At 35.6% G+C, this 72,089-nt stretch overlaps 5 protein-coding genes and 2 long non-coding RNA genes across 8 annotated transcripts; 4 read left to right on the forward strand and 3 right to left on the reverse strand.

Annotated features, from left to right (window-relative positions):
* Positions 1-11,173: 11,173 nt before the first annotated feature.
* LOC114320618 (uncharacterized) lies at positions 11,174-12,917 on the forward strand. Its single transcript, XR_014350831.1, has 2 exons — positions 11,174-11,902; positions 12,405-12,917. It is a non-coding gene; the product is annotated as an uncharacterized LOC114320618 (long non-coding RNA).
* Positions 12,918-18,792: 5,875 nt separating this feature from the next.
* LOC114320640 (ubiquitin-activating enzyme E1 1) lies at positions 18,793-28,184 on the forward strand. Of its 2 annotated transcripts, none has more exons than XM_028267705.2 (7): positions 18,793-19,126; positions 19,347-19,723; positions 20,114-20,331; positions 21,503-22,297; positions 25,843-26,711; positions 26,817-27,249; positions 27,418-28,184. In XM_028267705.2, the coding sequence occupies exons 2-7, from the start codon at positions 19,360-19,362 to the stop codon at positions 28,012-28,014; spliced, it is 3,276 nt and encodes a 1,091-aa protein (XP_028123506.2). In that variant the 5' UTR covers positions 18,793-19,126; positions 19,347-19,359; the 3' UTR covers positions 28,015-28,184. The 2 variants fall into 2 exon arrangements, with proteins under 2 accessions (XP_028123506.2, XP_028123507.2); XM_028267706.2 differs by having other exon boundaries at positions 18,803-19,126; positions 19,344-19,723.
* On the reverse strand, positions 22,304-24,301 carry LOC145807592 (uncharacterized). The gene is made up of 2 exons (XM_082906069.1): positions 22,553-24,301; positions 22,304-22,517 (listed from the first exon to the last, which is right to left on the reverse strand). The coding sequence occupies exon 1, from the start codon at positions 23,278-23,280 to the stop codon at positions 22,852-22,854; it is 429 nt and encodes a 142-aa protein (XP_082762195.1). The 5' UTR covers positions 23,281-24,301; the 3' UTR covers positions 22,304-22,517; positions 22,553-22,851.
* Positions 24,482-25,824, reverse strand: LOC145807593 (uncharacterized). Its single transcript, XR_014350832.1, has 3 exons — positions 25,569-25,824; positions 24,918-25,533; positions 24,482-24,882 (listed from the first exon to the last, which is right to left on the reverse strand). It is a non-coding gene; the product is annotated as an uncharacterized LOC145807593 (long non-coding RNA).
* Positions 28,185-35,823: 7,639 nt separating the features above from the next.
* On the forward strand, positions 35,824-36,996 carry LOC114320639 (Glutaredoxin family protein). Its single transcript, XM_028267704.2, has one exon. It carries the CDS (start codon positions 36,082-36,084, stop codon positions 36,835-36,837), a length of 756 nt encoding a protein of 251 aa, XP_028123505.2. The 5' UTR covers positions 35,824-36,081; the 3' UTR covers positions 36,838-36,996.
* A 14,159-nt stretch (positions 36,997-51,155) lies between these two features.
* LOC114320636 (putative inactive receptor-like protein kinase At3g56050) lies at positions 51,156-57,118 on the forward strand. The gene is made up of 9 exons (XM_028267702.2): positions 51,156-51,614; positions 51,714-51,852; positions 53,717-53,788; positions 53,871-54,014; positions 54,102-54,242; positions 54,549-55,147; positions 55,390-55,580; positions 55,685-55,817; positions 56,217-57,118. Exons 1-9 carry the CDS (start codon positions 51,512-51,514, stop codon positions 56,816-56,818), a joined length of 2,124 nt encoding a protein of 707 aa, XP_028123503.2. The 5' UTR covers positions 51,156-51,511; the 3' UTR covers positions 56,819-57,118.
* Positions 57,119-57,851: 733 nt separating this feature from the next.
* On the reverse strand, positions 57,852-61,605 carry LOC114320638 (pentatricopeptide repeat-containing protein At2g30100, chloroplastic). Its single transcript, XM_028267703.2, has 2 exons — positions 60,263-61,605; positions 57,852-58,905 (listed from the first exon to the last, which is right to left on the reverse strand). Exons 1-2 carry the CDS (start codon positions 61,004-61,006, stop codon positions 58,132-58,134), a joined length of 1,518 nt encoding a protein of 505 aa, XP_028123504.2. The 5' UTR covers positions 61,007-61,605; the 3' UTR covers positions 57,852-58,131.
* Positions 61,606-72,089: the final 10,484 nt, after the last annotated feature.

Here is a 72,089-nt window from a genome sequence, read left to right on the forward strand (position 1 = left end):
ACCAGCACAACCATTGCTGGTTTCGCTGGAGACAAACAAATGGCTCAGGGCATTTTGCCCATCAACCTGAGTGTGGGAACTAGGGATTGCATGACGACATTCTTCGTTATCGACAGCAATGCTAAGTATAATGCTCTACTCGGTAGGGATTGGGTTCACATTAATAAATGTGTGTCTTCCTCTCTACATCAGAAGATCATGATGGCCTTGTGCAATGGAGAGATAGAGGAGATCAACGCAGACCCTCAACCTTTCATAGCTTGTGTAGATTTTGTAGAGGCCAAATTGTATACTGAAGGAGTGGCACCACTCAGTGTACTGAAAAAACCTGATGGATCAGCCGAAGTGATGGCTGATGAGGAATTAACACACTTGAAGCACTTAGTCCAAGAAAGTGCTGATGAAGAGTTTGTCACCAAAGATGACAATGATGCCTGGTTGTAGGCAAAAAGATAGAATCTAGGAGGCCAGATCTTTGGCTTTAGTTACGTTCTCAGTATTGAACATAAAATTGATAGTCCAGAAGGTGCAAGAGCAAGAGAAAGAAGCCATGGTAATTGGCTGTAAGCAGGTACAGCAACAGGTCAGGGTTTTGGCCTTGGATAAATACTGTGTATTGGACATTGAAACAAAAGTCCAGGAGATACAGGAAGAAGAAGCCTTATGGACAGACTTTGTCTATGAGGAGGAGGGCAAAGATGTTGAATCAAAGAAGCTGGGAGCAGGACAAAGCAAGGAGATTGCTTCGAAAACAAAAGAAATAAAAAAATGAAGTATCAGTGAATCCTCAGATGCAAGACCCTTTGGAAGAAGTGAACTTAGGAGAAGGTTTTATACAGCAGTCCACCTATATAAGTGCTTGGTTCAATTTTCTTGACAGGGACCAGTTGTTGGTGGTCTTGAAGAGATATAAAAATTGTTTTGCATGGTCCTATGACGAACTGCCAAGATTGGATAGGTCATTAGTAGAACATAGGCTCCCTATGAAACCTAATTTCAAGCCATACAAGCAAAAACCAAAAAGGATGAGTCCTGAAGTGATTCAGAAGGCTAAAGAGGAAATTCTTAGGCTCCTCAAGGCAGGCTTTATTAGGACAGTCAGGTATGCTGAATGGCTATCCAACATTGTGCCTGTAGTTAAAAAGAATGGTAAAATGAGGGTATGCATCGATTTCAGAAACTTGAATTTAGCAGCTCCAAAAGATGAGTATCCTATGCCCATAGTAGATTTATTGGTGGATAGTTCAGCAGGGCACGAAATTTTATCAATGATGGATGGGCACTCTGATTATAACCAAATCTACATTGCAGAAGAGGATATCCACAAGACAGCATTCAGATGTCCTGGGAATATTGGCACCTTCGAATAGGTTAAAATGCCATTTGGCCTAAAGAATGCTGGGGCTGCATATTAGAGGGCTATGAACACTATCTTTCATGATCGCATTGGAGGATATTTAGAGTGTTACATTGATGATATTGTAGTAAAGTCCCAATCCATGGAGGAACATTTGTTTCACTTGAAAGCAGCTTTTGAAAGAATGGGAAAGTTCAACCTGAAATTTAATCCTCTCAAATGTGTTTTTGGTGTATTAGCTGGAAACGTCTTGGGCTATGTAGTACACAAGAAGAGAATACAGATTGATCAGAATAAAGCCAAACCTATCATTGAAGTCAGACCTCCATCAAGTAAGAAAGAAGTACAAAAATTCATTAGGTAGGTTAATTTTGTTCGAAGATTTATTTCTAATACTGCAAAGGAAACTAAAGTATTTTCTTCCTTATTAAGGTTGAAAGATGAAGAGGAATTTGTGTGGACAACAGAACATCAAACTGCTTTCGAAGGAATCAAAGCCTACTTGGCCAACCTTCCAGTGCTGATGCCACCAAAGGGCGATAAGCCCTTGAAGTTGTATATAGCTGCAACAGAAGATTCACTGGGAGTTTTCTTAGCCCAAGATAATGAAGAAGGCAAAGAGCAAGCAGTTTATTACCTTAGTAGGTTTCTAAATTCTTGTGAATATAAATACTCAGCTGTAGAAAAGCTGTGCCTTGCATTGTATTTTGCTGTAATAAAATTAAGATACTATTTTTTGCCTACAACTGTATTGGTAATTGCAATCACATATTTAGTTAAATATATGTTATTTAGACCTATGTTAAGGGGAAGAATTGGCAAATGGATACTAGCTTTATCAGAATTTCATGTAAAATATGTCCCCCAAGAGGCAGTAAAAAGACAAGTTTTGGCTAATTTCTTGGCAGACCATCCATGTCAAACAGAAAGCCAAGAGATAATGGAACTTGGTATGGTTAGTGTTGAACCATGGCAAATGTGGTTCGATGGATCAAAAGCCAATGGTCTAACTAGAATTGGTGTGGTGATTAAGTCACTACAAGGGATAAAAACCACACATGGTTTCAGAGTGGATGAAATTACTTGTTCCAATAATCAAGCTGAATATGAAGCTTTAATAATGGGACTAGAAATACTTATTGGATTACAAGCTCATGCAGTTGACATATTTGGAGATTCTCAATTGGTAGTTAACCAGGTGAAAGGGATTTTCAAATGTCAAAGTGTAAGCATGTTGCTATACTATGTTGTTGCATTACATTTGGTTTCTTAATTTCAGATAGCAAATGTAGCTTATATCCCAAGATTCTTGAATAATAAAGCTAATGATGTGGCTCAAAAGGCTTCGAACTTCAAGAGAAGGGATAACACTCAAAGGAACATAAGCCAAACAACATATCAAAAGGTAATGCCACATTTGAATAGAAGGAATATGGTCTTAGAGGTCAATTATAATAACTTATAAGAACAAGATTGGAGGCATCCAATAATGCAGTATCTAGTTGGTCCATCTTCGAAAGCCAGCAGGAAAATCAAGTTACAATCCATGCAATACATAACGTATGGTAATGCTTTTTATGAAAGGGGGGCAAATGGGTTATTATTGGAATGTTTAGGTCCAAAGGAAGCATTGACAGCCATGGCTGAGGTTCATGAAGGCATCTGTGGTGCTCATCAGCCTGGTGTGAAGATGAGATGATTGTTTCGAAGACATTCTTACTATTGGCTAACCATCCTTAAGGACTGCATAGAATATGCTAGAGGTTGCTAGTCATGCCAAAAGCATGGCGCGATAAGGCATGTACCCATAACTGATTTGCATGCGATTGTGAAACCTTGGCCATTTAGAGGATGGATTATGGATATAATAGGGAAAATACACCCACCCTTTTCGAAGCATCATTGTTTCATCATAGTGGCCATAGATTACTTCACTAAGTGGGTCGAAGCTAAGTCGTATAAGGCTGTAGACCAAACCGAAGTTATTGGATTCATTAAAGATCTGATCCACAGATTTGGCATCCCACAGACTATAACTGTTGATAATGAGACTATATTTGATGGGAAGATAGTTAAGTCTTTTGTGGCAGAATTTGGAATTAGTCTTATTAATTCTACCCCCTATTATGCACAAGCCAATGGCCAGGCGGAATCATCCAATAAATCTTTGAAGAAAGGAATACAGAAAGTTGTGGAAGACAATCACAAGGATTGACATAACTTACTGTTGGATGTACTATGGGCTTACAAGACTTCTCCAAGATCAAGTACAAGAGTTACTCATTATGCCTTAGTATATGGGCACGATGTAATATTACCTGTAGAAATTAACATTAGGTCCTTAAGGGTGAGAGGTCAGGATCAGTTAGTTCCTGAACAATGTCATCAAAGTATGTGCTTAGAATTAGAGAACGTAGATGAAGCTAGAATTCTGGTATTAAATAGCATTCTTTTCCAAAAGAAGAAAGCAGCCAAAAACTATAATAAGAAAGTCAAGCACATTAGTTTTGATGAAGGTGATTTGGTATGGAAAACAATACTCCCAATAGGGATTAAAAGCCACAAGTTTGGTAAGTGGTCACCTAAGTGGGAAGGACTATATCAAGTTCATAGAGTCTTGCCTTCGAGAGCATATCATTTGAAAAATTTGAATGGATATGTACATCCCAAGAAGATCAATGGTAGATATTTGAAGCCTTATTATCCAACCGTATGGGAAACACAAAGAATAAAATAAGTGCTAAATGAAAAAAACATGAAAACACTCAAATGATAAATAAGGATTTTATTTCATAATGAGTTGAATACATGTTGCCATAGATTGGCCCAAAAGTCAGTACAATGTTTCAGTTGTTTCTTTACAATAGATTTTCTACTCTTAAGAGATGGGAACAACTGAATGGCAGTAGCCATCTCCTGTTTTCAATCAGCCAGTCCTTGGTTGGTGATCTGCAGCTTGGTGGCAGTTCGATCTAAAGCCTGATTGACTGCTGATAATTCTTCTTCAAGCTGAGCTTTCTTCTCCAGTAGTTGAGCTCGAAATTAGGAGACAGAGGAATGTTGCTCTTTTAATTCTGACATTTCAACATGAATTTGGGAAATAAAACTCTGGTCTCTCAGCAATTTCTCCTTTGCGACCTTGGCAACATGGTAGATGTTGATGTAAAAATCAATGGTGGCTGCCGCCTGAGATAAATGACTAGAAACGGTCATGTTGGATTGCTCAACAATTTTGCAGCACTGGAGGAAGCCATTCCTGATTATAGGTCTTTGTAAGGCTTCGAAATGAATCCTTGAGAAAGATGTCAACAACTCCAAACAGCTGTCTAAGTCTATTGAAGGCAGGGGAGTCCTAGCACTGGAGGAAGAGCTCTCAAAAATTTCTAATAGAGAATCAGCTAGGGCTAATGGCTCAGCTTTATTGCTAGCTGTTAGAGAGGTGGAAAGTACGTCAAAGAGACTAGCTAGCCTAGCTTTGAAGATGTCCACCTTATTCATTGACATGGAAGATGCAGAAAGAACTCTGGTAGAAGGAAGAAATGACTGCATAGGAATAGGAGAAGAATGTGAAGTATGCTTAGCAGTTTCTATAGTTTTGGCTACCAGTAGATCGAGAGAAGAGGGACTGGAGCTAGGCAGAGATAATGAGCAAGGAATTAGAAAGTTACTAGTGTCTTCTCTATGGAAATCAGCTATCACTAGAGATGATGTAATAGCTGAAATTTCCTCAGGAAGGGAAAGAAGCAGCAAGGCTTAAAGGGAGAGCAAATTGAGTAGAGTTGAAAGATAGGTGAGGAAAGTATGGAGTTAACCCAAAGGATAGGGATGCAGGAATGCTTGGCCTCAAGAAAGGTATGGAAAATATAGGGCCCAGAAGTGGGAGTATTGTTTGAATTGGTTCCACATTTTGAGGTTGTTCAACTTCAGTTGAAACTGAATGAATCTTTATTGGAAGAGAAGGCAAAGTAGTTGTCGCTGCAAAAGAAGAAATACAAAACAATGTTAAGTTCCAGTATCAAGAATTTGACAAAAGAAAGTGGAGACATGAAAGGAAATTACTAGTTTCAGAGGTGGTGGCAATGATGAGAGAACTACGAAGGGAATAATGCTCGGTAATGTGTTGTCTTCTCGCAGTTTTCCTTTGGATTGTATCAGTAGCAGCTGCTTCATCCCTTAGTAGTTGCTGCTATCACATTTTTTAACCCTCTGTAAAATAATTATTTCTTTAGAGTGTTCATTTTCTACTACTTTGACAGCTGCCTCATGAGTAGGGTCTTTGACCAAGTCAGAAGAAGAAACGGTCATCTTCTTTCTCTTTTTTCTTTGCAGTGGTACTTCCTGCTCTTTCCCTGCCTCTTTCTCTTCAATCTGAGGCTCAAACTCCTCAGGAGTGAGTATTAGTTTTCTTTTCTTTTTCTGCTGGTGTTTGTCTTTGAGAATAGCCAAAGGTTCAGCTATTTTTGGAGATTCTTCTTGTGGAGACCCTACACCAAGTAGTATGAATATGAAGAAAACAAACAGGAAATTTTGAAAGAAAAGAAACCTAAAAATGCATACCTTTTTTTGAAGCAACTCTGGTAACTCTAGAAGGAGGGAGTGAGACTCCAGGAATAGTCTTGGTAGTTGTAGAAAGAGAGGGGATGGTCCCAGCTTCTTTTGGTTTAACCTTAGAAGGCACACCCCTATCAGTAATTCATGAGGATGTATTGCTAGATGCACTTCCATATTGGTTGTCCACCAATTTTGAAATCTTTTCAAAACTAAGCCAGAGGGGAGGAAGGGGACAAATTTAAACTCACTCAAATCTTTCAACAGTTTAAATGTTGCCTCCTCTAGTTTAGATTTGGCTACTCACAGGTCTCTGGCTGTGAGATGGACATTTGAGAGACTGCAGAGTGGAATGGGAATTCCTTAGGTAAACTCAAATTGCCTGGCAAACTGGGAAGGGTAGTATACCTCAGATATGCACTTATAAGCTCGAGGGTTTAAAGTACCAACAAAAAGTTCTCTTGACAACAAAATAGAAACCCACATGTCTTTGTATGATGGGATGGAACACTGTCTATCAGCCAAGAATGTCCTTAACCAAATTGGTCCTTTATTGGCATCGAAGGGGGAAAAAAAGGTGGCAGCTGGAGAAATAGGGAGCTGGTGGAAAAAGTTAAGATAGTAGGCGAAAGAAGCGGAATAAAGGGCAATTCTAGCATACTTTTCTCCATAAGTGCTAGGGTCTTGAACTAAGAATTTCAAGCACTTGGGATGCAAATCAGTAAAGTAAGCAAAGAGCCAGAGTTGAAGCACCCAGAGGGGACCTCCTTGGTTGATATCAAGAGGTTTCTCACAGAATTGTGAGCAGGCTCTATAAACATGGCCTAAAAGATAAGGGGCCAATGCTATTCGCTTCTTCAAAACAAGGGCCTTTGCGAGTGGGGCAAATTCATACATGATTCGTTGAGATGATGTACAAAAGAGAAATTTACACAACCAATATAAAATAAAGGAGAAGAGTTCTCGATCACTCACAGGGCCCACCTTTTTATTTTCAGCCTTTATGAAGTCACTGAAGGAAGAATTCAAAGGTGGAAGAGAAAATTTAACCGAAAGGTCTGGATAGTTGGGTGTAAAGGGGGTACCGAGTGGTGAAAGCCCTAAAAGATGGCAGATATCAAGAACGATGGGAGCCATCATACCACAACGAAACTGAAAAAAGTTAAAGGCCATATTCCAGAAGCAAAGAGCGGCAGGAATCAAAAAAGGGTCTTCAGGAATGATAAACCTGGAAAGACGAAGGGCATCGAGAATGCAGAGCTCTTGTAGGTCCCATTCTCTTGCACGCACGACCTTGTCATACCACTCTTCCCATTCCATCCTCAATGTTGGCCAGCAACGGTGAGGTCGGTTCACTCTCCAATTTCCCCAGTCAAGCCCCCCTTCATAGAGAAGAAAGTGGTCCTCCAAACGAGGGTACAAAGTTGGAAGTTGGACGGGAACCTCTCGAAAGATAAGACCTAGGACATATTCTTGTTTGTCGCTATGGCGAGGGACAAAGAGGCGTCTGTCTATGGCACTCGATCCATCAGCTTTAAATTTAGCAATCTCTTCCTCAATACATCTTTTCAAAGCCGTTATTGGGCTTATACGTTCGCTAGTTGGTACTTTCAAAGAAGAGGACTCCATTGGTAACAAGCAGCGAAGAAGAGAGGGTCAGTAGAGATGAAGGGTTTGTGTGTTAGGCAAACGAGTGAATTCAAAGCACGAAATAAAATGGTTTTTTTTTTTAAAACCTTTGTGTCTGAAAATATACCCAATTGTGGAATTCATAAAGAAGTACTAAAGGTACAGATGCGAAAAGTTTCCTTCAATATTGATAGTTATGGAGGGAAACACATATCAAATACTGATGTCAGCTTCGAAATAAAATATTTGGCTTCGAAGCCAAATTTTGGTGCCAAAATCAGATAACAAACGGCTTCAAAGGCAGGAAGTCGACTTCGAAGCACATTCCATACCTAAGGATGTAAGAATACTCAAGTATTTGTTTACTTCAAAAGGATTAAGGACCTGTTTTTAGGTTTGTTAGTGAGAGTAAAATCCTTCGAAGCAAAACTTGAAATACCTTTAGGTTAGAAATTGCTTGTTCTAAGTTTCAAACCAATAGTTGGTTTGATAATATACAGAAAAAATATCTTTTTAGAATAAATAGTGTAGTCCTTAAAAGAAGTTTCCATATTTTGAAAAATATGGACTGTTTGTTTGAAACAAAATTAGTTGATTTGAAATTACTTGATTGTATTAACCATATGTTGGGGAATTGAATATGATCAAATTAAGTTTCGAAGGGCAAAGTTGTTTAATTCGAAGCTGATAGTTGAAGAATTATGTTAGGCCTAGGGTCGGTATGTGAGACGATGATTGTTTTCTTAAAAGAAAGACTTCACACTTTGGAAGAGTTTGAGCTGGGATGGAATTAAAGCACATCAACCATACAATTAAGTTTACAAATGGAGTGATAAATCAGAATATGACAAATGAAATTCGGAAAGCTTATTGTTATTGATAAGTGTTGTTTCATTTTATTACATTCTCGATTTCATAAAAATATGGAATAGACAGAGTTACAAGGTCATGAAATTTAGTTTAACAAAATTCAATAAATGAATACTCTTTTCCTACTCTATCTTCTATCTTATCCGGGTTTGGTTTATCCAATTGGTAAGCCCTTAATTGAGAAGAGAGTTGTTGGGCCTTCACTTCGAATTCTATCTGTTTTAGAGTTTTATCTGTGGCGTCCATCTCCTCTTTTTCATACACTTCGTTCATAGCAACATCCTCCACATACTCAGAATCCTGGCTCTTGAAGGCTTCATATTCATCAAGGAGGTTCTTTGCCTCATACTGAACCTGAATTCGAGCAAAAAAGGCTTCATCCAGAACTTCACTAGTAATGGAAGCCTGGAAGTGGCAGTTGAGCAGGAGAGGAAGTTGGTCCAAAAAGGTATAAAGTTCTATTTGGGCCACAGGGTTGAAAAGATGACTTTGAGACATAATGTCATAGGCCCATAGAAAGTTTTTGTGGGAATGTCATCTCGAAGGACTTCAAAAGATAAATGGGAAAAGGCAGAAAGCAAGGTTTGAGCCCTAAATTGTTGATAAGGAGTTGGAGACACTGAGGCCTGGTAGGGGGTGAAGTATTGGCCCTTAGAAAGAGTAAGCTTCAATTCATCAATCCAATTTGGATTAGAAGGCAGAAGGGAAGCAGTCGGAGGTTCCTTGATCGAATCTAGGAATTCAGGTCTGGCCACACATTCTAGCCAATCGGAGGTATAAAGTTTTTCTTTTTTGGCTAAAAGTGCAGGGCTAATCCCTAAAGCTTCATCAGGACGATGAACACTTCGAACCATCCGAGATGGCAAGGTAGAAGTATACCATGATGAAAGCAGATTGTCCTCAAGACTACGTATACAGTCAATAGGAACATATTGATATACTACAGAACTGCGTTTAGAAGGAGGGATTCCAAGAGGGTCATCGAATTTTGGGAATCGGTGATGAATACGTTCCCTCGTCTGAGGTTGAGTAGGGATAGGCCAAGTTCTCCAACTAGAGGTCGTAGAAGAAGAAGAAGCAGCAGCTTCAACCCATGCGGAAGGCTTTGTTGCAAAAGAAGAGCTTCCGATATCCATGATTGCAAATTTGTGTTCCAAAGAATTGTAAGTAGTAGGTTCGTGGTTCGAAGGTCGGTGATTTGCGAAAGCTTCCATAACTTGTATAAATGGAGGTGCATAATGGTGGCTAATCAATGCATGGAGGTTCTTTCGAGGACGAACAACATCATCAAATAACTCTTCATATGCTTGATCAATGTAAGAAAAGACTAGCTTGGCCATAAAAGATGTATCAGTCTTTTCGAATGCTGAGATAGTGGGAATGTTCAAGGATTAGAACAGAATTTAATGTTTCATTGATGAATGACGATTGCATTTCTAAAAAATGCAAAGCCCATGCACGTTCTAAGACGTGGGTAAAATACCTTGATCCACTAATTTCACCAAGTATTGGGTATATTAGTGCGGGAGGTAATGTTGGCTACATATTTTGTATAAGCCAATCACAGTTCGACACATGGTAGGTTGAGTGCAATACGGGAAGACAATTTAAATCTTCAATCGTAATCACACATGTGACAGTTAGTATTGGTTATTGTGGATTTGTGTAGCACTAGATCAACAAAGAGATGCAAAATGACGTGGCTTCAACGGTTACTCATATTTAAATTCAAAATAAAGAGGGAAACCTAACTGCAAATAAGGCATAGTGGAGCTAAACTGTAAGGCAACATGATCAGCGATCATAGAGGGATGATTCGACAGTTAGAAATGCATTTCGACGGTTGTCATTGATAAGTATAAATAGCAGAGAAGGCCCCAGAAAGAAGCTCCAGACTCAGACCCAAAAAATCAGTTTTATCTACTTTGTTTTTCCTTCTAGTTTTTACATTTCTTGTTCTTTACATTTTTGTACTTCAAATTCTTGCATTGCATTTCGTTCATAAGAGTAGTTTCAAGTAGTTTGTTGCTGTAAACCTCTACGAGGCTGATTTAGATCTTTTTAAGTCTGCATTTTACTTAATGAAATGCTACAATTATTCTTCATTTAATCATTGTTTGCTTAATTCTCCTCAACAAAGCTACCAGTAAAAGTCCTCTTCATTGAGACTGAAAGAACTAAAACACAATCGTCTGATAATTGGTTGGCAATTAATATTTTGTAAGGACTGATTGATCCTTACTGGCACGCTCAAAATTACAACAATAACCTTCGAAAGCCAAAAAAGCCAACAATAATATATGTTCAATATGATTTAATAATCTAAATTACTTTAATATCGTGTAATGGTTAAAAATTTAGGTGTATATTTAATATTTTTATATATCTATATATGTATAATTTGGGTTTCAGATTGCTCGGGTTGTTTCACACCTTTACCCAAGCCTGTCTAAATTTAATTCGGATTTCTAAATTTTTATTCAAATCCGTACCGAATTTGAAAATATCTTATTCAAATCTTAAAAACATTCAAGTTGAGTTCGGATTATTAGAATTGAGCCCGCCCAAGTTGCACCCCTAGTTGCCCTCTCCTCTCACACTACACTCCTCTCTGCTTCTCCTCTTCTCTCGACGACCGACTCCTCCTCCTCCACATCACAAAGATCGCAGCCGATCGTTTAGTTTGGCCCTCTTTTTTCCGTTGATCTGCACAAAAAATATAAGATTTCATGCCCTTTGTATATTATATATATACACATTGATTTAGAATTTTTTTTTTTTTTTTTGGTTGTGAAATGGTATGTGAGTTCTAGGGGTTTGTCCTTTTTTGTAGGACAAAAAATTTGGGGGTTCTCTTTTCTTGGGTATTCACCCCTTTTCATCACGGGTCGAACCTTTTCCGTAGGTCTAAAAATTGATGCTTGTAGGAGTTTGGGATTGATTCTAAAAAGCAGGGGGTTGGGGTTCTTTTGCCCAGAACAAAACTATTCAAAGTCCTACTGAAACTCATACGTAGATCCACTACAAGCTAGATTTGAATCTTTCATGAAGATTAATTCTCTGTTAGGCATGGGTTCTCTTTGAGTATATTTTATTATTCAGTTAGTTCCTTTATCTATTTCTAGATTATTGCCTTGTTGTTATCAGATCTATATATCGCAAAATGAGCTAAAAATCTATCTTTTTCCTTCAATTTTTTCAAATCACTACCCCTTCATTTTTTTTCCCCTGGAATAAGAGTCATCCCAATTTTGAAAAGTAGTCTTTCTTTGTTATTTAGTTGTTTTTCTGAACTGGGTTTTTGAAATTTCAAACAAATCTTTGGTTTTCTTGCTTAATCTGGAAAGAAAACTATATCTTGGGAGGTGGGTTAGTTTTTCTAAGAATGGAAAGTTCTAGAGGCAGGAGAGTGGAGAAGAGAGTGTACGAAGAGAGTTTGGAGGATCAAGATGATAGGATGCTTCATTTGAAGAAGCCAAAGCTACAGGGTTTAGCTAGGTCTGTTGTGCTGTTTCTGTGTATATAAATGTTTCTACTTTTGAATTTCTTGATTCTGTTCATGGGTATTGCTTTGATTCTTTCATTTTCTATTCAGATTTGGATTTATGATATTACAAGTTCGATATTTGCTGCATATATACACATATATTATGTTATGCAAGCGTGAACATGTGAATGTATGTGTACTGTTATAGTTTAACCTGTGATTACTGTGGAAAAAACTGGGATAACCATTTAAAAAAAAATAAAAAATAAAAATAACGAATGAACTATTAAAGGGTTTTTCCCTTCTTTATTGGCATCACCATCACCATCACCATCATTGTTGGCATTGATTTGGGGTTGGATGGGGGCTATGTATTGATTCTCTCTTCATTAGCATCATCAATTTCAACACCATAACCATCATTTTCATTGATCTTGGGGTTGGATGGGGGCCTTGTCTTCATTTTAGATTGGATTTGATAATTGCCTTGGTTGATTGTTCTTGTTCGTGTAGGATTTCATTTCATCATCAAAAGCCCTTCACGAGTTAAAAAGTTACAAATTCCTTGCGGAAGGCCTAAAGATTGCTAGTCAAGTTGGGGCTGCCATTGGAGTTATTCGGCATGAATTAACAAATGTGCAAAAGAAAACTCCAGGAGAGGAGTCATGGCGATTGGTCTTCAAGCAGGAAATCGATGAGGTGACTGCACTGCTAAAAAAGTATGAACATGAGAATGATTTTGTCTGGCGTGAGAAGATTCCGGATCAGGATGAGTTGCCAATACGGGAAGGTAAGAAAATCGTGAGTTACATAGCTTATCATCCTCAAAGATGGGAGAGATCACTTGTTTTTAAAATTTGAGTGTACAAAAATAAGGTTACAGGGTATTATAGTTATATTTTAGGGGAAGCAAAGGTCATCACGCTTTTTGATGTTTTCTCATTTTCTCAGTTTGCAAAATGTTGGAATGTAATTTAAGAATAATGGTACTGTTTTTGTGAGGAAATTAAGTTATATTTTTATTTACAAGAGATTGGCAAAGTTTTGTTCAGTTGTATGAACTAGAGGGTTTTTGATGAAAATTCACACTCTCTCTCTCTCTCTCTCTCTCTCTCTCTGGGATTATCATTAGTGCTTATCAGTGTCTGTTTGATGAATTACTTGCAAAATTCAGGATACATGTTGAAGTAAGACATCAATGTATGCATGAATCTTTTCTCTTTTTATTTATTTATTTAAATAGAAAGTATTTTTGTACAGTGTTTTTTTTTTTTTTTTTTGAACTATGCTACTTCTGAAATGCAAAAGGCAATAATATGTATGGTTAAAAAAATTGAATAAAACGTAGGCCAAAAAAAGAAAAAAAGAAAAAATTGAATAAAATGATTTGAGCATTGTGTCTTTTTTTTTTTAAAGAAACAATTTTGTCAAAGCTACTTTTGAATTGCAAATGGCATGCATGGTTATCAACATATTGAATAAATAAAAATGATTTGAACATCATCTGCATCTGTGAAGTTAAAGAACTACAATTATTTGATTGTTTATGTTTGTGTTTGGTTTATGAATTTAGAGATAGATTTAGAAAGAAGAAAGAAAAAGTTAAGTGAAACGTTAATGAAATATAATCTCTCCATAACTTGTACATATGTGCCAACTTATCACCCTGACTAAAGCCTTGTAATAGTAACTAAGCCTTTAAATAAGTAGGTATTTAGGTAAGGTAAAAATGTATCAAATTAGGTACTAATTAATTAACTTTCATTAATGAAATAACTTTTTCAAAATTTAAAGTGAAAAAAATGATAAAATTACAATTTTTATATTCATAAGGACAAAAATGACAATTATACAATAAAAATTATTTTACAGTTTATTTACCAAATACTATTTTGCTGTTTAAATCTATAATCCCACAGCTACACCAAATAGGTTACCAGCTTATGCTCACAGCTGTAAGCTATAATCTGTTAAGGTATAATCTATAATCACTTTCTCATAGCTTTACCAAACGGGACTTATGTTTGGAAATTTTTTTTGACTTTTTACCAAAAGATTTGTAATAAAATTAAAATGACCATTCTACCCTTGTTAACTTGTTGAGTTTTAACTTTTTGACTTTTGGATAGTTGAATTTAAACGGCAAAATAATTCCCCGCAAGCTTCTCCTAAATAATATGAACTTTTTATTTTTTTTAGTAACTTTTTGATTTTTATAAGTTATCTCAAACCAACCCTAGTGTGGTACGCTTAAACTGGCCCATGATACTCTAAAAAAATTAAAAATACACCCGAGTTCAAATTAGTCAGACTACATTTTTATTTATTTTTAATGGGACTTAGACTTCATTTCAGCATAATAAAAATCATAAAAGATACTCCCTCCGTCCCAAAATAATGGTCCCTTTTGGGGAATCCAACTTTTTTTGGTAGTACAATTATTGCATTTGAAAAAAGTTGATTTTCCAAAATTATCCTTTTGATAGTACATTTTTTGGGAATATCAATGCATAATTGTACTTTTTATGTTGTTTATTAATTTAAAAGAAGGGTAAAATAGGAAATTTATATTATTTTTGTACTTGATTTTTGAAGAGGGACTAATATTTTGGGACAATGAAAAATGGAATAAGGGACTAATATTTTGGGACGGAGGGAGTAAAATTTTAAGTTTAAGGCCCTGTTTGGCAAATTACTTTTTTAAGGCCTGGTTTGACATACCTGGAAAAATTCAAAAAGCTAAAAAGATACTAAAAAATTTATCGCTATTTACAAATTAAAAATATAAAAAAATTAATTTCCCCAATATTTTAATACAAACAACGACTGGACAACGTTGGTACTGTCAGTACGTATTGGTCTGTCTAAATGAACCAAAAAAAAAAAAAATTTAGATGTATATATATATTAAGTTGGAGAGTAATGTTGGGCCCATGGGGGCCTAACACAGGTCTGTTTTTGATAATCCGAACCGTTAATGTGTAGAGCTCATCGAGTACTATATGCCTGTAAAAAATCAAGTTGATCGGATATAGAGAGCTATGTGATCGAATCATATTTTTTTTCAGCCGTTTATTTTTCACCATCCATTAATTTCATACAAAAATTTTTTGATCACATAACTATTGATATCCGATTAAATTGATTTTTCATTGATGTATAGCACTTAACGAGTTCTACACATTCAACGGTTCGGATTATCGAAATGGGACCCTTGGTGGGCCCCACGGCCCATCAGTACCCGTGAAGACTAATGCACCATTTCAACCCAGTCGTACTTTCCTCTGCCGCTTGTCACTGATGATTTTGGCAGGTACGGATAAAAATATAATTTTGCCATTTTATATAATATTTTAATACATATTTTTTCGTAAAAAGACCAAAAGTTATTCCAAAAATTATATTTTTTTCTTCAATTTTTTAGTCCAAAAATGTACTTATTTAGGACACTCCAAACAATCCCTAAATATAAGGTGTATGGCATGTACTAAAAAAATATACTTTTTTTTCATACATACACTTATTTGGGTCACTTCAATCAACATCTATCAACATTTCTTCTCTATTTTTCTACCAATTTTCTCTATTTTTCTGTAATTTTTTTTTTATAAAAAGTAAAAAAATACACTTATTTAGAATATCCCAAACCATAGCTGAAGGATAAAATCATTACCGCTATTTAAATTTAATTTTTATGAATTATAAATAGACTTTAGTTTGTTTTGACAACTCAGTTAAAAACAGTTATAAAATTTTTTGACTTTTTTATGTCACATTTTTTTGATTTTTTTTAGTTACATTACCTTTTTACTTTTTACACATCTTTTTATATAAAAAAATAAAAAAACCAAAAAATTAACTTTAACTTACTTCCCAAAACAAGTCAATTACTCAAGTTGGCTGTGTGAATGATGGGGTATTTGACAATATTTAAAAAATAATATTCAATAATAATAATATATTTTATTTATTTATAATATTTATTATTATTTTTAATTAATTAATTTTTTTTTTTTGTAAACGAAAATAAAATAAGGCCTTGTTTGGTTTGTGTTTTGAGATATTATTTTAAAAACAATTTTTTGGAAAGAGTTTAAAAAATTAGAAAATTTATGTAGTTGTATATTTTGAAAATAGTTTTTAAATTTTCAAATTTGGAATAATTTGATATTTTTTTATAATTGAATAGATAGTTGTGAGAAAAAAATGAGTGAGAATGAGAGAGAAGAAAAAAAAAACGATTAATCGATGTATAGCAGAGAGAAATGTAACTTTAGAATTTAAAAAAAAAAAAATTTAAACCAAACATATTTTTGAAAGTTTTTTTTTTTTTTTTTTCTTTCTAAAAACATGTTTTAAGAGACAAACCAAATATGCCCTAAAATTTTTAATAAAAAATAATTAAACGTAAATGTTATGGGCCAATCATTCTGTTTAGTTAGATATTATCATTAATTTTTAATAAAATTTAAAAAAATTTCCCCTCTGTTTTGTACACCTTCCTCATTCAGCACATAATTAGCATGAAAGGGTGCAATCATATGCACCACGAACCACATTATCCACTACTCAAACCGACGTCGTTACTACATTATACAATCTAAGACTTCGTATCAGTATCATGTACGTCACCGTGTTGCCTCACCACACACAGGCCCACCATAACTGTATGGGCCGTACCCAACGAGAAGTTATTTCCATGGTCCGGTGTACCACATTGGCCGTGTACAAATACATAGAAAATAAAAAATAAATTAAGATTTATTAAAAATATAAATTATTTTTTCATATTTAAGATATTACATCTCATCTGTTGAGATTTTTAATCACAAAACAAATCAGCTCTCCACATATTAATCGTTAAATCAAATTAATAGAGTACATGACGCAATAAACATAATTTTTATAGTAATGTCACGCACACAGAGATTGGAACACATAAACTAAATATAGAAATTGTGTACTGTTGTCCGCCTAAATGATCGGACGACACCATGATAACCGCAATCGACAAGCTTTGGCCGGTCGTCTGGGCGGAAGACCAAATGCACAATTTGTGTACTTAAATCTATGATCCATCCTTTGTGTTCCTAGATTTTTTTTGTAATTTTTACCTCCCTATAAATACTTTTATTAACTTTGTCAAGTTAAACATTTTATTTATTTTTCATATTTCATATTTCACATTTCTTATTTTTCATTTATTTACAATTATAAGTATGAGAAAATTAGTGAAACATTTCTGTTCAACTTTGGATAGTAGAAGAAGTCCAATTTATTTTTTATTAATTAAGGTCCGTTGATGAATTTGTTCTATAATCATATCAGAGAAATTTTGAAATTTCTCTGTGTCGGGATAAAATTTTTCAGTGAAAATAATGACGAACCACAACTACTATGAAAAATTATATATCTTTTATCTTATAAAATATTAATACCAAGGACCTTTAAAAAAATTCTCCTATAAATATTTGATATATATTTGTAATTTACAAAAAAAAAAAAAAAACATAGTACGTGGAAAAATTTTAGAAAATTTTCCAATGTGTTATTAATTTAAAAAAATAACTATAATATTTTTAAAAATTTTATTGATTTGTTACACCACGTTAACATGATGACATGATGTATTTGATTTACTGAATAACTTCTTGTGTTGAAGTCGCTCACTGTGTGTCATCGTTTGACATAATTGGTTGGGGTGAGTTAGGGTTCATAAAAACATAAAATAGATTTTTTAGTTTAATAAGATAAAATATTATATTTAAATTATAATTATTATTATTTTTTTTTTACAAAAGTTAAAAAACAATCAAAATATTCATGCCAAACGATACCTTTAATCTTAGATTAAAATAACTAAAAAATCAACCCATATTCAAAATCAACCATATTTTGACCCACACGGGTAAGGGTAGTGGTGGAATTTGATTTTATTCAAACACATACTTCGGAAATGAATGCGGTTCGTAATTATAATAATTAAAATATATTTGGGCCTTATTTGAAGGGTAATTATAATAATTAAAAAGTTAAAAAATTATTATATTACTTTATCTATTTTTTATTTTTGTAAAAATTAAAAGGAAAATTAAAATTCAGTGTATTTTTCAAAATAAATTTTAAATAAGTGGTAAAAACCTACCAATGTTAATAATTGAAGTGATAATTTTTTCATGACTTTGTAATTTTTTCAAAATTAAAATAGTCAATTCTAAAACTAACTTTTATTCAGTATGAAACTTAGATTATTTTTGTTGTGACGTAAAATATTTTTATTGTTTGGTTGAATAAAAAGTATTTTCCATCATTTTTTTAAAAATGATTTCCTTAAAAAATTTTGTAAGTCAATTTACAAAGTTACATTTTTAACATATTTAATATTGTTCAAATAAATATTTTAACTCAATAAAAATTCATATATAATATTTTATTACATTAAATTTTCTTTTTAAAAAATAAAATATTTTTATTTTAAATGTTAATCAAACGTAAAAAAATAAAAATAAATTGGATAAATTACAAATACACTCCTGAGGTTTGCTTAAAATACATATTGCTCATTGTGATTTGAAAAATTACAAATATCTCATTATTAGTATTTTTTATTTAACAAAATTAATTAAAAAAATAAAATTCATAATTATTCTTCTATACAATAATAAAATTACCTAAATTATTAATTGAAACATATTTCTAACATCATTAAAAATTATTAATTGACTTGATTATTTATTAATAAAATAAATAATTTGTTATGAAATTATAAATTTCAAAAGTAAAATGTAATTTTTAAAATTATAAAAATAATTTATATTTTAACTAAACTACAGAAGATGTATTTATAATTTACCTAAATAAATTTGGTTGTATAAAATATTTTATGTCGAAGCCTTAATGTTTTTTTTTACAATAACTTAACAAATTAATTTTCGTAGAGGTGGGGTGGGTCTGTGGAGTGGACCCAGCCCCTGCACACAGCCTCACCTTTTTCGACTTTACATCTCTCCCTGTCTCTCTCCGTCCATCGGAAACAAATGGAACTGACTTGGGCGATGCAAATGCATTACCACCTGTCACCCCTAAACCCTACCAAATGCAAATCCATAAATACCCTTCTTCCTCTCTTTCTCTCTCTCAAAACCCAAACACCTCTCTCAAAATTCCAAAACCAAAAGCTAACCCGCTCTCGGCTCTCTCTCATTCCATTCTTATCAGCACCGGAGCTCCAATCGGTACGTTCTCTCTCTCCCTCTCTCTCTATTAATCTTCATTTATTCGTCATTCTCTTCTCTCGAATCGGTTTCAAATGACGCCATTAACGAGGCTAGGGTTAGGGTTTATAGTGATAATAGCATTGGTCGTTATTGGATTGGTATGTAATAAAAAGTGTTTCGATCTTAGTTTGATGAATACATTTCTTCTGTTCTTGACTGTGTCGATGGGGTTCAGCAGTTTGTTGCACTTTATGCTTCCTAGAAAGAGACCTGAGGTGTTTGTAGAAGACGACGACACTAGTGAAACACAGAGCTTCATCAAGAAGCATCGAATCGGTAGCTTGACCTCCGCCACCGCAGCGACGGCGAACGACGGAGACGATAGCGGCGACGTGAAAAGCAACGCCGGCTTCATAGGGAACATCAACAGCAGTAATCACAGCAGCGGGGGCGGTAGCGTCTTGCCGGAGATGGCTTTGGGAGATGGAAATCCGCCGGACATCGACGAGGATCTTCACAGCCGACAGCTCGCTGTGTACGGACGCGAGACTATGCGGCGGCTTTTCGCCTCTAACATCCTTGTCTCGGGGATGCAAGGCCTTGGCGCCGAAATCGGTATGAAGATTGATTACTTTCTCGAATTGTTCTTCACGAATTTGCTTATTTCATTTGATATTGATTTTTGAACTGTGTTTGGTTGTTATTTCTTTGGTAATTGTAGTGCATAACTATATGGTGAATTTAGTGATTTTTATATGTAGACCAGTTCTCTGTCATTTGATAATGGAGTTGTAATTATAAACTTCATGATAGTTAATGAATTCTTTGATTGCTTGCTTGTTTTTGTTGCCACTCATTAAGAGCTCCTACTTTTGTGTTGTATAATTGTTACACGTGTTAATGATCATTTTCAACGAGCTATCACCGGCGAGATGTGGATTCTTAATTTGGAGATCAATTTTCAGTATCAAGTAATCTTGTTTCGTGTTTTGTATCCTCTTGCAGTGAAGAACCTTGTACTTGCTGGTGTCAAGTCTGTGACGTTGCATGATGAAGGGGCAGTGGAGTTGTGGGATTTGTCCAGCAATTTCATTTTTTCAGAGAATGATGTTGGTAAGAACAGGGCACTTGCATCTGTTCAGAAGTTGCAAGAGCTCAACAATGCTGTGGTCATTTCTACCTTAACCACAAAGTTGACGAAAGAACAACTTTCTAATTTCCAGGTAATTTACTTTCTCTATATTTTATTTCACTGATTCATCAGAAACTTGCTAACTTGCTTATATATATGTATATATTTCTTTTGTGGTAAGAAACTTTGTTATCATTCTTTAATGTACAACAATTGTAACCCGTAGTTTTATGTCTGCAAATGTTGAAAGCCATTTGATCTGGTAATGATCTGTAAGTACTACATTTTGTGATATTTGTAGACATATGAGCTACCCGGCAGTTTTTTTAAAAAATGTTATATTAGTTTAGGCCTTGTCGCCTTGATATATTAGAAACTTATTGGTTCTCTTGTTGCATATTCCCCTTCATGCTGGTTCAATTCATATTTTGGTTGATACTTAGTGGTCCTTGAACTATCATGTTACTTCAACACGTCCAACTCAAACCACCATGTTCTTTTGTGGGTGCTTTAATACATGGAAGTTGTGTTTTGGCCTTGATTGTTGTTGTCTGCAGACAATGGTTATTGCTCATTGATGGTTGGCTCCATATGTGGAAAACTGGAAATTATTATGTTGCCTTGATTCGTATTCCTTGGTGCGTGTTGACATATCACTCCTACTAAAACTACCATACTACCTCAGTATGTGGTTTTTAATATACTATTTGCTGTGTTACATAGGAGCTGATTGCCTCAATTGTTGTGCCGGAAGTAACATAATTTTCTATTGGTGGTGACACTGTCTATGTGGGAATTTGCTTGTTGCTCAACATGTCTTCTGGCTGGGTGAAGGGTTTAATATCTGGGATTTCTGTTGCTTGTTTTTTGTATTGTTTGCTGTGTATACCTCAATTAGAAGATTATGTTTGTATTGTTGGTTTCTTAAGTTTTGTAATAACATTATTATCGATGCAATTCAGAGATGGCTGCTGCCTGCATTTGTATGATATGGTGGACATGTTGCTGTTATTGAAACTCCTCTTTTCAAAATGTGATATCGCATTTTTTAATTTTCAAGTTTCAGAAACTATTCATATTTCTCTTATTCATGCTTGCATTTTTGTTGGTATTCTTTATATATATATATGTTTAATTTTTTGGGGGGTGGGGGTGGGGGTGGGGGATGGGGGATGGGGGCACCAAGTATTTGCGTGATTGCAGTTTTCTTGTTCAATTTATGTAGCTAAAAGTTGAATCTTTTATGCTTTCTGGTGTTGCAGGCTGTGGTTTTTACTGATGTTAATCAAGAGCAAGCCATTGAGTTCAATGATTACTGCCATAATCATGGGCCTCCTATTGCATTCATAAAGGCTGAAGTTAGAGGCCTTTTTGGAAGTGTGTTTTGTGATTTTGGACCAGAGTTTACAGTTTTTGATGTTGATGGCGAGGAACCACACACGGGTATTATTGCATCCATCAGTAATGATAGCCCTGCACTTGTGTCATGTGTTGATGATGAAAGGCTTGAATTTCAGGATGGGGATCTTGTTATCTTCTCGGAAATTAGGGGAATGACAGAACTCAATGATGGAAAGCCAAGAAAGATCAAAAGTGCAAGGCCATACTCATTCATTCTTGAAGAGGATACTACAAATTTTGGTTCTTATGAGAAAGGTGGTATTGTCACACAGGTGAAGCAGCCCAAGGTGTTGAACTTTAAGCCATTGAGAGAAGCACTCAAGGATCCTGGTGATTTTCTTCTGAGTGACTTCTCCAAGTTTGACCGCCCACCTCTACTGCACTTGGCATTCCAAGCGCTGGACAAGTTCATTTCTGAATTGGGATGCTTTCCTGTTGCTGGCTCAGAAGAAGATGCTCAGAAGCTGATATCTATAGTCAGTGACATCAATGAGGGTTCTGGAGATGGGAAACTGAATGATATTAACCCAAAACTTTTGCAGTACTTTACCTTCGGTGCCCGGGCAGTTCTGAATCCCATGGCTGCCATGTTTGGTGGTATCGTCGGACAGGAGGTTGTGAAGGCGTGCTCTGGAAAGTTTCACCCACTTTTCCAGGTTACTTCTATCATTAGAATGCTTGTTTCACAATTAAATTCTGTTATCCTTGTCTTTTTCCTCTTCTCTGTAGAATTAACCCTTTTCTTTGTAGTTCAATATATTTGACCATTTACTTTGAGTGATATGAATTTGGTTGGCGTTAAAATCCACCTACTCTCCACCTACTTCACCCACTTAAACCTACTCCACTAAACCTAACCCACTACACCACTACCACCTCACCTACTCCACTACCCACTACACCACTACCACCTCACCTACTCCACTAAACCTAACCCACTACACCACTACCACCTCCACTTCACCTACTCCTTACCTACTACACACTCACCCTCTTCTATATATAGGAATCATGAATCATTGTAATAGATATCAATATAAATCAATCAATAATACAATTCTCTATTTCTCTTTATACATTAAATTTCTACATGGTATCAGAGCAAGGTTAAGCACTTAGTATTTTTCGTTTCACCGGCGGGCGGCAACCTCGCCTTGGCCGCCCGCCGGACCTCAACCTATTCCGCTTATTTTCTACACATACCTTCCCATCACTGCCTAAATCCTCTCTCTTGAGGCCAATGTGAATTCCTCTTCTTCATAATCTGCACTAACTGTGGCATCTTTTCCTGGGGCAAACTCTGCAACCCAACACTCAATCTATGCTTCTCCTCCATGCTCATTTGCCTCTTGTTAGGATCCTTTGCCTTCGGCTTTGGTTTGGGCTTCGCCACAGCCTTGAGCTTCACTGCAGCTTTCAGCTTCACGGCAGCCTTCGGTTTCACAGCAGTTTTTGGCTTCGCAGCTGGCTTGGCCTTTGCCGCTGGCTTGGGCTTCACAGCGGCTTTAGCTTTTGGCGCAGCAGCTTTTGTCTTAGCCGGAGCCTTCTTTTCCTTTTTCGCTTTTACAGCCTTCGGCTTTGCAGCAGCCTTCGGCTTTGCTTCCCTCTGGTGGCTCCCCAGGTTCCACCTGAGCTGCATGATTCATTTATAGCTGCAATTGATAAGGGAAGTATTAGAACAATGCCCAATAGAAGTATGCCAGCTGCTCCTTACCCTGCTCCTTACCCTACTCCTGGAGCACTATTAATAGGTGATGCTTTCAACATGCGTCATCCTTTAACTGGTGGAGGAATGACTGGAGCCCTGTATAAGGTGTTTTGTGCATCTCCTGATCAAGCGAGGAAGGAAATGCGTGAAGCATGTTTTGATTATTTGAGCCTTGGAGGTGTGTGTTCAACAGGACCAGTGGCTTTACTCTCTGGTCTAAATCCTAGCCCATTGAGCTTGATACTCCATTTCTTTGCTATAGCCATATATGGTGTTGGCCGTCTCTTGCTACCATTTCCTTCCCCTAAGCGCCTGTGGATAGCAGCTAGATTATTTTTGGGTGCATCGGCTATCATTTTTCCCCTCTTTCTCTCACATGGGCTTGTCCCCTCTCTCTCCTCCGTTTGATTTCAAAATCCATTATTTTTATTTATTTTCTCCAAACCACTTTCCTTATTTCCCCCATCTTTCATTTTGATTTCAAATATATTTTTATTATTTCTTTCTTTATTTTTCTTTCACATTATTTTTTTAATCTTTTTCAAATTCCATTCAACCAAACCATCTTTTATTCATCTCAGGGATCAACCCCGATCACAATTTTAACCCAAAAAAAAAAAAAAAAAAAAAAACCACAACACCACAAGATTTGTTTTCTTTTCTGCAGACGGTCACCCACCGACCTCACTTTTTCGCCTATTCCGCCGGTCTTTTCTTCTTGCCTCCGTCCTGGGCGGCCCTTGACGGTGTTGCCTCCGTGTTTCCCACTCCACTGGGCACGATCACTCCACCCTGCTCCTCCACTACAGCATATGGCGGACCTCCAAATCGGAACATAACGGTGGCCTTCCGCTTCAGCTCCTTATTTTCTGCCTTTAGCACACTTATCTCTGCTCGCGCATCCTTATACATGCGTTGGAGCAGAGCCAGTTGGGCGTTTAACTGCTGCACCTCATTTGTCCTACTCTGCAGCCGGTGCGACAAGTTTGTGACCGTAGTCATAGTTTCAACACAGGACTTCAATGTATACTGATTAGCTTCAATATCCGTTTGCACTGCCATTTTTTGCTCCACCGACCGCATCAGAAAGTTCAACGGAGCAAAACCAGAGGTGTTTGGTTGAGGTTCACAGGCCACCACACCAGTTATCTCTCTTGTTGACTCGTTGAGGTCGGGAAAGAGAGTGAGCAGACCACGGGAAGAAGAGGCTATGTTCTGGGTAGCTGAACGGGAAGAAGAAGCCATGTTTTTTGGGTTGCTGAGTGTTTCAGAGAAGGGTTGGTTACAGAATGTTACAGAGAACGAAGAGGTTTCAACTGGTTTGTTATGCTTCCAAGCCTCAGACTTCGCTTTGGTTTATAAAGACAGAGACGACGAGGCCGACACGCGCTCTGTCAATCACGTGCATCGCCGCGTGTCAGGCGCCCCTTTTGATGGCTCGACGCTTTCTGTCGGGCACGTCTTTTGATGAAGTGGGCGCGCCTTTTGATGGCACGCCTTTTGATGGCACGCCTTTTTATGGATTGGGCACGCCTTTTGATGTGCGCCTTTTGAAAGATTGGGCACACCTTTTGAGGGTGCGACTTTTTAAGGGTCCGACAAGACTCTGTAAACTGTCCCGACATTGATTCCGGTTAGCTCCTTCATGGGTCCGACAAGACTCTGTAAACTGTCCCGACATTGATTCCGGTTAGCTCCTTCATGGGTCCGACAAGACTCTGTAAACTGTCCCGACATTGATTCCGGTTAGTTTCTACAAGGGTCCAGCAAGACTCCGTAAACTGTCACCACAACTGTCACAACATTGTCTGCTACAACGGTCCGACATGACCCCATAAACTGTCTTCTACATCGGTCTGACACCGCCATCCAGTGTCCTCTACACCGTTATGACACCACCATACAGTGTCCTCTACATGGTTATGACACCCCCATACAGTGTCCTCTACAACGTTATGACACCACCATCCAGTGTCTTCACCAATGGTCTGACACGACCATACAGTGTCTCTTATCCTCTTTTATTTTTATGTATTTTCTTGTTTTGTTACTCTCTCCAAACTCAAGTTGGTTAGTTCCTATCCCCCTTGAGTTTGCGGGGGGCTGTTAAAATCCACCTACTCTCCACCTACTTCACCCACTTAAACCTACTCCACTAAACCTAACCCACTACACCACTACCACCTCACCTACTCCACTACCCACTACACCACTACCACCTCACCTACTCCACTAAACCTAACCCACTACACCACTACCACCTCCACTTCACCTACTCCTTACTTACTACACACTCACCCTCTTCTATATATAGGAATCATGAATCATTGTAATAGATATCAATATAAATCAATCAATAATACAATTCTCTATTTCTCTTTATACATTAAATTTCTACATTTGGTGATAACAAGTCTTGACTTTTCTGTACTTGTTGAATTTGATTTCTATTACGGTAACCCTAAAATTATTTATTTCAACATGTTTCTACAGTTCTTCTACTTTGACTCAGTTGAATCACTACCCACAGAGCCTATAGAACCCAGTGATTTTAGACCATTGAATTGTCGTTATGACGCACAGATTTCAGTTTTTGGGTCAAAACTCCAGAAGAAACTGGAAGATGCTCAGGTGTTTGTTGTAGGATCCGGCGCACTAGGCTGTGAGTTTTTAAAAAATTTAGCTTTGATGGGAGTTTCTTGCAACAGCCAAGCGAAGCTAACAGTTACAGATGATGATGTCATTGAGAAGAGTAACCTCACTAGGCAGTTTCTTTTTCGTGATTGGAACATTGGGCAGGCAAAATCTACTGTTGCTGCCTCTGCTGCTGCAACTATAAATCCTCATCTCTGTATAGAAGCTTTGCAGAGCCGTGTGGGCCCTGAGACAGAGAATGTCTTTGATGATACCTTCTGGGAGAATCTAAGTGTTGTTATTAATGCCTTGGACAATGTCAACGCTAGGCTTTATGTTGATCAAAGATGCTTATATTTCCAGAAGCCACTTCTCGAGTCAGGAACCCTAGGTGCAAAGTGTAATACTCAGATGGTCATTACTCACCTGACGGAAAACTATGGTGCATCGAGAGATCCACCAGAGAAACAAGCACCCATGTGTACAGTTCACTCGTTCCCTCACAACATTGATCACTGCTTGACGTGGGCTCGATCAGAGTTTGAGGGCTTGCTTGAGAAAACACCAGCTGAAGTGAATGCTTTTCTTTCAAATCCAAGTGAGTATGCATCTGCAATGAGGAATGCTGGTGATGCACAGGCCAGGGATAATCTGGAACGTGTTCTGGAGTGCCTTGACAGAGAAAGATGTGAAACTTTCCAAGACTGCATAACTTGGGCTCGTCTAAAGTATGTACTTCGCTAGATTATTGATCTTCTTGTCATGTTCTTTCATTTGTAAGAAAGAAGAGTAATGTTCGGTTTCTGACATTATGTTCTCTCCCTTGTCTCCAGGTTTGAAGATTACTTTGCTAACCGTGTGAAACAGTTGATTTTTACTTTCCCTGAGGATGCCGCAACCAGTACCGGGGCTCCATTTTGGTCAGCCCCTAAGCGCTTCCCCCAACCACTGCAACTCTCTACTGCTGATCCCAGCCACCTCCATTTCATTTTGGCAGCATCAATACTACGGGCAGAGACATTTGGCATTCCAATTCCTGATTGGGCCAAGACCCCTAGGAAGTTAGCTGAAGCTATGGATAGAGTGATGGTTCCTGATTTTGAACCTAAGAAAGACGTGAAAATTGTGACTGACGAGAAGGCTACCAGCCTCTCCACTGCATCTATAGATGATGCGGCAGTCATCAATGAACTCCTCATGAAGCTAGAACAGTGCCGGACGAATCTGCAACCTGGGTTCAGGATGAAACCAATTCAGTTTGAGAAGGTATTTTTCATTTCATCTCCATAAATTTTAAACTTGCACCTCTTCTGGTCCTCCACTTGAAAAACAATTTTATTCAATTTTCCCCATTTGAAAATGACAAAAACTATGGTGAAGATTCGGATCTCTTTCTGAGATTCAGGTTCATAATGTTGTCATGTGAATGTGCAGGATGACGACACAAATTACCATATGGACATGATAGCGGGGCTTGCTAACATGAGGGCAAGAAATTACAGTATTCCTGAAGTTGACAAGCTGAAAGCCAAATTCATCGCGGGAAGGATTATCCCTGCAATTGCAACCTCCACAGCAATGGCCACTGGTCTCGTCTGCCTGGAGCTGTATAAAGTTCTAGATGGAGGACACAAACTGGAGGACTATCGGAACACGTTTGCCAACCTAGCTCTCCCTCTGTTCTCCATTGCTGAGCCGGTCCCACCTAAAGTTGTAAAGCACCGGGACATGAGCTGGACTGTTTGGGACAGGTGGATTATAAAAGACAATCCAACTTTGAGGGGGCTTCTCCAATGGCTTTCGGAGAGGGGGCTGAATGCATATAGTATTTCGTGTGGAAATTGCTTGCTCTACAATAGCATGTTCCCTCGGCACAAAGAGCGGATGGACAAGAAGTTGGTGGATTTGTCTAGGGACGTGGCGAAGGTGGAACTTCTGCCTTACCGTCGCCACTTGGATGTTGTGGTGGCATGCGAGGATGACGAAGATAATGATATTGACATCCCTCAAATATCAATTTACTATCGGTAGCTACTCTTGAATATCTTCCAAGTGCTTTTAGGCAATTGACTTTTGGAAGAGCACTCTTTTGTTCACATGATCTTTTAACTCTGGTGGTCAGTTGATGATGAGCGCACAAAATCAGTGTTTTCTTACTACAGCTTCACATTACATATATAATTTGAGAGTTACATTAAATACCCAAGTTGGCTTAGGATGTTGTTTGCTTGCCTAATAACCGAGCTTTTTGGTTGTGCAGTTGGTGTTATTTTTCGTATTGGTTCGAAGCTTTATCAACCCTTTTTTAAAGGTGGAAGGGGGTGGCTCTTGACAACACTCTCTAGGATGTGACCATAGGAGTCATTATTTGTTGGGAGCCAAGAATAGAGAGTCTAGAATGCTCCGGTACTGATCCATAGGTATTCTTCCTAACTGATCCGTAGTTTAATCTCAATCTTTTAAGGCAGGTTTGATTGATAGGACCAGAGCATGGGATTGAGATTATTAATTTGTGGGCTTAATAATTCTGTGTTTATTTTGAAATTTTTTTTCAGGATTATTAATCCAATGGATAATTGATCCGACAAATTTGTAAGATTATTATTAATGGGGTAGGGGTGGGATTATATATCTTGAATTGAGAAATAAAATAAAGACTCTTTTACCTTTGATTGAAAATTAAAACATTTATTATTTTTATATAATTTTATATTTTAGAAGGTTAAAAATAACTTTGAAAAATTTTAAAATAATTTTTGATATTTATTTTATCAAATATATTTTATCAAATTAGTTTATATTTAAAAAAAAAATTAAAAAAAAACCAAACATGGCCTTTTTATTTTGTATTTATTTATTTATAATTTTTTTTTCAAAATCACGTTTATGAAGAAATTTTGATAATCTAAAGATTGCGAAGAAACATTGATGAAGTGTAAGATTGGAAAAAGAGATAAATATAGTTGTAATCCTATATTTATAAGTTTTTACTAATTTGATGAAATCATTAATACTTTCATTATTAATCTTATGAATCAAACATGATCTAAAGGTATAGTGAAAAAACCTGATGGTGTAGTAGGATTAATGGACCCTAGTCTTGCCCAACCACTGGCCCTTATTTATCAAATCACTTGAGAGTAAGCGTTGATTATTGAGTTGAACTTCCATATTGTATCTAACAAAGGTGCCAGTGAATGAATGAACAGTTGCGATGATGATTTGTAGGTATTTATTATACAATGAAAAATCCCTGGTACGTGTGAAAACTAGGTATTGAAGATTAGATTATACATTCTCTAGTTCGTGTGAAAACATGATATTGAAGATTAGAATATACATATTCTGTAGTCGAGTGAACTTGTAACATTCATAATGGTTCATCAGGTGGAGTAGATAAGTCTCGCCCTCGTTGAACTCGGCACATTCCCCAACTCTGAAAAGTAGTTACTTATGATATTTTAAGCTATATTCCTCTATAATTTTTCTACAAAATTATCTACCAGAGTGGCATAGCAATGGTTTTTGTTTTTTGTAAATAAAATATATCTTGATGGTTTAAAGTTTTAAAATGCCCACCATTGAACACATCATTTTGTATCATACATTAAAATTGACTTAAAAAAAGTCTCAAACACTTGGGGTATGTTTGGATTACGAATTTATATAATGATTTGGGTAGAGAAAAGAAAAATGTGAGAACAATATGAGTTAATTTTTTTTTTTTTATTTTATTTCTCTTTTTTCTTTGTAAAATTTTATTCAAATTCATAATCTAAACATAACGGTGGGAATATGCAAGTTACTTAGCAGAAAAATTGTGAATGTTAACAAAGAAATATATGTTGAAAAAAGAAACTTTAAAAAGGATAAAATTCGGTGGATAGGGTGTAGCAAAGTTTACCTATGAGCTATATTGTTTTACGTGTAAAATTTAAATTTATTTATAGTGTTTAATCTATTTCTATACATTTGAAGTATATATATGTTTGGTGTGTAGTAAAACAGTTATATATATATAATCGGGGTGGTTGTTAGTTCTTGAAGAAGAGAAGGGTAAGCACGTGAGTTGGATTCAGAAAGACACGCCTCCACTTTTGTTATCTGCTACTGCTACTGCTTCCTTGGGCCTTCAGAGAGACACATGACATGAAACTTTTCAGAAACCACTCACTCTCCTCTGTGAGAATTATTTAGCCTTTAGCTTTTAGCAACAATTACAATGCACTCCTTCCTTGTCTCCTCTCTATAGTAAATTAATTGTTTGTATCTAACTACACACATGTGTCTACCTACAATGGTCCCCATTGCCATAATTATAAAAATAGAGATATGCTAGTGATTCCCTGTTATGATGCGAGTAAAAACTGTGACTTGTGCTATTCGGTAGAATGTTAATAGAGTTAGATTATTATAATAGATTGATATTACGTTATTGTCTTAAACTTGAGATTATACAAAAACAATATTAATCATATTTTGTCTCTTTAGTAAGGGAGTAAGAAGCTAGAAGTAGAGTGACAACATAACTACCACTGAATTTGTTACATTATAAATCAGCGTTAAGAGGGCACTTCTGTTCTTAGCCAAAGACTATTCCTATGTTATTAGTTTTCGTGTACAATGCATTTTGTTCTACATGAATGACTGCGGATCAAATCTTAAGGGCACATATTTTGCGCTTTATTTCGATTGATACTCGGCTCCCATTGTGGTGTGTGAATGTGGTGGTTTATTAACTTCTTTGGTGATAAATCTCTTTGTATGAATTAAATTAAATCTAATTGATAATTAATTATTTTAAAATCAGAATCCGTGAATGTGGAGATATCTTAGTAGAATATTTTTTTTTTCATAAAATAAATTACAATCAAATGCTAATGACGTGACTAGTCTTTTATTTTTTTGAACTTGTAGCTTTATCTCCACATTTTTCAGTACTTTTATTTTATTTTTAAAATTTTTTTATGGATGTTGACAGAGAGTGGGGTCTCTAGAAGAAGTTTAAGAACAATTATGATGATTATTTTTTTTTTTATATAAATTTTACAAGATTTCATTTTATTAAGTTTTTGACTTTTATACCAATGCTGAATAGAGATGCAGGATTAGAGGGAAAAGTACACGTAATTTCTAATTAAAGAAATTGGGATAAATTATACTTTATAATATTAAACTATCATTTAGTATTATTTTATTCTCTTCAATTAAAAAATATTTTTTTATCATATAAAATTATTAATTTATATCAATATAAACATATTCTTACAAATTTGTTACATAAATAGAAAGATAATTGATATGTGATTTGCACATAACAACCTACTTTGGGATGTGTTTTTTTTTTTTTTTTAATTTATTGATTTATTATGAAAAAACGTATAAAAAAGAAAAGAGATGATCTGATTTAAATAAGTTAATAAATTAGTTTTTTTTGTCTTATCAAAAGAGACCAACATATCAAGTTTGAGCCTTCCAAAAAAAATTTTAGAATGAATCTTTGAGCAAAAAATACAAGCCTTCTAGCAAAAAATTTACAAATTTTTTTTAGAATAAACAATATTTTGGTTTACAATCAAGAATAGTGATATACAAACAAATTTTTTGAATATAATAAACTGAATTTTTGTGAACTCTTTATTTATAATAAAAATACTCATTATTGTGACATTTTCCTCATAAGTTATAAACACTCGATTGATTCCATTTCATGTGATCATGACCTTTGATCTCTCAGCTTATCCCCTTTAAACATCGTTAAAAGCGAAGCAAAATGCTAATTGAGACCTCTCAACCCTTTGTTTTGCTTCCTCATTAAAGCAAACAATAACTTAAAGTACGCGAAAAAAATTACTTAGGATTTTAGCTCGCCAATATATATATATATATATATACATATATAAATTCAATCAAAATATGAACTCCATCATATAAAAATTAAATCTTAGGCCTCGTTTGGGAAGCGAACGGTTTAGTTAAAAAGTCAAAAAGTTACTAAAAAAATCAAAAAGCCAACAACCCATACCAAAAAGTTAAAAATTCTCTTTTTTCTATACTTTTTGCACATCTTTTCGTAAAAAGTCAAAAAGTTATCCCAAACATATTAGTTTTTTTTAGCTTATATTTTAACTAAATAGCCAAAAAGTTACTAAATTAGCCTGTTCCCAAACGAGGCTTCAGTCAAAACATTATTTTTTTGAATAAAATTTTAGACTTTTTTTTATTGATTATCTAGACTTACAATAAAGCGAACCCACTTTGTTAGCTCAGTTGGTACATTCAATCGAAAGGTTAGAGGGTTAATTTTTATTAAAAGTTAAGATTGATTATTTCTATTTCATTAAAGAGTTTTTATTTAGTTGTTTGTATCTTATTAGTAGGGGTGGGTAGCGGATATACTAATCCGTCTAAACCGGTTGAGCCATACAGTGATTGTGATATTTTTTTTTTTATTTTTTTTTGAAGAAGTGTATAAGCTGAATTATGTTAAAAACTTATAAAATTTTAAATCGCCAAACCGATTCGCATCCATCTGTTAATCTGCTCAATCCACATCCGTTAGATTGGCGGACAGATACGAGTTGACTTTCTCCAATCCGCCAATCTGATGGATGGATGGCGAATTAAAGGTTTCGTGACCGCAACCAACCCGTGCCCACTCCTACTTACTAGGCCCTTAATTGTTAATATTAAGCTAGCGAGTTTATATTGTTAGATTTTATTAGTTATCCAATTTGACATAATTATTTTCATACATATTAAAAAGTATAAATACTTTTTAACCATTTTATTAAAAAATAAAATAAAAAACACCTCACAATGGTTGATAATAACAACCCTCTCTCAACAAACCTAACCAGTAACCACCCGCCTAACTTAACCTTCCCGGTTGGTCCCCCAAACCGATTCTTTCTCCGCCAAAAGTTATCATTTCACTTCAAATCTCTCTCTACTATATTTTAATGTGTTAACAGATTAAATTCATATTATGTGATTTTGACACTATATATATATATATATATATATGTATTTGATATATTTGATTGGGATATGTCAAATTCTTGACCAAGTGAAGTATACGGATTTTGATTATTGAATTAATTTAAGTGGTTGATTTACTTATTTTTCATGTTGTTAATTCATGTCACTTTTGGATTCACACGCACACAAAAATAAAAAAAATCAATTCTAACGCGCTTACTTCGTGCTTAGTTTATATCATATTATGTTTGATCTCTATTCTTTTTCTTTAGTTACTCTAATAATAGAAAAATTCCACTTCAATGCAAGTTTCTAAAATTTTTTTACAAATAAATGAAAACGTTTGTTGGCTTTTTTGGCTTTCAAAAGTTACTATTGTAATTGTGAGCGTGCCAGCAATAATCAATTAATTCTTACAGAATATTAATTGACAACCAATTATCAGACGATTGTGTTTTAGTTCTTTCAGCCTCAATGAAGAGGGCTTTTACTGGTGGCTTTGTTTAGGAAAATTAAGCAAATAATAATTAAATGAAGAACAATTATAACATTTCATTAAGAAAAATGAAAGGCTTACAAAGATCTAAATTAGCCTCATAGATGGTTACAACAACAAACTACTTGAAATTACTCCTATGAACGAAGTGCAATGCAGGAATTTGAAGTACAGAAATGTAAAGAACGAGAAAAATGTAAAAACTGGAACGAAAATAAAGTAGATAAAACTGATTTTTTTTATCTGAATCTGGGGACTTTTTCTGAGGCCTTGTTTGCTATTTATACTTCTTAATGACAACCGTCGAAATGGACTTCTAACCGTCAAACCATCCCTTCATGACCTCTGATCATGCTTCCTTGCAGTTAGCTCCACTATGCCATATGCAGTTAAGCTTCCCTCTTGATTTTTGAATTTAAATATATGAGTAACCGTTAATGGCCATATTACCTTGCATCTCTTTGCTGATTCAGTGCTACGCAGATCTATAATAAACCAATGTTGACTGCCACACGTGTGATTATGATTGAAGATTTGAATTGTCTTCTCGTACTGCCCTCATTCTGTCACGTGCCGAACAGTGATTGATTTGTACAAAATATGTAGCCAACAATGTTTATCAATTCTAATAATTAAAGTTATAAATTGTTTTTATATAAATATTTTGTAGAAATACACTTCTTTATAATTTTTCCTATAATAATTAACATAGGGAAAATAAAGATTCTTTCTAGTTTTGATTATACAACAATCACAAACGGCAATGTGGTGCAAATACCAATTTTGTAACGCTAAAAACTTATTTTTTCTCAGATGGACTTCTCTTGTTGGGTTCGATGATTAGAATTGTTTTAACGTGTAAATCTTATTGAGTATTTAAATTTTGTAAAAAATTATATTGGTCAGATATCAATAGCTCCTTAATTAGAACATATTTTTGTTAATAATTTATTTTTAAAATCATATTTATCATTGATAAAAATGTACTCCAATTAATGTGATTTTTTGTAGGGATGAAATACTTGGCGAGCTCTACACATTGAGCAATTTGAATCATAAAAATGAGACCTGTAATTAGCTTCACGAGCCCAACAATATGCTCTAGTTTACTTTATGAATTGGAGAGAAGCCCAATCACTTTTTTAATACCAATTTTGTAAAGCTAAAAACTTATATATTTTATTTTATTTTATTTTAAATGAGAGGTATAGCTACCCTTTTTATATTTAGAATTAATTTTACTTTTATTTTCTAAACTATCATCATTCTCGCTATTTTATTCTTAAATTATTAATATGTAAGACATTTGATAAAAATTTTAATAATTTTTTTAAGATCTCTAAGATTGTTTCTAACCATTACTTAGATTTTTCATCAAATTTAAATTTGATGAAATATGCGCACCTTTTCTACTTCAATCATGGCATCAAATCTATATCAAATAAGGAAAAAAAATCAAAAATTTCATCTTTCATCAAATTTTGTAAATAATTGTTACTTTTGCAGAGGCTTCACCGTATACCGGATGATTGGCCAGTTGTACTTCTAGTCAACCGATTGTTTGATGAAAATTCACACAAACCGGATGACCTCCTGGATATCTGCCTAGACTTCTTCTTAATCAACTGATTGTTTGATGAAAACTTAACATTAGAACACATAATATTAAATAGTTTTTTTTATCAAATCTGTACTTAAATTTAATAAAAAAATTTAAATAAGCATCGGAGATGCTCTACCATTACTCTGGCCATTTGAGAAGTTGAATATTGTAGTAAACTATTTTCATAGATGGCTAACTTAACTAAAATAATTATGTTTGAGGAAAGAGTTACATTTTTTTATGATTAAATATAATATTTATGAAAAAAAATAATTATAAATTTAATAGAACATTACTTTTACATATTTCATCTTTTAATATTATTTAAAAAAAAAAAAAAAAACCAAAAAGAGCCTCTTTCCATAAACTGTCATTTCGCTTCTCATTCCATGTACTTTTCATATATTTTTTTTAATAAATAAAATAAAATACTCCCTCCGTCCCAAAATAATGGTCCCTTTTGGGGAATCCAACTTTTTTTGGTAGTACAATTATTGTACTTTTAAGAAGTTGGTTTTCCAAAATTACCCTTTGATAGTACACCTTTTTGGGAATACCAATGTTATAATTGTACTTTTTATATTATTTATGAATTTAAAAGAAGGACAAAATGGGAAATTTATATTATTTTTGTACTTGATTTTTGAAGAGGGACTAATATTTTAGGACAATAAAAAATGGAATAAGGGACTAATATTATGGGACGGAGGGAGTAAAATAAAATAAAAACCATGAGTATCAATCCCCTTATCTCTTTCACTCCCCCTAAAACGCAAATCCAAACGAGGTGTGGAAAAGAAAGGAATAAGAGCTGACCCACCCTCTCTACCCCCCGCGCTCTCAAACCCCTCCGTCTCCCGCCCCCGTCTCCCTCGCCTTTGCACCTCCCTCCACCTTCCACCTTCAACTCTCCCCAAACCCAACACCTCTCTCTCTCTCTCTCTCTCTCTCGATTCTCAATCTTCATCCTCCGCCGCCACCGCCACCGCCACCGCCACTAATCTAGATCTCTCACCTCATGTGGCTGCAGCGGTCAAAATCCAAGGTTCACGTTCGCACCACACCACCAAACTTCTCTTGCTCCTCCTTCAAAGACATCCAACACCTCTGCTCTGACGATTTCAACAACTCCTCACAATTACACGCCTCCAATTCACCCCGAGCTTCCATCTTCCACCGCGTCCGCATCGCCAACTCAGTCCTCCGCGCCTGGTCAACTCGTCCCCCCAATGCCTCACCCTCCTCCCCACCTCAACAACCCTCTCCCCTCCAATCTCAGCCTCCGATTCTCCTCCCCGGGGACCAGAATCGCATAGTCGTCTACTTCACGAGCCTCCGCGTGGTCCGCTCCACCTTCGAGGACTGCCGGACCGTCCGATCGATTCTCCGCGGATTCATGGTCTCGATCGACGAGCGTGATGTTACGATGGACTACAAGTTCATGGAAGAGCTACAGGGGATCTTGGGAAATCACATCAAGGCCAAGCTGATCTTGCCTAGGGTTTTCATCGGCGGTCGGTACATTGGCGGCGCCGAAGAGATCAAGCAGCTCCACGAAGCTGGCGAGCTGAAGAAATTAGTCGATGGCTTGCCGCCGGCTGAGCCCGGCGTTTGCGAGGTCTGCGGCGGCTACCGATTTATCCTCTGCGACGAGTGTAGCGGAAGCCACAAATGCTACTCTGAGAAGAGCGGTTTCAGAACGTGTACCGCGTGCAACGAGAACGGTCTGATCAGGTGCCCTTCTTGTTCTTGCGCGTCGCTTTCAACCGTCTGATTAGTATTAGTAGAGAAAATGTTTAAAAAAAAAAAAGAAAAAGAAAAAAAAAAAAGAGAAGAGATTAAAAGAAAAGAAAGTTAGAGCTTATAATATTTTCTTTTTCAAGTGTTGTAATATTTTTTTTTTTTCCAACCTAAAATTGAATTATTTTTTTTAGTTGTGTGGTTGTAATAGTTTAATTTTCTTAGAATTGGGAGACAGGGTAAGCCAGGTAGACATGCAACCATTGGAGTGGTGCCCTCAAGTATCCATTAAAGTTTGTGGGATTAATTTTGGTCTTAAAAAAGTAGTACATTAACATGTGGGAATGGAGGGGCCATTCACATGCTCTAAAGCTTTCTTTTACATGGTGGGATTGTCAGTTTGTCACACTGGGAATTAAGAACCCATCACATGATCTTTTTCAGATCTTTTTGACTTTTAATTTTCTTAATTTATTTGTTATTATTTCTGTTTTATTTTTTAATAACTCACACATGTCACACAAACAGAATTAAATTAGATTCATTTATAACATAATGTTATCCACAAGAAGGAATTAAAGATGAGAAATGATAGTTGTGCAAAACTAAAATGTACAGAATGTACAAAAAAAAGAAAAAAAAAATGTAAGGTGTAGTTGAGATTCTTTATATTTAAAATAAATCAGTGCACCTTATGTATATGTTTTTATATTTTAATTCTGTACATATTGTATTGTTGATTGAAGATATATGGAAGAGTCCATTAATTGAATTTGAATTGGAGGTTTAGTTGAGGGGCTGTGGCATACTCTGTGATCACTCTTGAATCACTTTGTTGATCCGAGCGGTCTTTGTAGGCCTTGTCGTGCAAATCATTTATGTAAAAAATAAGGTGATCTTGATAGTCATATAATCGGATCACATTTATTAAAAAATATATACAGTCTATGCTCAAATCATACTTTAAAAAAAAAAAAAAAAAAAAAACTGATCATCATCTGATGATGTAGTTACAAATATTTGATTAATTTTATTTATTCATTTATTTTTTACAAGAATGTTTTTTTTTTATATATATATTTTTTTATAAGATGAAGAAGGGGGAAGATGACCAGAGTGTGCCTATTGCTTCTCAACTGAACCTTCAATTGACGGTGCATAAGCTGTTAGGTTTGGGCATATAATGTTAATAAGATAATGCTAGGGATACAAATAGAAAATTTGGATCTATAGCATTTTCCGTCATTTATATGGTCTACCACTAGCAGATCCGGATGGGTTGGTTGAGTTCCAGTTCCTTGACCAAGATAGAAAAATCCAAAAATCAAATTGGCATATATATATATATATTTAAAAAATTTCTTTTGGGTTAGGGTAATCAATGTTGTCACATTCGGATTTTTGTATGGCCTTTTCAAATGGGTTTGCGTTTTGGGTTTCTTTGACGAAGAGGTTGGGGAGAGAGAAGTCTGCAATGGACTTGGCTTCTTTTTCTACCTTTTGGGCTTGTCTCCCAGAAAACTGATAGGGTGGGATACAAAACGGAGATTAAAAGGTTATTTGTGATGATCTAAATAAATATATATATTTTTAATTTTTTACAAAAGATCTATAGAAAAGAAGAGAGATGATGTGTAGAAAAAGTTTCAAACTAAACTGGTTAGTATTTTGCCACTCTTTATTTAGATCAATCCAAACGCAAACACATGATAAAATACACAATCCGAGAATTAATAATCTTAGAAATGTTAATCTTATGTAATTCATTTTGCACAAGCAAACATGTTTGGCTAACCGAACGAGTGTATTTAGTAAATCCATTAAACACGTTGAACACAATTCATACACGTATGAAACACGAATTATTTATTAATCAATCTCAATTAACTTTTTATTTGTTTTAAACACGAAGGTCTTCAATGATGAAAATGATAGTTTGACTCAACGAGTTGGTGGATACGTTCATCTTTCAACTCCTAATCCACCATATGCAATATTTTGTTCGGTTTCCCTTGCTAAGATTGAAGGACTAATGCAGCCACTATAATATATAAGACAAATGGGAATTTTGTTGAAGGCACCAAAAACATGTAAATTGATATGTATGTTTTTTAGATAGGATGTAAATTGACATGTATGAATGGTCTATTATTGTGTACCACCAAGGAAATTATTTAGGGTCCGTTTGGGAAGAAGATTTGTGGCTAAACTAGTTACAAAAGACAAAATAGGCTATTTTAGTCACAAAAAACAAAACATCACATCAAATCCATAATCATTACGCTCTTTTCTCACAAAAAAAGTCAAAAAAGTCAAAAAGTTAAAAAGTCCTTCCCAAATTAAGCTTTTTAGCCTAAGCTAAAATAATCAAAAAAATTAAAAAGTCAAAAAATTAATCCACTTTCCAAACCAACCCTTAGTTGTCTTGGTAAAAGAGCTATTCGGTGCAATTTATTTGCCTACAGTTCATTACGAATAGTAACTTATAAATTTTAAAAAATTAATTATATAAAAGTTAAAAAATGTATTTTTAACTTTCATTTTTTTATTTTTAATTTTTAATTCATAATAAATCCCACCAAATAGGCAAAGTTTGTTATGTAGATTTTATCATCTTAGATGGCTTTTCAAAGTTGGCCTATCCTAGAATTTTATTGAAGAGAAGGCTTTTCAACTTTGGCGTTCACTTTACTGCTTTGCAATAGCTGTTGTGTTGTCATTGGGTCTGCAAGACAATGATGCTAGAGACCAAATGCTAGAGACTAATTTTTGACTTTCAATTGGTTAATATTTTATTTACAATAATGTTAGAGAGCAAATGATTTATAAAAAAATTACTATGTGAGTATGAGTTTTACATTCATGTAAGTATTTGGTAATTTTTTTTTATCCTTAGCATTATCTATTTTTTTTTTTTTTTTTTGGTAAGAATGTAAGATTTTCATAAAAATATGATTTACCAAAAAAATAACCAAATACTTATATGAATGTAGATTTCACATCATGTGAGCAGCATTACTCATTTTATTTTTGTAAGAATGTAAGGTAACGCTTGGTAAAAATTTTTAAATATGATTTGGAAATAGGAGTTATATTTTGAGTTTGTGAGTTTTAGAATTATGATTTAAGTGTGAAAAATTTGTTTGGTTATGAGTTTTAAAAAGAGTTTTGGAAAGAGATTGAAATAAATGATGTGACATATGATATTTAATTCAAAAACTTACAACTCATAACAAAAAACACAATCCCAAATTCTATTCAAAACTGATAAAAAAATTTTAAAAAAAATTGAAAATATTTTTTATTTAAAATATAAAAATAACAGGTTCAAAAAAAAAATGTACACTGTTTCGATCAACTGGCGGAACGTTCGGGGGATGACTGGGTAGGCCAAATTTTCTCTCCTGAAAATGAATTTTCAAAAGTAGGTGCAGAATTAATTTTTAAAAATTACAATCAAACATCACGTGCAAATAAAGAGGTGAAATTATAATTCTAAACTCTTTCAAATAAAGCCTAAGATTTTCATGAAAATGTGGAAGAATCGAATTTCTACTTAATTTGAGGACGTGAATTTTGCTGAAATAGGTAATGAGAAATCAGAGTATTATGCCAACCTTTTTACAAATGTTCTGGTCATGGGAATCAATTTACATATTTATTTTTTGATCAAAATTTCAGCCATATCCAAACTTAGGTCTATAATTTTTTAGAAGAGCTCAATTTTGAGTTCTGAAGTGGATTCGTGGATTTGACGTTTGATCGGATGATAATCACTTATCATTAACCTTGTTTTAAAAAAATAGACAATGTATTTTTAAAAATTATACTCATCATATATTTTTTTAATATTAATATAGTGAAATTATGTAATTATAATTATTAAATAAGAATATTTTTTTTTTCAAATAGATGATTTATATACAAAAATTTTAAAATAAATTAATTGAATCATCTAAAAGTGGCCAGAGGCTTCAAGTGTTCACTAAATTATGTTTTAAGTGCATCTAATAGGCCCGTTTGTTTCACTGTATATAAAATGGTAGATATAATATGATGTGAGGTTAGTTAGGATATATAATTCATATGATATATGTATTGGAAACACTGGATATATCTTATCCAGGTTTGTTATTGTTGGGCCGGTGGAGGCTCACCACGAGTCCCGTTTCAATAATCTGAACCGTTTAATGTGTAAAACTCATCAAATATTATATGCCTATAAAAAATCACGTTGATCGGATATCGATAGTTATCTCATCGGACCAAATTTTTTTCAACCGTTTATTTTTTTCATCGTCCATTTGTTTTTATTATACAAAACTAATTGATCACGTAGCTATCAATATCCGGTTAACGTGATTTTTTACAAACATGTAGTACTCGACAAGTTTTACATATTGAACGGTTTAGATCATCGAAACGGAACCTGTGGTGGGTCCTCACGGGCCCAACAGTACTTTCTAGTCCATCGGACTAGAGGGAAGCTAGCACCTCACAAAATATAATGTGGGATGTAAACCAGTAATTTTTAAGATTACCCTCATAATATATTTTAATACACATATTGCCCTGCCCATCAAAGGGGGGCACTGTTTAATTCTAAAAAAATACACCACTTGCAAAACTAATGCAAATAAACAAATTAAAATTTTATATTATTTTTTATTTGAACAAATTAAAGATTCATATTAAATCTAATAAATTCCCCTCTCCCCCCTCCCCCCCCCCCAAAAAAATTATACTAATGCCAACTTGATAATGATAAAAATATATAAATATCACAAAATCATTTTAAACAATTATTTTGATTTTAAAAATAACCATCACTCATTTATCACCCCACATTCTTACCAAAAATCCAAGCAAATAAATTATTTGAAAACAAAAAATAACCATTATTCATGCTAAAAAATTCTATCTTACAAAAATAATTATCATTGAATGTGTGTATATATTAGATATACAAGAAGGGTAAATTAGTCTTTTAAATTCTTGTCCCAATGAGAGGATATGATATAATAGGGGGGTGTGATATTGTATATCCATCAATTTTTGAAATATACAACCTCACAATAGATTATATTCTCTCCAAAAAAAATTACAAATATAAGATATATTTAACTCCAGTATATAATATTCAATCCAATCTTCTATATGCAGGGATCAAATAGGCCCTAGGAATTTAACCTACGGATTTACCTCTTGTACAGGTTTGGTGAATTTATATTGTTTTTTAAAAAATAATTTTCAAATTATCTCTAATTATTGATTCAGAACCTAGTTGATAGTCAAGATAGGTTCCATCTACTATTAAATTGTGAAGATAGTTATCCTTTTACTTGAAAAAAAGAAAAAGAAAAAGAAGAGTTTATAACAGAATTCTTATTTTGGACACAAATTAATTTTTGGGGTAAATTGAAAAATAAAATAAAATATGATATAAAAGGGCAATTTAAACCAACCCCCCCCCCCCAAAAGAAGACAATATGACAACATAAGATATAGGGTTAATTACACGAATAGTCCCTATAGTTTGGGACTTGTGTCACTTTGGTCCCTGACTTTTCAATTGTGACACATTTAATCATGAATTTTGAATATTGTTCCAAATAAGGACAATTGAAAATATCATTAGATTTTTCAAGGGTAAAATCATCAATTTGATAAAATATAAACTAATTTGACAAAAAAAAAATGTCAAAAAAATATTTTTAATTTTTAAAAAATTATTTTTATCCACCAATGATAAAATTATGTAAAATTAATAAAAATTACGTGATTAATTTCTTAAAATTAATTTTACATGATCATCATCCAAACATATAATAAAAATTAATTTGATAAAAAAATAAATAAATGTCTAAAAGATTTATCAATTTTACATAATTTTATTTTTAGTAGGTAGAAATAATTTTTAAAAATTTAAAAATATTTGTTTGACATTTATTTTTGTTAAATTAGTTTATATTTTATCAAATTGACAATTTTATCCTTGAAAAATCTAATGATATCTTCAATTGTCCTTATTTGAAACAAGATTCAAAATTTAAGGTCAAATATGTCACAATTAAAAAGTCAGTAACCAAAGTGATACAAGTATTTGTGTAATTTGCCCAAAGATATAAGTTTGAGTTGACAACAAGGCCTAATGGGTTCCCAAAAAGATTTTCTTGCATGACAACAAACCTCATATTGTGTGGCTTAAAAATGGGCTTCCCAAAGGTTTGCTTTCAGGGCCCAGTGATGTGGGGTTTTCAGACCTAAATCTCATTTAATTACTTTAATTAATAATTTTTTCAATATATATTTCAATAATGCTATTTATTTTAGTTATTTTTTTATTAAAAAATATTCATTTAATATTTTTATAAGAGAAAATGAAAAAATAAATGATTTACAAATAAAAAAAAGTTCTTAGTCACTATTTACAAAATTATTTTAACGAGTCTACTGAAAAGACTTCTCTTAAATTTGTTTAATTATTTTAATTAAATTGATAATTTGACTAATTTGTTGTGAATGCTTTAAGTCGGTCCTCAAGTATACTTTCCATTTTTGGAAAGAGAAAATTTTAATCAAAAAGTTAAAAAGCAACTATAAATTTGCAACTCATTATCTCTATTTTTGTGTGTGCATGTTTTGTAAAAAAAATAAAAAATAAAAATAAAAATGTTAAATTCTCAAATGAGCGAAAACAGAATAATTTACAGAGAGAAAGTAACAAACTGGGCCCATGTGAAGAATCACTGATGGATTGTATGAGGCCCATTGCAATTACAGAGTACTTCCTCTTTGGACTCTACCCGCCTAGTGGTCCCATCTGGGCCTAATCTGGAAAATCTAAAATATCCACTTCATTTGTTCACATCCAATCATCTCTCCTGCTTTTACCAAACCTTTTATTTGACTCTCTCTCTAAATATTTTATGGTAAATTACATTTTTTTTATTTGACTATCTCTCCTCTTTAATTTTTAATATTTTAATTTAAACAACTTTGTTCTTATATTTTAAGTCTAATTTTAATTTGATCATTATGTTCAGATTTGTATTAATTTTTTTTTCTAAGTGTACACTTGAGAAGATTAATAAGTGTTTTAAAATCGTTAACTTTAATTTACAACATGAACGGAATGACTAAATTGAAACCAAACTTAAAATACAAGAATTAACTTGTTCAATTTAAAATAATAGTGTTAATCAACAATAATGTTACATTTATTACTACTATTTAGGTCCTATTAATATTGAACAAGGTTATAGGGTGCCGCATCAGATATATAAAAGGGAAACTATACATCAGTGGAGTTTTAAAAAAAATATTTACAGCGAGTGAAATTTTTATTTTTTATAAACTTAATTATTAATATTTATAAATTTTGTCATTGATTTAATTTTTTTTTAAAAAAAAAAAAATACACTAAGTTGTAATTTTCCCTATATAAAACATGAGTATATCCTTTTTCACACATTGAGGATCTTGGAAGGAACCTACATATCATATTCGAGGAAGCATTAATTCTTTAGAAGAAGACTTGGACAATGGACAATGGACAATGGACAATGAAAGGATACCTTCTTGGAATTTTACTCCAATATATATATTCAAAATCTGGAGTGAATAAGCAAGGTGACCATGACACTGTACCTTTGCTCTCTTTCTGTCTGTCTGTGTCTCTGAGAGAGTGAGTGTAAATGGGTCATTGAGCATTTTGTATTGCAATTGGAGGAGGTTAGACTGTCCTTCTAATGGTGACCACCAAAGAAGTCCCACTTCAGCTAACAAGTCTGACTCCACTCAAAAACATGAGTGGGTGGGTCCATATCTGACCACCCTTGCTCCACCGTATGCTGGTGGTTGTCCTGGGTCCGACCTCCAATCCTTTTACCTTTAAATGTAAGGAGATTGATTCTCTTCGTATGGAAGCATTTGATTGGAGTGATCCTTTAAAATTTGGAGGGCTCATCTCGATAATTTAAATGATTTCCGTGTATTATGTTTAGTGAAAACATGAATCATATTTTTCAAAATTATTCTCAACGTTTATTTTTTTAAAGACAAAATCTGAAATTATCATGTAAATAATGACATCAGATTATCTTGATTTTTTTCATGAATGTTTATTAAATCTTACAAGAATAGACTATCGAAATCTAACTAGATCTCGCAAGTTGAACGCCTAAGACAAAGTTTGACTTTTGAATTTGAATAAAAGTTTGTGAAAGAAAAAAAAAAAATGAAATAGAAACTAAAAGTTCATCAATTTTTTCTTTTATTTTTCTTTTCTTCTGTAATTTTATTTTTAAATTTTAAATTTAAACATAATCTAAATGTAATATGACATGGAAAACACATAAATAAGATGACATGTTATAAAGGTATTAAATGTTTAGGTCCCCTCATTGCTAACCTAGAAAGCATACAAAAACAAATTTATTTGTTTTTACGTATTTTGGGAGCATTACTTCTTGGCCCATCATCTAGTGTCATAATGTGCACAAGTAGTAGGTGCATGAAATGGCCCGTCACCTTATTTCAAATGGATATTATAGCTCTTGCATTATCTCAAAGTGCATGCATAAATGAGATTTTCACATAATAATAAGAAATTAATATAAAATAAATTCTAAATTCTACACCATACGTAGAACCTTTTTTTTTTTTTTTTAATTTTTTGTTTTTTGATAGATAGGTATTCGGCTTAATTTACGCATAACTCGACTATTCTCGTGATCTTAAAACTAATGAAACTTTTTAGAATGATTGAAATTCAAGAAAATAAATATTGTCAAAATGTAATTATCTGTCTTTTGTTCTATAAAAATTTTCTATACACCATGCTAAAATAGAAAGGGAAGGGAAATGATGATGTGCCAACTGTCTATTAAGACATTCCAAAGCCGGTCATTTGATGCATTCAAAGTATATTTACTACATCTCTTTTATCATAATTGATGAAAGAACAAAATAACAAGTATGTAATATTATTTTATTTATTTTGTTGATGAGGAACTTCATTAAGAAAAGACAACATTGCACCTAATCCCTCTAGAGAAACCCCAATAGCCACACTAATTTGCAGTCACAAGCTTCTTGTATAAATTAAGAATCGACAGTGCAATAACAATCAAGCTTAGAGAATTCATTCCAAGATAAACTTCTTTAGATATTAATTTTTGTTTCTTTTAAACAAAAGATCAAACCTATTACACATCTCAAAAGGACTAGTCTTACTATTTAGAAAAGGACTGTTGCTATTCTCATGATATGAGATAAATAAAATTAATATTATTATTATTATTATTATTATTATTATTATTATTATTTTTTGAAGAAAGATGGGTGCATTTGTATTGAATACAAATATAAGGATTTTATGAAAGTTAAATCTACTATATACTCTAAAAAGATGAGTCTAATTTTTAAGAAGATGAAAGACCTTATCTACTCCTAATCTTTTTTTTTTTTAATCGTCCAAAATCAATAGTTTGTTGTTAAATTAACACTTAGGGAGAGTAGTTAAATTTACTCCTTATCTAAAGCGCTTACAAATCAATGTGAGAAGAATGCAAAGTTATTTCAATAATTTTTTACTGGTTTTTTTTTTTTTTTTTTTTCCTTTTGTTTGTCCCCTTAATTTTTAACAAAGATAAAGTGTGTTTGGTTTTAATTTTGTAGATTCAATTTTCTAGAAATTGAATATTTTGATTTTGATTTTTTTTTTAGTGAATATTTTTAAAATTTTAAGCAAAATTTTAAACTTTTTTAGATGCACCTTACTTAGATGTATCTAAAAAATAAAATATTTGTAAAAAAATATTTTAAAAAATTAATAAATACACAAGAATACAACAAATGTACTGAATTGTAGCATTTTTTTTTATAAATATTTTTGATATTTAGTGAATTTTCTAAAGATTTTTTCACAAATATTATACTTTTTAAGTGTATTTATGTTAGGTGTATCTAAAAATTAAAAAAAATCAATGAAAACAAAAAATAAAATAAAATAAAATAAAATAAAAAATTTAAATTTTTTAAAAAATGGATCTTAAAAATTCAAACCAAACAAGCCGCAGCATTCATATTTTAACATAAATACAAAATAACCAATAGAAATTTTGAAATATCAAATCCATTACACACCCAAAACAACTGGTCATAGGTTAATGCAGAATAATGAGAGAAACAAACTAATAATTGACATAATACCTAGCTTAATGTATATTTACGACCTCGTACCTAAATTAATATGATAACTCTTTTATGTGGAACAACCCACTGAATTATACCATATAACTACCTCATGAATTAGTTAAATACAATGTACGCGACTGTATAGCCTTGAGACTTACTTCATTGTCCCATGTGTCCTCGACGAAGTCATAGAGTACACAGTGACATATCAAACCAATCAAATATATAGTGGTTAGATATATAAAATTTAATATTATTACAAATCCAACTATATATTATTACTTTTCTTTAAAACTATTGGAGGGCTTGACATATTCCAGGAGTAGACTATATAGTATAAGAGAATTAATTAATATAAACAATTAGGGGATGATTGTTGCTCGATGTTTGTCAATGGGTTTTTCTTCTCTGTGCAGGCCAATAATCTCATTCTCATGAAATATAAATATACAAAGTGTGTATACATGTACCGGCTCAAATACACCGGGCAGGTAAAAATTAATTAATTTGTTATTAATGTGTCTTTATTAGATCTTCAAAAAGCATACATGTTCATACTAGAGTTTGGCCCATGTGATGTGAGGCATGATTTAGTGGTATGTATGTATAACATGTTCAATACCTATTCTATTCTTATATAAAATATATAATTTACTTGGCAAATTATGTTTGGCATGTTTTGTTATGCCCAAATTACTCTTGACTGTCAAAGTTATATATATCTTTTAAATATTAGAAAACAGTTATCACCATCTTTCATTTCTTCACACACATCATGTTTATGAATACTAGTCTAATATATATTTATACAAACATAAAAATGCAACATGGAGATATATAATTTTTTTTAATCAAATAAGTTTAAACTCAAAACATTACACAAAAAAAGATTTGGAAAATACATAAGGTGCAAAAGATAAAAAGATAGCAGAGTCTGATTATGGACACACAATTTTTTTTACCCCTATTTACAAAGGAAGTAGGGCTCACGTATCATCATAGCATGAACCTCACTCCTACTGTTAGTAGGTGATAGAATATGTAGTTGAAAATAGGGTGTCCCTAATTGCTCTCAAGATAACGGGATTGGCTTGATGTGTGATGATATGGTTATTTTTTGGCCAAATTTTGTATAATTTTTCAAAAGTTGGAATTGTTTTTGAATATCTTTTTGACTAATAATTCTTTTTTGAATTTAGAATTTTCAATAATAAACTAAAATGGACCGATTAGAAGATGGATGGTGAGAGTTAATAAAAAGGGAATATTAGTCATACGTTAATGGAAAATAATCATGGATTAACCTTTTTATGAAAGCACTTTTGTTCATTCACACAAATTATATTTATAAAAACCTTTTATTTTATAAGATCGGTTTTATTCTAAATATAATAAATCTCATATATAAATTTTTGACACTTATTACATGAATATACATAAAAAGTGAAGCTGATGGGAAGATAAATTGTATTTTTCTAATAGGAAAAGTTGGTGAAAATCTATTTATTTGTGTGGGTGTCATTAGGTCTAAAGATGGTTTGTTTCAGTGATAACGACATGATTAATGATATTATCTGCGAGAATGATAAATTATTCAACAATGATTCATCCCCCCTTTTCCTCCCACCCCCTTTGACCCCCTCTCTCTCTCTCATTGGTTACATTTTTTTTTTTTTTTTTTTTTTTTTCCAGCTCCTCCAATCACCACCCACCACGTGGCAAAGGGGGGTGAGGGGGTAACCCCCCAAAAGAAGTCCCAAGCATTATCCTAAATTATTATTTTGACTTTCTTTTTTGGGGTCATTTTTATCTAGTATCACTGGATTACCACCATGGAAAGAGAACCAAAAAGTCAGTGGTATTTACAAGCTACCGATTACAACTGATGCTGGTGATGGACAGATGGATGATAAGTGAACAAGAAGAAAATAATATGTACATAAATAGGAGATAAATAAGAGATAAGTATGAGAAATATAGGTTCCGTCTGGTAGAGTTTTCTAGAGTTAATTTCACCACTTGATTTACAGTTTTTAAAAATTAATTTGATACTCATTTTTACAAACACATCTACTCGATCATCCCTTATACGTCTCCCGGTTGATTGGGACAGTGTTCAGTTTTTTTTTTTTTTTATATATATATTTTTTAAATAAAAAATATTTTTAGAATTTTTAAATTTTTTTTATGAGTTTTGAATAGAATTTTGAGTTATGTATTTAGTCATGAGTTGTACGTTTTTAAATCAAATATCATATGTCACATCATTCATTTCAAACTCAATTCCAAACTCTTTTCAGAACTTATAACTAAATAAATTTTTCATATTCAAACCATAATTTTAAAACTCACAAACTCAAAATATAACTCTATTTTCAAATCATAATTCTAAAAGTCCACCAAATGGTACCATAAATTTTTTAATGTATTTCTGACTTCAAAAGAAAAGAATTTGGGACTATTACTCAAAAACTTCGAAATTAAACTTATGAAGTATCTATTATGGTGATGCTACTAGCATCAATTAGTGTATTAATTCGTGTACTAACACTAATTATGATATTATTATTGCCTCTACTCATTATATAAATTATAAATATAAAAAATATCTTAAATTATATTATATTATCAATTAATATATTAATTAATGTATTAATTGATATATATACTATTATGAGTAATGTTAGATGTCCCAAATAATCTACCAAATGTTTTACCAAATCTCTCACATGGATGTGGGACCCACACACATGTGGGTTTGTGTGGATCCCACACCCATGTGAGAGGTTTGATAAAATATTTGATAAATTATTTGGGGTCTCTAGCATTTCCCTACTATTATTCCATCCATTAAGAGTATTAAAGGAAATAATCAAGGGTAAAAAACAGAAGAAGAAGAAATAAACGGAAAATTACACAACGGCGCGATTATAAGAGAGAAGAGAGAGAGTCGCCGCAGGCGCGCAGGAAAACGCGGAAAGAAACAAACTACCATAACTGTAATCTCGGTCAAGTTCACCAATTGGCCGATATTTCGGTCTGTTGTGTCGGCAAGTTTCAGTTCTTTAGAATGTCGGTCCGTAAACTATTATTGAAAAAATTAAAACCACTTTCTACATGTGGGACTCCACTTAAATATTTAAATCAATTCTTTCTTTTATTTATTTTTTGAATAAATTATAAACACATCTTTTGAGATTTATTTAAATTATAAATTATTTTTTATGATTTTAAAAATTACATTATATCTCATAAGGTTTTTAATTTTATAATAAATAAGTTCTTTTATTAATAAATCATCAAGTTAATTAACAGTTTTTAATAATGTTAAAATTTTATTTAAATTAATAATTTATAATTTTATTATTGTATAAGTGAATAGTTAAAAATTTCACTTTTTTAATTAATTCTGTTAAATAAAAAATTCTGACAGAGAGATATGTCACTATGCTTGGTTACCACTTTTCAAAAATATTTTTCAAAAAATTCTACTTTTTTATTTTCCGTATTTTTTTATTTTTACTAAATTTTTTTAATATTTTGAGCAATTTTTTTAATTTTTAGACATACCTAACATAAATATACCTAAAAAGTAAAAAAAAAATTGAAAAAAATCTTTTTAAAAATTCACTAAATACCAAAAATACAAAAAAAATACGAGAATTCAGTACATTTTTTTAAATATTTTTATGTATTTATTAATTTTTAAAAATATTTTTTCACAAATTTTTTACTTTTTAGATACATCTAAGTAAGGTGCATCTAAAAAAATAAAAAAAAATGTTTAAAATTTTAAAAATATTCACTAAAAACAAAAACACGAAAACCAAAAAACTCAGTTTTCAAAAAACTTAATTCAAAAAACTCAAACCAAACACACTGATTTGTATTTTTCCAAATTAAAAGGACAATTCGTATTTTAAACAAATCTCAAAAAATATATTGTAATTACTCTTTATTTTTTAATTATCAATCATTTATTTTATTGACATAAATAAATTTAAAAAATAGACATATATTATTTTTCTTACCATATATGATATTTCAAAATAGTATAGTTAGTTAAAAAAAGTAAAATATTAATTATTTATATTAAATAATTGAAAAACATAAGATAACATAATATAATAAATACTGATTAATAAAAAAATATGACCATGTAATAATTCGCACTATTGTATAATTTGCTGCAAGAGTAGTTCTCGTATCGCATCATTTAAAAATCTCAGAAAAATCACCGAATTACGCGTTTCTTCTCTCTTTCTCTAAATTAGCTTGCACTTACACAGACGCCAACAATCTCTCTCTCTCTCTCTCTCTCTCTCTATGTATAATAAGTCTCTTTCGACCCATTCTGCTCTCACTTTCTGTGTCTATTTTTCTCAACTCTCTTTCTCTATCTATATATCTGCCTATATATATGTATATAGGTATGTTGATACACATTTGTTTAATCATTGATTGATTGGACTACAGAGACCAATCGTTTTTCTCCAAAATTATTTGAAATGAGTGAAAGATGGAGATTCAAGCTTCGCATGGCGATGGTGTTGGTTGTTCTTCTCATGTTTCATCACAGCTCGAGTCTGTGCTGGTCTCTCAACAGCGAAGGTACGTACAAGAGCTCAATTACACTTTGGAAACTATCTCTTTGTTCGTCTTCCTCTTTTTGGGAGGTAATGTGAATGAACTTGAATATTCATGTTACAGGCTTGGCGTTGTTGGAGTTTCGAGAGAGAGTGGTGAGAGATCCATTTGGTGCGCTATTGAACTGGAATGATCTTGACGGAGACATCGATCCCTGTTCTTGGTTCGGAGTTGAGTGCTCTGACGGAAGAGTAATTATCCTGTGAGTAATTCATTCTTTCGTTTTTGTATTTGGAAACGCACAAGTAAATACATTCATGTATGTATGTATCTATTGATTTGTTAGAATACATCTTAATAAGGAAATTGAGTTCTATAGAATTCGGATTTTCTTTTGATTGATTGAATTTTATGTCCAGTTCCTCCATGTGAAATCTGAATTTAAAATGATATCAATGATGAATAATTTGTGAAACTATGTAGTGTCTATTGTTGTTTTAATGACCTAAACTTCATTACTATGCAGACTTTAGGTAGTATTGATATGGATGTTTCAAATGAAATAAGTATCCAATCCACCCGTTGTTTCTCTTGAAATTTCAATGCAATTCAGTCAAAACAAGGTTACACATCCATTTCTCAGAGATACCCATTTTCTAGATCTCTTAATAGCTAAAATGTGATCAGTTCCAGATGTTGTGGACATTGTTTAATTTTCCCCTATCACCTTTCACTGACAAACCATGTCTACAAGACTTCTGGTATTCATTCGAGGCAAGGCCATACACTTGTTTGGCTCCTCGCATAGTATAGCTCACATCCAAAAAACTGATTGGGGGATGGGGCAACGCCCATGAAGCTCTGGTGGAAAGGGAAGCCCTACCCGGCTGTATGCCCATGGGTACACCACGGCTCTTTGAAAAAGCGTGGGCTGACTCAGAGACCTGGGACCTTGGCTTAGCAATGAATGAAGGGAAGCTCGAAGAATAGATCCCACTTGTGAATTTAAAAACATTTTGTCGAATGAGATGGAGACAAAGTCAATTTATTTTTTAATATATTATATTTTTTGGGAAGAGGTGGAATATGTTAAAAGATGGGGAGGCTGATGATATTATAGTTGTAGCAATTTTTTAGTTCTATAATGGGGACTGAGTTGTTAGGTTTGGTTTGTCCACCTTTGAATGGTTGTTCACGTATTTTTCTGAAGATTCTCTCTAAACCTGCCACTTTCAAAATAACAATAGTTGGCTTCATTTCATTTCATTTGGCTAACAGATGTCGATGAATACTTGGCTTCCTGGCTTATAATATTCATGAAAAGTTTAGGTCAACTAGGCGTCTTTTATATATATATATATATATATATTATTTTAAATTAGAGAAATCAGAATAATCCTAGTTAGTTCTGTGCATAACCTCTTATAATCCTAGTTTTGGTCAACTCTGTTTTTCAAAATCAGAATAATTCACTCTGCATTCTAAACAAAAACAAATCACTTAACAAAGCTCCCATCATGCCATGCAACTTGGAACACAAATAAACAATTTTCCATTCTTGCAAGATGAAATGCCGGTGCAATAATCCTCATTCCAATAATCTTGCAATACTAGTTTAAGCCCAAAACACAAAACACAATTAATTATGATTTAAGTAAATGGTTTAAGCTCTCAAAACACAAATTATTGCAAGAAAGTATTGCAGAGAATCTTTTCCCCTTGTTCATTTGGTAAATGTCATGCTGTTGTGACATTGGCTGTTGTGTAAACAACAATGCTAGAGGGCCACAATTTTTGTGGTCACAATGGCTCAAAACTGTCAAAACGGTCGTTTTGACAGTTTTGAGCCATTGTGACCACAAAAATTGTGGCCCTCAAATATTTTCCTTGTGCAAATGATTCAGCCGTGTTGGCATTTCATATTACCACTGTAAGTGAAATGGAACTACCTGAACCTAGTTGCTTAGGAGGATCACAGAGCCCTTCAACTGATAAGATTCAAAGCAATTTAATTGTGCACCTAGTGATGCTATGACAGCTAGTTAGGGGTAGTCTAGGCTTTGATTATTGCATATTATGATTGCACTTTTCTCTTAACCTTACAGTTATTTTTGTTCAAATTGCAGGAACTTGGAGGATCTTTGTCTTGAAGGAACATTGGCACCTGAGCTGGGGAGGCTGACACACATGAAATCCATGTAAGCCTATATGAAACCATTTTATGGCCCCATGTAGTTAATTATTCTCTGTCTTCATGCATTTGACACTATTTCAATGCAGTACTTTACGCAACAACTCGTTTTGGGGAAACATTCCAGTGGAGATTGCTGAATTGAAGGAACTGGAGGTGTTGGATTTAGGATACAATAATTTTAGTGGGCCAATTCCATCTGATCTTGGCAATAACCTGTCCTTGTCAATTCTGTGAGTCAATCCGTCTAATTTTTGATATCTTACATTGACTGTGCAACCTAAGCTTGTGTTAACTAGATCTTGTGGTTATTATTGCAGTTTACTGGACAACAACAAGTTTCTTGGTAGCTTATCTCCTGAACTTTATAGACTTATGACGCTTTCTGAATTTCAAGTAGATGAGAATCACCTCACTAGTGCTGCTTTAGAGGCTAGTTGCAACAGCAGAGCTAGTGCTTGGTAAGTCTGGACAAATATGAAGCTCTTTTCCTTCCAGTTACTGTAATTTTGCATTTCTCTCTTTCCAATATGCTTGAATTGTTGAATAATACATTATATTGGGGGTTTCCATAAACTTGATGGAAAAATTTATTTGGGACTAAGAATTTTAAAAGTGAAAAGAAAAGAAAAGGTTTATGACTGGGATTTTTCCGTTTGGGAAAAATGGTAGTTCTTTCACATCACCTGCATATTTGCTCTGTGATTGATGAGGAACATTAAAGCAATTTTTTTTAGCTCTTCTTGATGAGCTTCTTTTACTCGCAGGAGCACAGAACGCGATGGAAATGTAGCGCAACGGAGGCTGCTGCAGATGGCCCCAAATTCACCCAAAGCTAAGAGCAAAAGACAAAATAAGAGGGATTCCAAGTCATCACCATTTCCTTCTCCCTCTGCATCACCTTCAAATTCACCATTGCCATCAATATTTTCACCTTCACACTCACCCTCAGATTCACCAATTTCATCTATTTCATTACCCCCATCAGCATCTACATCATTACCACCAGAATCTCCAGCTGCTTCCCCATCAGACTCTTTGGTCCCTTCACCGTCACCTATGCCACCACCAAGTCCAGCTCCATCAGCTCTACCAAATCCACCTCTTGATTCTAAGCCACCAGTGCACGATCCTTCTCCCTTGCTGCCTTCTCCATCAACTCCTAGCCAAAATGTACCACAGAGTTCCACGTCGGATAAGGATCGTAAAAATCTGACAAGACTGATGTGGTCTGTAATGCTGGGGGGTTCTGTATTCATATTTTTTTCGGTCCTTGGCTTTTTATTCTGTCGAAGTAGTAAGGTGGTTACCGTCAAACCTTGGGCAACAGGATTAAGTGGGCAGCTTCAAAAGGCGTTTGTAACAGGTTATTCTTTTTCTCATACTGATAAATGCTCATTTTACATGTTCGTACTCTAGGTGAATCTAATGCTTAAAAATGTGGACAGTTCAATGACGCTCATGATAGTCTTGAAAGGTTGCATTTTGGAGGATGAATCTTCTTGCCTCTAATACATGTTCATTTTAAGAATCCATTTTGATGTTACATCAATGAATCGGTTTCTTTGTAATCATGTTTGAGAATTTGAGAGTATGATTGCATTCCAGGTGTACCGAAGCTCCAGCGATCAGAACTAGAAACAGCTTGTGAAGATTTCAGTAACATAATTGGTTCTCTATCAGATGGCACAGTGTACAAAGGGACTCTTTCAAGTGGAGTTGAGATAGCAGTAACATCCACTGCAGTGAAGTATGCTGAAGACTGGTCAAAGAAATCAGAAGCCCAGTTTCGAAAGACGGTATGCTAATCGTAAAATTAAAAAAACAAATAAATTTAAGGGCAATGATATTTACACTCCACTTTCGGCTATCGCTTATTTGTTACTTTTTGGTCATTTTTCAGATAGACACACTATCAAAAGTGAACCACAAGAACTTTGTGAACCTTATTGGGTTTTGCGAAGAAGAGAAGCCTTTCACCAGGATGATGGTTTTTGAGTATGCTCCAAACGGGACGCTCTTTGAGCATCTACACAGTGAGTTTTGTGATATACTTGTAGCATTTCATGATTAGTTGCCCATAAGCTGAAATGAAACAACAGGCCTTTCTGGATGGTCAATGCGGACCTTAATTCTTCGTAGACCCATTTTGAATGTTGACAAGTCCAGGGATGTAATCCCTGCATAGATTAAGATTTCAGTTTTTGTTGTCGATGAGGCTGCCATTATTTCATGTCTCATGTTTGATTGCTGAAATCACTGCTTTCATGTTTGAATGCCATGATGTGAGGAGTTTGGTGATTGCATTAATCATAGCAGATATGTGATGTACACGCACTTGATTTGCAGTATTCAATTTCTGGTTTAGTTGATGTTCAATTCCGGAACACCCCTAGTTATAAAGCTGAATTAATCGTCTCTAATCATCTCTGCAGTAAAAGAAGCCGAGCACTTGGATTGGGGAATGCGACTGCGAATAGCCATGGGCATGGCGTACTGCCTCGAGCATATGCATCAGCTCACCCCGCCCATAGCCCACAGAAACTTCCATTCTTCTTCTGTGTATCTTACTGAAGACTATGCAGCCAAAATATCAGATTTCAGTTTCTGGAACGAACTCACTGCAACAAAGATGGGTTCAGCCGCCGCAGCGCTCTTGGAGACACCATCCGGAGATCCAGAGAGCAATGTTTACAGCTTCGGGGTGATTTTGTTTGAAATGGTAACAGGTAAGCTTCCATACTCCGTGGATAATGATGGTTCTCGTGTGGACTGGGCATCGGATTACTTAAAGGGGGAACAACCCTTGAGAGAACGGGTCGACCCGACTTTGAAATCTTTCCAAGAGGAAGAGGTGGAGAAACTATTTGAAGTAATAAAAGATTGTGTTCATTCTAACCCCAAACACAGACCAACAATGAAAGAGGTCACAGCTAGGTTGAAAGAGATCACAACTATGGGCCCTGATGGAGCTACACCAAAATTATCCCCTCTTTGGTGGGCTGAACTTGAGATTTTGACTACTGAAGCAAGTTAAAGAGGTCAAATTGCGCTGCAAAGTATAAATTTAATTCTCTTTCCAATTGTCTATTGCATTTTTTTTTGCCCTTAATGCTGTTGAGCTCGAAGTTACTGGTATCTAATTTGTTCGATACATATTTTTTTATTATATTTTTGTTGGAAAATGGTTGTATCCAATATAGGGTACAGGAGTATATCTGTATATACTGATAAGGGAAGTCCTGTGTTGATTTTGTTTTTTCCATGCCAAGGATTTGGCATTTGATTATCTACAAAAATACTATTATGAAATCAATAAATATGATTTTTCAAGACATTTTCCTGATGCCTTGTTGATACTTTTGGAGGTTGTGTTGTGGAATTTGAGTTTTTGTTTTCACCATTTGCATTTGAGTGAATGGCTGCCTTATCTTCAAAACCCCCCTTGCCCACTTTTCTATTATTGCCTCCAACTAGAGCCACTAGTTTTGAGTTAACGCGACAAAAAAGTTTTATCAAGTTTTCCACAAAGTGAAGCTATCAGATTCTATATGCCAGACAAAAACAAATATGAAATTTGTGGCACCTAAAACTCTGTTGGCCAGACTACAAATAAACATGCCGTTCAAGGGTTCATAACAGTTTTATGATTTCACAAGGTTGAGGGTTTTAGCATCACATGGATTTTTCCTCTAGAGCTCCCTTTAAAAAAATCCTCCATCATTCATGTGGGTGTTTCCATTCAGGTCGAAGGTAATGGCTCAGCAAAAAATATTTCCGAAAGAGAGTTCAGAGCAATAGAGGGCAATTCAACAGAAAATAAAAACACCCTTCCCATCCACTTCTCTTTGCAACCAATCCATCTTAAAAAAGGGCTTAATTGGGATTCCACATTCCTACGAAATCATCAAAAGCATTGAATAAACAACACATGACAGAGATTCACAGTATACATACATATATGCGAGCATATGAGGCCCCTAACAGCAAGACCAGATGTAGCTTGACCGTAATAAAAGAAGGAAAAAAGGAAAAAAGGAAAAAAAAGAAGAAAGAAATCCAAAGCGAAATGGAATAAGGAAACCATAAGAACATACCTGTAACATACATATACAGCCTTTCTATATCATCTTGCTACAAGTTCTTGATTATGTTTACAGCATCCACCATTTACACAAACTATTTGAACTCGAGAGCAAAACACTCACCATCATCGCACTGCTCTCTGAGCCACTCAAAACTATACATATTTATAAAAAATGTTTATGTAGAGACGAAGTTGTGCTTGTAAGATCTGGACCTCTTTCTCAATACAAGGTTCAGTATCCTCACAACTTCTTGTCCAATTCATCAAAGCATTTTTATTATCCACAGCTTATAATTCTTCATGTATGTATAAATGAGACAAGGCCCAGACAGATTTTCATTGGAGAGGCGCTTGCACAGCTTGAGATAAGTTTCCAAATTTCCCGATTGTTGAATCCTTTTTCTTAGTCCCTGCATCACAGCTGCCCTGTCCAGAAACTCTGGATATAAACCAGAGTCCAGCATTTTAATTATTGTATCTGCAGCATCATCGAAATGACCGCCTTTGATGTACCCTCTCAACAACCACGATAAGGTTTTCTTCTTACGCATAGGACTTGTAACCTCCATTCTTGACAGCAATCGTGCAATTGAACCGGGCTCCTTTTGGGAAGCACAGATCGCTAAAACAATGTCGTAGAGATCTCCATCAGCTTCCTTACCCACAAGCTTCATTGCCCACAGCTGTCTTTCAGCCTCAAGTCCACGACCAGCACAAACGTACATGGCAAGTAGTCTCTCATGAACCATCCCATAAAGTGACGGCCCTCCCTCTCGACTCGCCCAATTGGACAAGCGTACTCCATCAGCTAGAAGATCTGACTGATACCCCTCAACAATACCAACATTTTCTGAATCTAATTCGACAATTAAACCAGCCTTGCTGAAACCTTTTAACTTGCGTAAAACTTTTGCGAATTCATTCAGCTCTTTCACCACGGCCGTCATACCAATTAGGTAGCTGTAGACCTCTGGCTTCAACCCAGATTCTCTAAGGTGAATCACAAAGTTGACTGCATCCCGGTATTTACCATCCGCCTAACATAGCACATTTTTTTTTATAACAGTGTTTACCATTAGACACACAAAATAATTTCTCAAATAAATGCATGCACAACAAAATAACATCACTAGTTAGTAAGACATTCAAAATGTACAATTGACTAAAAGTAAGCTGACTCAGACTGTCATAAAACAAACCCGAGTTCATTTTATCATATATTAGGTATGAGCTAGAGTCCAATCAAAATCTTTTAGCATCCTGAGCTTGAGTTGAGCATGAAGGTGTCCACTTTGGATCATTTCCTTTGGCTGCATTATGAGCCATTCTACAGAATAACTCTATGTATTCTACAAACAATGATATGTGAGGCCGACCGCATTTTTATACAAGAAATTTGTAACATATACAACATTCCCAACCTTTGCAGGTAAGCCTAATAGACTAATCAAATCCAACAACACAGATAATGGACTAAGAAAGTCTCTTTTTAAGACATAATAGATGGTATAATGGACTTGTTCTATGTCTTGTTCTGCAACCAGGTCGAAGCACATTGGAAAAGACTTTTTTATGCAACATAAAATTTCAATATAACCATTCTAAAATGTCAATAAAAGCAACCATATTAAGATAATTGTGTCATGATAGATGACTGGTAAGATAAAGAAAAAGCAAATTAGATATGACAATTACAAATGTAATAAGGTAGATATAGCATGGCACTGATTAGAGGGAAAGTACACGAAATCAATGAAGATAATCTGGCAATGCAATCAAGTCACATCACTACAAGAATTCATGAAAGAGACCTAGCAAAAAGATAAGGTGTTACTCATCTATATTGACAATGTCCTCCTCAAGTGATCCACATAATATTTCCAGCTGACTAAACCTATTGGATTGAATAAATCCAATAGCACAAACTGATCAACTTTCTGAGTGCTGACTTGACTGAAGAGATTTGCAAAGAAAAGCAATCACAAAATACATATGTACTTGTGCATGGGCCAATAATTTTAAGAGGAAGAAAACATTAAAGTAGAACATCCAGCATAAGAATATGAAGGTAGATTAACTATTAATGATGGACAAAATTCAGCACAAATATATACTTTTAGTGCTCTAATATGCCATAAAACAAGTACATTATTATACAACCCACATAAAGATGGCTTGGTATCCACATATGAAATACCTTGCAACAAAATCAACTCAACAAAGAAACACCACATAGAATACTCGACATGAGATTGTGGCATCCAAGACAAATTCAGGGTGTGAATATAAAAAGCGCATTAAGTCAAACCTATCAAAGAACAAGCAATGTAAAATCTAGAATAAAATTTAATAACAAGTTGATGATATTGAGAATTATAGATGACAGAACCTCACCATCATCTTCCAAGCAAGATACCCAGTGGGGCCTCCCTTATGCCCTTCCCCGCCATCCTCTGAGTAAGCAATGTCCCGTCTCAAAACCTCTTTCACAAACAAAACAGCACTCTCCTTCTCCCCCACGTCCCAATACATAGATATCACCTTCTCAATCATACTAAAATTTGGTTTCAACCCAACACAATCCATATCCACAAGAAGGTCAACCACATCCCCAACATCATGTTTGGCTTCAATCAATTTCTTAACCCACCCACACATTAAAGAAACCATAAGCTCCATTGTTTCCTTATCGACTCGATTCTCCTTCTGAAGCCACTCAAACACCTCCAATGCACACCAAGAGTCTCTCCCCTCATGAGAGAAATACACCAACACAAGTTGCAATTCGCGAACGGAGAGCCGGTCATTCATTTCCTCGAGAACATCCGAGGGCTCCCTCGTCATCCGCTCTAATTCCTCAATTGCCTCAAAAAACCCCTCACTCATTTCATCCTCATCATCACTAGTTAAAAACCTATCCAATTCAACCGACTTGAAAGACCTAAAATCTCGAATTTTACTCCGATTAGCCACAACAAAACTAGGGTTTTGGCTATTGCAAGCCGTAACTGAAACCCTAGAACAAGAATCAGTAGTAAATTTCCTGTAAAATTGAGGAACAAGAAGACGATACCGACGGGACGAACAATACGTCAATCCCAAGTTGGAAAGAGAAGCGAATCCGTGGGCAGAAGCCATTTTTCGCGGAAATTTGAATCCAGGGAAGCGAATTGGGTTTAGGGTTTCTGTAATTAAATAAAATTAAATCTCAATTCTAAGAAAAGAATCAGAATTGTCAATTCTAAGATAGTTTCCACAAGTTCTTTTGTTTTTTTTGTTTTTCTTCTGGGGAACCAAACGGGGAGAGAATGAGAAGAAAAAGAAGAAGCTGCCCTAGAAAGAGGGTGGTTGTGAGATGAGAGTGAAAGAGAAGCTGTGATATGAGCAGGTGATTGGTGAAAGTGAATTAGATTTTGAAGTCAGGAAGAGTGAGTTCTTGCAATGGAAGCACTGCAACTACTGATGAAAAGCCAAGAAGAACAAGAAGAAGACGAAAAACAAACATAGGAATCGGATTGACAGGGTGATGACTAATTCATTCGTTGAGTAAGGTGTTGAAACGTGTTCCAACGGTGGTTACTAATCATAACGAATCTATCTCAATTAACGACAACGCCATCGAACCACCTAATAATTTTTCTTTTTAATTTTTAAACCATATTTGTTACATCGGATCAAAGGGATGGGCCGGCATTTCCCGATGGCCCTCAAACCCATATTTTTATGATGGCTAACATGCTTGGTTGAGTGGTCTCATTAGCTGTCTATCTAAATTTAGATGGATTGAAAAAGATATATTTATATCCGTCCATTAAAATTATTAAAATCATTCATCTTGTGAGGGATTAATTTGAATTATTCAATTTTGACGATCTAGTGGATTATTCAATTTTGACCATCTAGTGGATGCTTACTCACTCATAATCAACATTGAATGGATAGAATTTGCATACATATAGTAAGAATGCCAAAACTTCTCTCCAGAAATTGGATTGGACAATACTATTGGCCTGTGTTGGGCTTGATTTCGGACCCATTTTGATAATTTAAATCGTTTTAATGTATAGAGATCATTAAATATATCATCCTTATAAAAAATTACATTAATTAGATATCGATAGTTATTTGATCAATTTACATTTGTTCAAACGACAATTATAATTTTTAAAATCAATTGCAAACAGAAATGCAAGCTGATCAAATAGTTAGCGATATTCGATTAATGTGATTTTTTATAGGTGTACTCGACGAGATCTATACATTAAATAGTTTAAATCATCAAGATAAGTCTAAAATCAAACTCACTGCGACCTAACAGTACCGTCCAATTTGTTTTCAGATTATCATTTCAAGTTTGACCTGATATTAAAACTAAATTTCAAAAGAATTTTGAAAAACTTGCCCACTTAAGCTAATAAATATTTTTTGATTGGTCTTGGAGACTATTGAATGAGTTGGACCCTTTTAATATATATATATATATATATATATATTAATTTAGCTCACTAATAAAATATAATAATAGTAAAATAATTTTGAGTCTTCTAACAAATACTTGAATTTAAATTACGGAAAAAACATATATTTACACTTTCTTTATTTTTTTTTTATTTTTTATTTTTACATGTATAAATAATGTTAAAATTTAAATTAGAGTGATGATGATATATATATATATATATATATATATTAATTTAGCTCATTAATAAATGTGGAGATAAGAATTGGAAATACTCTCTAGATCTAGTAGGATGTTTTTGATCCTCTGCTAGTCACCTGAAAAGAAACGAACGCTCTGGTCGGGGATGCCGGAATTAGCACTCCAACGGATAAGTCAGTGTATACTCTCTAGGTTGCTTATACCTCAAGTTAATCTTACTTTTTCTCACATACCTTTCCTTAGCTGATGCTCTTCTTATTTATAATCGTCCTTAATGTTGATGGTTGGGCCCACCTTTCCTCCAACGAACAATCGCTCATTCGGCTACCTGTTCATATTCGGCCTGATTTACACCCGACTCTTCGGCCAATCTGGTTATTCAGTCTGTCCCTCCGGGATAGAGCCATATAGTACATGACTTGATTTCCTTCTCAAAATTATTCGGCTTACCTACGTAATAATATATTCAGCCCCAACAATTGTCCCCCAAACATCCTACTAATGTCAGTTAGTCGGCATATTTGGTTTTGGACTTAGAGGGTCAAAAAATACGGCGGTTTCCCTTATTCCAATGCAAGCGTCAGAACGCCTACTCTTTTAGGCATGATTACAATTTCTCGCCCCTTCGTACGCTTCATTCATTTAATACGATTTGAAACCGTGTTGTCTCTTTGTTTGTATGTTTTTTCGAATGCACAAGGTTTCTCGTTGCCTGTCAGCTCACCTCCCTTGCGTCATGCCCTCTGCAACTTCTTTCCGTTCTTTATTGTCCTCCTCATTTCTTGTAAGTTTCTCTCTTCCATTTCAACTTATTTTCCTTGTTTGTTTGCTGTTTAAAGTGTCCACTTTAACTGCTATGATGGCGAAACATTTGAGAGCCCTTCTTTCTGCAGATTGAGTCTCTGGTTTCCGTCACCATTTTTCTATTCCTGACGACGTCCATCTGTCACTCTTGGCAGAGAACGTGATTGACACGGAGAGGACCGATGAGAGTACAATCATCTTTCCTCTCTTGTCAATTGCTGAGGGCGGAGTCCGTTTCCCTCTTCATCCACTTTTGAGGGCTGTCCTTCGCCATTGGGGTTCAATCCATTCTCAGCCGAACGTAAATTTTTATCGAATAATAATGGGAATTGCAGTACTAAACCGACGCCTTATGCTTAACTTTGGAATCCCTGCCATTCGGCATTGTTATGCCTTGGCCAAATCCTCTAGCCGGCAGGGGCGCTATTTCCTCAGGCCAAGGACATCGCCTATCATCTGATGACAATGCTTGCCAGCTCTGGCAAACATGTTGACGATGTTATGGTCGTTGTCCGTGGTAACTGGAAATTCGGCGAGGGCGAAGATCGTCAAGATCCAGTGCCCAGGCAAAGGGGTGAACCAGGTGGTTGTTTAATGCCCCACGAATTTTTATTAAATATTTACTTGGTTCAAATCCTACATACTTACCGTTTTATTTGTGCAGGAAACGATTTGAAATTTTTTTTCGTTTCGGCCGATGACACTATACTTGCGCAGATCAGAGCCGTACTCCAGTTCTTCAGCCGTCGGAATCTTCATAAACAAGGGAGGGCGGCCCACATTCTTTTGAGATACGAGCTGACCTACATTACTTTTTCGATCGCAGATAACATTCCGATTCTGAGGGGTGAACAGCACCTTACGGCGCTTGTTTTTTCGAGCTTCAAGAACCTTAGGCAGATTGGTTTTGAGACTTCAGACTCAGAGCCAGCGGACGAACAAGCAGCCGAAAGGGTCGCTGAGCAGCCGAATCAACCATCCCAGGACGGATCCGACGGATTAAATGAGAAGATTGACGCGGCACTAAGTTTGGTTTTCAAAAAAGCCGGCCTTAATCCTCTATCCATTTCTGGCCGAGCGAACGTGTCCTTCGAAGATATTTTCACCGACATCGGGGACCTACCCGGCTCGTATCCCAACAGCATGGCTGGTGAGTCGCTCACTCAAATGGCTATGTGGAAAAATGCCGAGAGGATGGCTGCTCGCAGGAGAGCCGAAGCTGAGGGAAATGAACCTTTGCCCCCTCCACCCGACGTTAGGGTAGAAACTCCACTTGCTCCTGTTGAGGAGGTGGTTCAGACTAATGTGGCTGAAACGGAGCCTGTTGTCGATCAACAGGAGGGCCAAGTGACGGAGCAAAGGGGGAAAAAACGTCTGGCCGAACAAGAAGTTGGTTATTCGGAAGACCTAGTGGATAAATGGCCACGAATGGAAGAGTCGGACCTGGTCGTGCCGCTTATAATACAACCAAGGATAAGGAACACGCCGGTTGCTTCCGATGCATCGGCTGTAAAAGACCCAGCTGTGGCCTTGACCTTGGCCTCCTCTATTTCTTTACCGATTGGCAGGGCAACCTTTAGGGCAGAGTACGATCTGCTGTCCATCGCATTAGCTGCTCAATCAGCGATATTGGTACGTGATCCTTGTTTGTAATTTTGCAAGGCTAACCAAAAGAAAATTTTACATTGGCTTACAGATTTCTTGTTTTGTAGGCGGCAAGAAGGATAGCTGAGATTACCCGTCACCAACATGACGCTATCGAACAGATCGGCTTTCTGACAGCCGAGGTGGAAAATGAGAAGGGGAAAGCAGCAGAGGCCTTCCTCAAAGCCGAATTTGAGGCCATAAAAGTGGAGGTAGGAAGAGCGAGGGCCGATGCCGAAGCAGATAAGGCCAAGACTGCTGACCAGCTGAGATTAGCCACCGAGGAGAGAGCGAATGCCAGTGAAGAAGCACTCAAATTGGCCAACGAGACAATTTTCAAGCTGGAGGCTGATTTAGAGGAGTCGAAAAGGGCGATGGCAAACGCCAAATCCGAGATTTCCAAATCATTCCAAGCTGGCAAGGATGCGGCCTTGGAGAATTATGTAGAAGAAGTGCCGAAGTTCGAGAACCTGGGGTTCAAACATGACTGGCTCAAAGCCTTAGCTACCGCTAACGTGGTATCAGAGCAGCCAATTCCATACGAGCAGGTAGGCGTTGAGCCGCTGGCGTCTGACCCTGAAGACTGACCTAGAGTCCAAGTATTTTTTGTTTTGTTTTGGTATCCTGTGTATGTAGGTTTTGTTAGATTTTGTTAGATTTTTTACTATTATTTTTGTGAGAAGTTGATGTAGGGTAGTTTTCATTTGTAAAATGATTTCTGTTATGCTCAATTTATGAATGAAAATTACTTTTGCCTTTCTGCCTGATGCATGTACTTGTTAACGGCTAAGTAAGATGTAAAAAAATGAAATGAATGGAACAAACTATTGAATTAATCCAACGCAAAAAAAAAAACTGTAGAGCACTGCGACTTAGCCGAATATATTAGTGAATATGCTCTTGCCCAGCAAGTTGATGAACAGGACCACCGAAAAACAACATTTCAAGGATTTGCTGGGGCACACGAACGTCTTAACGTATAGCTCTGATATTTAAGCCGAATAGATTTATGAATTTGCCCTTGCCCCAGCAAAATTGAACAGAACCGCCTAAAAACGGCAGTTCAAGGATTGGTTGGGGCATAATAACAATTCGGCTAATAGTTCTGATATTTTGGGCCTAATAGATTGATAAATCTGCCCTTGCCTCAGCAAAATTGAACAGAACCGCCTAAAACAACAGTTCAAAGATTGGTTAGGGCATAATAATAATTCGGCTAATAGCTCTGATATTTTGGGCCGAATAGATTGATGAATCTGCCATTGCCCCAGTAAGCTGATGAATAGGACCGCCTAAAAATGGCAATTCAAGGATTGGCTGGGGCACAATGACAATTCGACTAGGAGCTCTGATATTTAGGCCGAATAGATTGATGAATCTGCCCTTACCCTAGCAAAATTGAATAGAACCGCCTAAAAACGACAGTTCAAGGATTGGCTGGGGAACAATGACAATTCGGCTAGGAGCTTTAATATTTTAGGGCGAATAGATTGATGAATCTGCCCTTGCCCTAGCAAAATTGAACAGAACCGCCTAAAAACGGCAGTTCAAGGATTGACTGGGGCATAATGACAATTTGGCTAGGAGCTCTGATATTTAGATCGAATAGATTGATGAATCTGCCATGCCCCAGCAAAATTGAACAGAACCGCCTAAAAATGGCAGTTCAAGGATTGGCTGGGGCACAATGACAATTCGGCTAGGAGCTCTGATATTTAGGCCGAATAGATTGATGAATCTGCCCTTGCCCTAGTAAGCTGATGAACACAGCCGCCAAATTAATGAACAAGACTGCTGATCCACGTCAGCTCGTGGCGTGGAGCATTGAAGGGAACGCTGCACTTGTGATTAATAAAGAGGGTGGGGGCTGCGTTCGTTTAGGGTCCATATTGGTATCCAAATTTGGCAGATCACAGGAGGGAGAAGAGTAGTGGGTCTGAACTAGTTGTCTAGAAGGCTATTTTTCAACAGCAGAGGAGAGGGTAAGACACTAGCTAAGCTGGATTTAGCGATGAATCGAGGTGGCAAACCGTTGCGAACGGGAAGTAGGATGTCGAGAGAGCGCGAAAAACGCCATTCTTCGCGTCGTTGAAGCAAGTCACGTAGGAAGGAAAGGCAATAGCGGGGGAACTCCCCTCGCTCGCGCAGTGAGACTAGTGGGCCACCGCGCCCGCTGAGCTTTTCAGTCTTCGTAGGGAACAAACCGATGACAAAGGCGGATTCGATCATTCACGATCCAATCGTGGCAGTGGAATTCGCCCGACAGATTTTTCCGTCAGAAGTCCGGCAGTCGATGGTTGGGCGACCTGATTTTGAAGTTTTTCGGGAGGTAGTGAAGGGACTTTACACTTCATATGAAATCGGCATGCGCCTGCGTGTCGCGCGAAGAGAGATAGAGCAAAGGGATGCTCGCATTCAAAGCTTACTAGCCCGCACGGAGAGGGCCAAAAATGAGTTGAAGAAGATTAACACCTCTGGGACTCATTCGGCGAGTGAAGTGAATCCAATTCTTTGCGGAGCGAGTAAATCACCGAATTTTAGATCACGCGATCATCGACCGAGACACGGCCAGCATGTTTGCAATCGAATCGGCGAAGGCTAGGTCCTACAAAAAAGGCTTCCATGACGGTCGCAAAATTGGAATAAACAAGACAAAGGAAAAGCTAGCCGATGAGGTCTGTCGATGCAAAAATCGCAGATTTAAACATGGATGGACAAAGGCACTCTAGGTTGCGGGCGTTGATCCGGCGTCACCCTTATACTAGAGTTACACATTTTCGTTCGAGGCTTTTGATGCCGAGAAGACTGACGATGAGGGCAGCCCCAAATAATTTTGATGTATTATTGTTGTTATTATTATTATTTTTTTTTGTGTGTGTAAAGCGTGTACTTATGATCTGTTGAATAAAACACGTTATTCTGAATGTAGACATGTAATTTCGATCAATGCTTGTAGATTTACTACTTCACGCCGTTCATGATAACCATGAAAGGCGCTCCGGATTCGGAGACTTATTCGGCCCAGACGTGTCATTCACGTAGGGCGCTCCTAATTCGGAGTCTTTTGTGATGGCGAATCGTGTCACGAAGGGTGCTCCAAATTTGGAGGCTTTACTCGGCCTTAGCTTGTCATTCATGAAGGGCGCTCTGAATTCAGAGTCTTTTGTGATGGCCAATCGTGTCATTCACGAAGGGCGCTCTGAATTCGGAGGCTTTACTTGGCCCTAACGTGTCATTCACGAAGGGCGCTCTGAATTCGGAGGCTTACTTTTTGTGTTGGGCAATCGTGTCATTCACGAAGGGCGTTCCGAATTCGGAGGCTTTTGTGATGGCCAATTGTGTCATTCACGAAGGGCGCTCCGAATTCGGAGGCTTTATTCGGCTCTAACGTGTCATTCACGAAGGGCGCTCCGAATTCAGAGGCTTGCTTTTTGTGTTAGCCAATTGTGTCATTCATGAAAGGTGCTCCGAATTCGAAGGCTTTATTAAACAATCATAGCTAACTAGGCAAGGGCAAGAAGACATTATATTGAAAAAAGAAAGATACACATGGCGTAAAATGAAAGCAGGCTGTCGTGCCGTACAAGTTAATGATAAAATTTGCGCAAGTGTGTGGAATTCCACGGGCGCGGCAAGCTTCTTCCATCCATGTCTTTGAGCCGATATGCCCCCGTTCCTGCGATTGAATCAATCTGATAGGGGCTGTCCCAATTAGGACCCAATTTTCCGTCAGCCGGATTCTTGGCAACGGGAAGCACTTTTTTGAGGCCCAATTCTCCTGGTGTATAACGACGTAACTGAACACGTTGGTTATACGACTTAGCGAGCTATTGCTGGTACCGTACCATAAATGCAAGGGCACGGTCTCGGCGTTCCTCAATCAGAATCAAGTCCAAAGCCAACATCATGTCATTTTGGCCCATATCGAAAACTTTCAATTTCAAGGTTGGGAGGCCGATCTCTAGTGCGATGAGCCCATAACACACTGCGCAGCTCTTTGACCCATCTGCCTTTAGCCTTCTCCAGCCTTTTCTTGATGCCGTCCAAAATAATCTTGTTGGTGGCTTCTGCTTGACCATTGCTCTGGGGGTAAGCAGGCGAGGAAAAGTAGGGTCGGATACCATAAGTGTCACACAATCTCGATATACGCCACAATCAAACTGGGTACCGTTGTCAGAAACAAGTGCTCGTGGTATGCCGAATCTTGTTATGATATTTTTTCAAACAAAACGCTTTACGTCGGAGTCTCGAATATGTGTTAGTGCCTCCACTTCGACCCATTTTGAGAAATAATCCGTTGCAACAATTAGGAATCGCCTGTTGCCCGGGGCCTGTGGTAATGGTCCAACGATATCAAGGCCCCATTGAGCGAACGACCAAGGGCTAGTGATAGAATTTAACTCCTCGGCTGGCAAGTGACTTAAAGGGGAGAACTTCTGGCATTGACCACATTTCTTCACATAACACTCGGCGTCAGTTCGCATTGTCGGCCAATAGTATCCTTGAGATACGGCGTGGTGAGCAAGAGAGCGTCCGCCCGAATGGGTACCACAACTGCCCTCATGTATTTCAATCAAAAATTCCTCGACTTTATTCAGGTGAACACACTCTAAGTACGGCCCGGAGAGAGATTTCTTGTAGAGCTTTTTTTGCGGATCCAAATAGTATCGGAGGGCTTTATTTCGGAGTTTGTGTGCTTTTTTCTTATCCATCGGGAGCCGTTTTTTAAGACAAGAATACAGCGATAGGGTCCATCCAACTCGGACCTGGTTCGATAACGTTGACCTGAACTGATTCTGAAGAGGCAATGCTAGGCTCGGAGACAAACCCTACTACAATTGTCCGTTTAATTTATGAGTTGATAGCAGAGGCTAGGCAAGCCAGGGCGTCTGCATGCGTGTTCTAATCCCGGGTTATTTGATTCAATTCATGATGGTCGAATTTTGCTAGCAAAGAATTCGCTATTTTCATGTAGGCTGCCATACGGTCATTTTTGGTTGCATATTCCCCCTTCAATTGATAGATGACTAGTTTTGAGTCGCAGAAGATAAACAAATGCCGAGCACCAAGAAAAAGGGCATTTCGCAAGCTGGTTAACAATGCTTCGTATTCGGCCTCATTGTTCGATGCTTTGAAACCCAGTTTGACAGCTTGTTCGATTATTTCCCTGTCCAGAGCCATGATCACTACGTCCGCCCCACTGCCACGTTGGTTGGATGACCTGTCACAATATAACTGCCAAATGTCCCCAACGTAAGTTCTCCAGTTCGGCTTAGGTTGAATTTGATCAGACTTAAAGTCGGCAAGACAACCAGTGAATTCGGCCACAAAGTCGGCGAGCACTTGCCCCTTGATTAAGGTTCTAGGTAGAAATTGGATATCGTACTCTCCGAGTTCGAGAGCCCATTTTGAAACGCGCCCTGACGCTTTCGCGCTACGGAGCATTGATCGGACGGGGTAGTCCTTTAGTACCCCGATGGTATGCTTGTGAAAGTAATGCATCAGTTTTCTTGCTGCCATGATGAGAGCAAGGACGAGTTTTTCCAACAGAAGATAGTGTGTTTCGGCGTCAGTTATTGCTTTGCTCACATAATAAACTAGTCGCTGCTCCTCTAGTTCTTCCTTTACCAATACGGCGCTGACTGCGCGGTCAGAAACTGCCAGATATAAAATGAGCGGATCATCTGCCGAAGGCGTTGTCAAGAGAGGAACTGATCGGAGGTAAGTCTTCAAACCGTTCAAAGCGGCTTTGTACTCGGGGGTCCATTCAAAAGCTTTAGCCTGCCGAAGGGTATGAAAGAATTGCCGGCAGCGATCTGTGGAACGACTGATGAATTTGTTGAGTGCGTCGGCCATTCCCATTAGTTTCTAAATCTCTTTGACCGACTGAGGAGAGCCGAGTTCAAGAATTGCTGTGATTTGCCTCGGGTTGGCTTCAATTCCGCGGTGGTTAACAATGAAGCCAAGGAATTTGCCGGATCCGATGCCAAATGCACATTTAGAAGCGTTCAGCTTCATTTTGTATTTGCGAAGAACGCCGAATGTTTCTTCCAGATCGGCTTGATGAGTTTGCTCTTCTTTGGACTTCACCACCATATCGTCGATGTATACTTCCATGGTACGACCGAGTTGCTCCTTGAACATGGCAGTCACTAGTCTTTGGTAGGTTGCCCCCGCATTCTTAAATCCGAAAGGTATAACCTCATAGCAATAGGTTCCTCTTGGGGTGAGGAATGCATTTTTTTCCTGGTCTTTCGGATGCATGGCAATTTGATGGTAGCCTCTGTAGGAATTCAGGAAGCTCATACGTTGGTGATGTGCCGTTGCATTTACGAGTTGGTCTATTCTGGGGAGAGGAAAGCAATCCTTGGGACAAGCTTTGTTTAAGCCCGTGAAATCCACACAAACGTGCCAAGTTCCATTTTTCTTCTTCACAACTACAGTATTTGACAGCCATGTGGGATAGGTTACTTCGCGGATTGCCTCGGCATCAAGCAACCGATCAACTTCTTTAACAACGGCAGCAATGTGTTCTACGGCAGACTGTCGTCTTTTCTGAATAATTGGCTTACATTTGGGATCAACATTTAAACGGTGATGGGACACTGATGGATCCACCCCCGACATCTCATAAGGTGACCATGAAAATGCATCAAGGTTGCCGAGTAAGAAGGATATTAGCTCTTGTCTGTCGACTTTATTCAGGGAAGCACCGACCATAAAGAACTTGTCAGGATTCCCGTCAATTTCTACCCAATCTAAGGCTCTGGTTGCCTTTTCACTTGGGAGCCGCCCAACGTCGTCGAGGCTCTCCTGATCTGGCACCTCAATTGAATTCACTTGCAGATCTCTTGGTTTCTTTGAAGCAAGAAGATAACACGCCTGCGCCGATTTTTGGGAACCTCGAATTTGCTCTATGCCGCGTTTAGTCGGAAAGCGAAGTAGTTGATAATATGTGCTTGGCACGACCTGTATGGTATGCAACCAAGTTCATCCCATGATGAGATTATACGGTGAAGGAAGCTTGACAACCAAAAATTCTACATCCACTGATCGGGAGCTTGCCCGAATTGGTAGTGTGATTTTGCCCAACGGATATTTCGGATTAGCGTT

The sequence above is a fragment of the Camellia sinensis genome, chromosome 14, assembly GCF_055761805.1.
Source record: "Camellia sinensis isolate YWXY chromosome 14, ASM5576180v1, whole genome shotgun sequence".
NCBI lineage: Eukaryota > Viridiplantae > Streptophyta > Magnoliopsida > Ericales > Theaceae > Camellia > Camellia sinensis.

Coding starts and splice junctions, on each gene's coding strand:
- LOC114320640 (XM_028267705.2), top strand. CDS start 19,360: ATGCTTCCTAGAAAGAGACCTGAGGTGTTTGTAGAAGACGACGACACT. Junction 19,724..20,113: donor AGGCCTTGGCGCCGAAATCG/GTATGAAGATTG, acceptor ATCCTCTTGCAG/TGAAGAACCTTGTACTTGCT. Junction 20,332..21,502: donor AACAACTTTCTAATTTCCAG/GTAATTTACTTT, acceptor CTGGTGTTGCAG/GCTGTGGTTTTTACTGATGT.
- LOC145807592 (XM_082906069.1), bottom strand. CDS start 23,280: ATGCAGCTCAGGTGGAACCTGGGGAGCCACCAGAGGGAAGCAAAGCCG.
- LOC114320639 (XM_028267704.2), top strand. CDS start 36,082: ATGTGGCTGCAGCGGTCAAAATCCAAGGTTCACGTTCGCACCACACCA.
- LOC114320636 (XM_028267702.2), top strand. CDS start 51,512: ATGAGTGAAAGATGGAGATTCAAGCTTCGCATGGCGATGGTGTTGGTT. Junction 55,148..55,389: donor TCAAAAGGCGTTTGTAACAG/GTTATTCTTTTT, acceptor ATTGCATTCCAG/GTGTACCGAAGCTCCAGCGA. Junction 55,818..56,216: donor GCTCTTTGAGCATCTACACA/GTGAGTTTTGTG, acceptor TCATCTCTGCAG/TAAAAGAAGCCGAGCACTTG.
- LOC114320638 (XM_028267703.2), bottom strand. CDS start 61,006: ATGGCTTCTGCCCACGGATTCGCTTCTCTTTCCAACTTGGGATTGACG. Junction 58,906..60,262: donor ATCTTGCTTGGAAGATGATG/GTGAGGTTCTGT, acceptor GTGCTATGTTAG/GCGGATGGTAAATACCGGGA.